Source organism: Budorcas taxicolor, chromosome 7 (genome assembly GCF_023091745.1).
Source record: "Budorcas taxicolor isolate Tak-1 chromosome 7, Takin1.1, whole genome shotgun sequence".
In the NCBI taxonomy this organism is placed as follows: Eukaryota; Metazoa; Chordata; class Mammalia; order Artiodactyla; family Bovidae; genus Budorcas; species Budorcas taxicolor.
Window position 1 is genome coordinate 26,280,087 of NC_068916.1, and position 72,089 is coordinate 26,352,175.

The 72,089-nt window shown below is 39.7% G+C and overlaps 1 long non-coding RNA gene across 1 annotated transcript; it reads right to left on the reverse strand.

The window, feature by feature from the left end:
• Window positions 1-23,419: 23,419 nt before the first annotated feature.
• On the reverse strand, window positions 23,420-33,185 carry LOC128050954 (uncharacterized). The gene is made up of 3 exons (XR_008199708.1): window positions 33,079-33,185; window positions 31,961-32,176; window positions 23,420-23,508 (listed from the first exon to the last, which is right to left on the reverse strand). It is a non-coding gene; the product is annotated as an uncharacterized LOC128050954 (long non-coding RNA).
• Window positions 33,186-72,089: the final 38,904 nt, after the last annotated feature.

Below are 72,089 nucleotides of genomic sequence, written 5' to 3' on the forward strand. Positions count from 1 at the left end.
TAAAGATGTACCATGCCACCTTGGGTTGAAAAGGACAGAGACAGCATAAAAGTACAAAGAGGCAAATGGATCCCCCAAGATATCAGAAAGTAGGCTGGGAAAAGTACTCATGGGCAAATGTGATATCTTTCATGAAATAGGAAGGATGAGTCAGGAGGCTGAATTAAGAACCTGTTATGAACTAAATTGAATCTCTCAAAATTTGTATGTTGAAACCCTAACCCTCAATGACACTATACTTGGATATAGGGCCTTCAAGGAGCCCTGGAGGCTTAAAGGAGGTCTTGAGAGTAGCGCCCTAATTGGACAGGACCAACATCTTTTTGAGGGAAGAGACCTCAGATCTCTCTTTCTCTCATTGGACCTGCACAGGGGAGAGGACATGGTAAGAAGGTGGCTATCTGCTGTCTGGAGAGGCTTCAGCAGACATCAACACTGCTGGCCCATTGACACAGGACTTCTGGCCTCCAGAACTGTGAGAAAATAAATTTCAGTTGTTTAAGCCACTCCAGCCTGTGGTATTGCTATGCAGACCAAGCCAACCAATTTAAGGCCAGAGGCATCGTTAAAAGCCATGAAGAATGATTGCTGGAACTAATCAAGGGATTTCCAACATTTTCCCAGTTAGATTTCAGAATTCCTATTCACCAGATTCTCCTTTGTGGCTCCCATGTTTTTGCTTTTTCTGACTAGGGAATGTTTATAATGGCTATCTTATAGGCCTATTGATTTCACCATTATACATTGTGTGTGAGGAGATTACCTGGATCTTTAGTTTCACAGATCTGCATGCTGAGGAAAACTGTGCACGAAAAGCTATATTTAAGAAACTATACCTGAGAAATATCATCCATGCCTGGACCTAATTTAGATGATAGAAATCTGGACTTTGAGCTGATGCTGTAAAGGAATGGGACCCCAAGGACCTAGGAAGGGAGAATGTGTATTTTGGATGTGAATCATCAGGGCCTAAAGACTGTAGTAGACAGCCTCCTTCATGTCCCCCAAAGATCCTCACCTCCTGGTATTCTAGCATTATGTCATCCTCTCCCTTCTGGACTAGACTTGCTGACATGCCTCTAACAGACAGAATATAGCAGAAGCAATGGCATGTCATCTGAAACTGGGAGATGAAAGACTGTGGCTTCTAGCTTAAATTTGTCTCTTAATCACTCTCTGGGCTTCCCAGGCGGCACTACTGGTAAAGAATCTGCCTGCCAGTGCAGGAGATGCAAGAGATTCAGGTTTGATCCTTGAGTTGGGAAGATGCCCTGAAATAGGAAATGGCAAACCCATTCCAGGATTCTTGCCTGGAGTATTCCATGAGCAGAGAAGCCTGGCAGGGTACAGTCCATGGGGTCGCAAAGAGTCAGACATGACTGAGCATGTGTGCACACACACACAGACACACACACCCACCCACCCTCTAAAGAAACCACTGCTGTGTTGTGGAGCTACCCAGTGGAGAGACACACATGGGCAAGGAACCCTGGCCAACAGTCAGTGAGGGTCTGGGACCTGCCTAGGGCAACATAAATGAGTTCGGAAACAGATACTTAGTCAAGCCTTGGAATGACTTAAGTTCTGATCATCAACTTGCTTGCAGCTGTGTGAGAACTTGATCCAAAGACATCCATCTAAGCCATGGTCAGATTCCTGACCCACAGGACTTTGGGATAATGAATATTTGTTGTTGCTATCCACTAAATTTGTCATAATCTCTTGTGCACTGAAAGATAACTAATACAGTTGTTATCCATATACCTCTTCTTAAAATATTTCTAACGTGTCTTTTACATTTCATTTAGTTATTTTTGGCTGTGCTGGATCTTTGTTGCTGTGCAGGCTGCTCTTTAGCTGCAGAGAGCAAGGGCTACTCTCTGATTGAGGCGGCAGTGGCTTCTCTTGCTCTCCTGTTGTGGAGCACAGGCTCAATAGTTACAGTGCACAGAATTAGTTGTTCCACCACATGTGGGATCTTCCCGCATCAGGGACGGAACCCATGTCTTTGGTATTGGCAGGTGGATTCTTTACCACTGAGCCACCAAGGAACCTCTCTAGTGTGCCTTTTTAATTTTTTTAAATTTTATGTTGACGAATAATTGATTTACAATGTTGTGTTAGTTTCAGTGATTCAGGTATACATATATTTTTTTCAGATTCTTTTCCCATCTAAGTTATTACAGAATATTGAGTAGAGTTCTTGTACTGTATTTGTAGTCTTTGTTGATTATCTATTTTATATACAGTAGTGTGTATATTTTAACCTCAACGTCCTAACCTATCCCTCCTCCCCACCTTTCCCCTTTGGTAACCATAAGTTTGTTTTCTAAATCTGTGGGTCTGTTCCCGCTTTGTAAATAAGTATATTTGTATCATTTTTTTTTTTTAGATTCCACATATCAGTGATATTATATATCTGTTTTTCTCTGACTTTCTTAGTGTGATGATCTCTGTCCATTTATGTTGTTGCAAATGGCATTATTTCATCCTCCTTATAGCTGAATAATATTTCATAGTATATATGTACCACATTTTCTTTATCCATTGCTCTGTCAGTGGGCATTTAGGTTGACTGCATGTCATGGCTATTGTACATAATGTTGCTGTGAACATTGGGGTACATGTATCTTTTCAAATTATGGCTTTCTTCAGATATATGTCCAGGAGAGGGATTGCTGGATCATATGGTAGTCCTATTTTTCACTTTTTAAGGAACCTCCATACTGTTCTCCACAGTGGATGCACCAATTTACATTTCCACCAACAAAATAGAAGGGTTCCCTTTTCCACACCCTCTCCAGCATTTATTGTTTGAAGACTTTTTGATGATGGTCATCCTGACCAGTGTGAGGTGATATTCACTGAGGTTCTGAGTTGCACTTTCAGCTAGTGATGTTGAGCATATTCTCGTGTGCTTTGTGGCCATTTGAGAAACATCTATTTAGATCTTCTGCTCATTTTTAAATTTTTTTCTATTCAGCTATTTGAGCTGTTTGTATATTTTGTAGATTAAGCCCTTGTAAGTCACATCATTTGCAAATATTTTCTCCTATTCTGTGGGTTGTCTTCTTTCTAATATGGTTTCTATTGCTATGCAAAAGTTAAGTTTAATTAGGTCTCATTTTCAATTCTTGTTTTTATTTTCATTACTCTCAGGATACAGATCCAGAAAGACGTGCTGTGTTTTACGTCAAGGAGTGTTGTGCCTCTAAGAGTTTTACATGACCTTAGATTTAGGTCTTTAATCCATTTTGAGTTTATTTTTGTGTATGGTGTTATGTTCTAATTTCATTCTTTTATGTATAGGTGTCCAGTTTTCCCAGCCCTTAGAGAGACTGTCTTTTCTATGTTGTATATTCTTGCCTCCTTTTTCATGTATTAACTGACCATTGGTGTGTGGCTTTATTTCTGGGCTTTCTATCCTGTTCTATTGGCCTATATTTCTGTTCTTATGCTAGTATCATACTGTTTTGATTACTGTAGCTTTATAATATAGCCTGAAGTCAGGGAGCCTGATTATTCCAGCTCTTATTTTTCTTTCTCAAGATTGCTTTGACTATTTAGGGTCTTTTGTATTTCCGTATAAATTTTAAGATTTTTGTGTTCTAATTATATGAAAAATGCCATTGGTAATTTGATAGGGATTGTATGGGCTTTCATCTATGGGGCTGCACAGAGTTGAACACGACTGAAGCCACTTAGCAGCAGCAGCAGCAGCATTGAATCTGTAGATTGCCTTTCAACAGTCATTTTGAAAATATGATTCTTCTAGTCCACGAACATGGTATATCTTTCCATCTGTTTGTGTCATCTTCAATTTCTGTCATCAACATCTTATAGTTTTCTAAGTACAAATCTTTTGCCTCCTTCAGTTCAGTTCAGCCGCTCAGTCGTGTCCAACTCTTCACGGCCCCATGAACTGCAGCACGCCAGGCCTCCCTGTCCATCACCCACTCCTGGAGTTCACCCAGACTCATGTCCATCAAGTTGGTGATGCCATCCAACCATCTCATCCTCTGTTTGCCTGCTTAGGTAGATTTATTTCTGGGTGTTTTATTCTTTTTTATGTGATGGTAAATGGCATTGTTTCCTTAATTTCTGTTTTTGATTTTTCATTGTTAGTGTGTAGAAATGCAACAGGCTTCGATGCATTAATTTTGTATCCTGGGATTTTACTGAATTTACTGATGAGTTCTAGTGGTTTTCTGGTAGCACTTTTAAGATTTTCTTTGTATAGTGTCATGTCATCTGCAAACAGTTCTACTTCTTCTTTTCCACTTTGGATTCCTTTTATTTCTTTTTTCCCCTCTGGTCACCTTCGAGGACTTCTAAAATTTCTAGGACTTCTAAAATTATGTTGAATAAAAGTGGTCAGAGTGGGCACCCAATTCTCATTGCTGGTATTATAGGAAATGCTTTCAGCTATTCACCCTTGAGAATATTACCTGCGGGCTTGTCATACAAGACCTTTATTACGTTGAGATATGTTCTCTCTGTGCCCACTTTCTGAAGAATTTGTCATAAGTGGATGTTGAATTGTGTCAAAAGCTTTTTCTACATCTATTAAGAGAGTCACTTGGTTTAAATCTTTAATTTGTTAATGTGGTCTATCATACCAATCAACTTCTGAATATCAAAGAACTCTCCCATCTATCTGTTCAATAAATCCCACTTGATTGTGTGCATGATGCTTTTCAATGTACTGTTAAATTTATTTTGCTAGTATTTTGTTGACTATTTTTGAATCTATATTTATTAGTAATATTGGTTTGCAATTTTCTTTTTTTGTGATATTTTTCTTTGGTTGTGGTATCAGGGTGATGGTGGCCTCGTAGAGTGAGTTTGGGAATGATCCTTCCTCTGTGATTTTAAAAAATAGTTTCAGAATGATAGATGTTACCTCTTTTCTAGATATTTCATAGAATCCACCTGGGGAGCCATCTAGTCTGGACTTTTGTTTGTTGGAATTATTTATTAACTTTATTATTGGAGTATAATTGCTTTACAATGTTGTGTTAGTTTCTTCTCTACAACAAAGTCAATGTATACATATATCCCTTCCCTCTTGATCCTCCCTCCCACCCACCCCATCCCTCCAGGTCACCATAGAGCACTGGGCTGAGCTCCCTGTGTTACACAGCAACTTCCCACTAGCTCTCTATTTTACACATGGTAGCGTTTACACGTCAATGCTGCTCCACTGGGAGTTTTAAAATCACAGTTTCAATGTCAGTACTTGTGATTGTCATTCATATTTGCTATTTCTTCCTGGTTCAGTCTTGGAAGGCTGTACCTTTCTATGAATTTGTCCTTTTCTTCCAGGTGATCCATTTTATTGGCATAGAGTTGATTGTAATAGTCTCTTATGATTCTTTGCGTTTCTGTGGTGTCAATTATAACTTCTTTTTCATTTCTAATTTTAGTTATTTGAGCTCTCTATTAATGAGTTTTTGTGCTTCCCTGGTGGCTCAGATGTTAAAGCATCTGACGGCAATTGGGGAGACCTGGGTTCTATCCCTGGGTCGGGAAGATTCCCTGGAGAAGGAAATGGCAACCCACTCCAGTACTCTTGCCTGGAACATCCCATGGATAGAGGAGCCTGGTAGGCTACAGCCCATGGGGTTGCAAAGAGTCAGACATGACTAAGCAACTTCACTTTCACTTTCTATTAATGAGTCTGGGTAAAGGTTTATCGATTTTCCTAATTTTTCAAAGACCAAATTTTAGTTTCTTTGGCCTTTTCTATTGTTCATTTATTTCTTCTCTTATCTTTATGATTTCTTTCCTTCTACTGACTTTGGGTTTTGCTTGTTCTTCTTTTTCTAGTTGCTTTATATGTAACATTAGTTTGTTCATTTGAGATTTTTCTTGTTTCTTGAGGTAAGATTGTATTGCCATAAACTTCTTTCTTAGAATGGCTTTTGTTGTGTCCCATAGGTTTTGGAATATCATGTTTTTTGTTTTAATTTGCCTTCAAGTACTTTTTGATTTCCTCTTTGATTTCTTCAGTGATCCACTGGTTATTTATTAGCACAAACTAATATATTTGTTATCATTGTATTTCTTAAAATATCTCTAAGTGTGCCTTTAACTTTGTCTTTCATCCAATATTTGCTTTTGTCCTCCAGGTTTTAGTCTACTAATTATTTAGATTGTTTATACTAATTATAGATATTGTGTATATAATTATATATATTGAAATTATTAATCATATAGTATATACCATACTTTATTATAGTACATGTTAACTAACATATAAATTATATATTTATATATACTTTTACATATATATATATATCAGGTAGAAAAATATCAGCTTTATTATAAGATATTTTAAATATATACAAAAGTAAAGTGAAAAGCATAATGGACCTCATGTATCCATCATCCAACTTCAACAGCCATGATCAATACTGACATAACAGAGCAATACTGATGTAACAACTTACTGTCGCCATTGTTTCATGTCTACTTCTGCCTATGAATCTCCCCCAGATTATTTTGCAACAACCCTAAGATGCATCATTTCTTCTATAATATTTTCAGCATATATTACTCTTTAGGAAAACATTTTAAGTGTACAAGTTAACCACATAAATAATATCAAGGATTGTTTTGATGATGAAGATTGGGTCTTCAGAGCAGAGGCTGGTAGTAACCATACTTATAAATATTCTTCTATAACTTGATGATATACATAAACTATTCTAGAGAAGAAGTGAACAGGAATTTTGTGATTAAGGATTAGCAAGCTGAAGAGAGAGAGAAGTAGCTGAAGGAAGAGAGAGGACCCCAACAATATGACAGTAGACTGCAGCCAAAGTCAAATTAACCAGTAGACCTTAACTCAAAAAGAATGATCGAGTTTAAGAACAAGACTAACACTGAAAGTCAGTCTGTCAAATAGACTGCATTTTATATAACTCTTCTTTAGCACTCCAAGTGCTTCAGGAAAGTCTGATAGACACATAGCCTGTATTCAAAGGACTGTGCTAGTAGAGAGATTGAGATGGTATAAAGCAGTGCAGAAAATGGCCTAACAGTGAGTGAAAGGCTGAGAAGAGATTGAGAATTCAATAGAACAAGAACTAGAAAGCAGAAGTCATCAGGGAAAATGTAAAGCGATATCGCTTACCAACAAAACCCCAACAGCAGCAACAAAACCAATGTAGTTACTGAAAAATATTCTAGGTTTGCAACAATATATGAAAAGAGGAACCAATGAACATTTTACTTAAATATTAAAGGAAAAGTGACTCCAGAATTCTAGAATATATCTGATTACTCCAAGAAGCTAGTGTCTTGGTTACATACGTGGGCACAAAATCTCATATACAGATAGACCTCCTCTTGATGGAATCAGAAATAATGCTGCTGCTGATGCCTTTTATCACATCTATGAGTGCATGATGGGTTTTGTAAAATAAAAGAGGAGAGGATTGACTTTGCCCCTGGTTATCCTGTGTCAGTGAACTTACAGATATGATAGTGTCTAAATAGCACTGACCCAGTTGAGTACATCTGCAGAATACAAACATGGCTACTGCTCCAGAAACTGCTTGTGGAAGTTGTTAAAAATACAATACTACAACAAGAATATCATACTCAGTTGACGCTGGAAAAGATAGCTTTTAAGTCCTAGTCTGTGAATTACAGAAGTTTTCAGTTAAAAACAAAGTAATATATTTTTACCAGTTGTAAAAATCCTGTGACCAGTCCAATCCAATCTACTATGTCTCAAAATTAAGACAGAAGTGTTGGCCCCTTTGTTTTATATAATCAAGATAGCAGAGGATATTGTGAATTTTATATAAGAATTCCTTATCCTGGTCTTATGAAACTATTTGTTTTGGTAATATCACCCATGATTCACAACTTTACTTCAATCCATAACACTAAATTTTCATCTCTGTCACCTAACTCACTGTACTGGAGGAATATTTTATTTTTCTTAGATTTTATTGTTGAACTCAGAGGTATAATATTACAGAGCAATTTTCTCTCTATTGCCCATAGCAATGATAAACCACAAATGTGTACAGGTAAGAGTGAAATATGGTGTCAATCAAAAAACAATCAATTTTGCCAAATAAAGAGTTCTCTTTTAATAAAAATATCTCCCTGATGTAGGTGTTGACCTGCCCCTGATTTCTGAAAGGAGGATATTTTTGTTGGATTTAGTCAGGGGCAGCCAATACCTCATTTCTTTCTCATACCCTCTGATTTTATGGGTTAGGTGTAAAAGGCAGGTGTAAAAATTACAGACTGTCCTCTCCCAGCAACCTATCATGCTTCTGAGTTTCTCAGAAACATTCTAAGACTGGTGGAAGATGAATATTATTTGGAAGTAAACCTATGTGTATTCACCTACATGCACATGCACAGTGCCACACGCATGGCTGCATGATGTATGAATGTGAAGGCGTAACAGCGAGGGAGTAGAGAGAAAGGATGAAGAAGATGGAGAGAGGGGCATGAAGAGGAGAAACCATGGCTCCGTGTTTACTCCTCTCCCTGAACTCCCACTTATCTTTTTTTAAAACAGATTTTATTTTTTAGAGCAGTTTTAGGTACACAGAAAAACTGAGCAAATGCTAAAACTTGAAACAACCAGGATGTTCTATAGTTGGTAAGTGGATAAATAAACTGTGGTACATCCAGATGGCGGCATATTATTTCAGATGCTAAATAGCTTCCATTTATCTTCACCTTGATCTTCTTGACAGGTATGGCCTTCTAGCTCCGCATCCAGCTTCTTCCTATCATTTAAGATCCTTTGTGACTCCTCCCTAGCCCACCAGTCCTCTGAATTCCCCCTCTTCCTGCCTATCTAGTGGACAATTTTATGCACCATTCGACTTAATATTTAACTGCATCCTTTTAGTGCTCTCTGAATGTTCTGTGCATCAGTTTTGTCTTCCCAACTAGATTATAGCTAATTCAAGGGCAAGAACTCTTTATTATAATTATGCATGACCATGTCTTCCATTGCTATTCTGTATCATGGATGCTAAGTAAATGAGCATTGATATAATGAAAAGACAGAATCTCCAATTAGCTTGTGATTTTGATTAAGAAATTGTAATTGGTTCTTAAATTGCAGCCTAAACTTTTTAGAATGTTTCTATGCATTTCAGATACCCATCTCCTCTATTTGAAATATAATAGGGGTTAAAGCCACACTGGCTTTGGATCCTGCTCTCCAATTTATTTATTGCGTGATCTTGAACAAGTAACATAAATGTCCTCTGCCTAGCCTCCCTCTGTAAGATAGACGTAATAACGGCATCTAACTCACGGAGTCTGGGAATAATCACATGAATTTATTCACAGTCATCATATAGAATACCTGGTACGTAGAGAGCACGCTGCATATGCTGGCTACTTTGCTATGGCTGAATAAAAATCATTGCTTATATTTCCAAATTAGCAACTTGCACAGAAAGTTGGTTATTATTCATTTGAAATGAGCCAATGCCATTTTTAGGCCCAGTTTTTTGAAGATCAACAATCTGTTTACGATTATAAGGGAAGGCAGGATCTTGAATTAAATCACATGTTTATGCCAAACACAAGGCAGGAATAATCAAGGTTAACCTGTACCGGAAGTCTAAAATGTAATGTCTTTCTCCTGTCTTAGATATATTTCAGATCTCTGACCAAAGAGTGTGTGTGTGTGTGTGCGTGTGTGTGCGTGTGTGTGTGTGTATGTGTGTGTGTGTGTGTGCGTGCGTGCGTGCATGCATGCATGCATGCACACTTAGTTATATCCAACTCTTTGTGAACCCATGGACTGCAGCTCACCGTCCTACTCTGTCCATTGGATTCTCCTGGTAACAATACTGAAACAGAGTGCCATTTCTTCCTCCAGGGGATCTTCCCAACCCAGGGATCCAACTTGCATCTCTTATGTCTCCTGAATTGGCAGGCAGATTCTTTAAAGAGACTTTAGACCAAAACAGTACATCAAAGTTGACTTCAGGATCAACCCTCATATAACTTGGTGTTTGGGGGGCAATGTGACTAATAGCCAAAGAAAATATGTTTTTAAACTGAAATAAGCAGTGTTTCTTGGGGGAAGGATAAAAAGTATATGTATGTGCATGATTGCCGGGAGAAATATCAATAACCTCAGATATGCAGATGACACCACCCTTATGGCAGAAAGTGAAGAGGAACCAAAAAGCCTCTTGATGAAAGTGAAAGAGGAGAGTCAAAAAGTTGGCTTAAAGCTCAACATTTAGAAAATGAAGATCATGGCATCCGGTCCCATCACTTCATGGGAAATAGATGGGGAAACAGTGGAAACAGTGTCAGACTTTATTTTTGGGGCTCCAAAATCACTGCAAATGGTGACTGCAGCCATGAAATTAAAAGACGCTTACTCCTTGGAAGAAAAGTTATAACCAACCTAGATAGCATATTCAAAAGCAGAGACATTACTTTGCTGACTAAGGTCCGTCTAGTCAAGGCTATGGTTTTTCCAGTAGTCATGTATGGATGTGAGAGTTGGACTGTGAAGAAAGCTGAGCACCGAAGAACAGATGCTTTTGAAGTGTGGTGTTGGAGAAGACTCTTGAGAGTCCCTTGGACTGCAAGGAGATCCAAGCAGTCCATTCTGAAGGAGATCAGCCCTGGCATTTCTTTGGAAGGAATGATGCTAAAGCTGAAGCTCCAGTACTTTGGCCACCTCATGCAAAGAGTTGACTCATTGGAAAAGACTCTGATGCTGGGAGGGATTGGGGGCAGGAGGAGAAGGGGACAACAGAGGATGAGATGGCTGGATGGCATCACTGACTCGATGGGCGTGAGTCTGAGTCAACTGCGGGAGTTGGTGATGGACAGGGAGGCCTGGCGTGCTGTGATTCATGGGATCGCAAAGAGTCGGACACAACTGAGCGACTGAACTGAACTGAACTGAACTGAGAATATAGAGCTGGAAAGGAAGGTGGAGATCACCTGACATAGTTCTTCATTTTACAAATGAAGACCCGATGTCCTAGAGCCCCTGAAGGGAATTTCTGGATGTTTCCAGAACCCAACTCCTCCACTTTCCAATCTTTTACCTTTTACACCCCCTCATTCATCCTTCCTCCTTCTCCTGATTTTGCATATAGAAATTCCATCTATTCTTTAAGACCTAAGATAAACGTCACCTCCTTCATTATGACCAACCAGCAGAGACATCCTTCTGTGCCCACACTCAGTCTGAAATCTGATGTATATTTGTGACCCTTAGCTTCTTTATTGGATTTTAAATATTTCAAAGCCAATGATGCTATCTGATTCAGTGTATGTCCAGTAGAATGCCATCCACATAGGAAACTCCTCATGTATTCTTGTCAAATAGATGATTGAACAAAGGAAAATGACATAGTAACTTGAAACCTTGGCTATTAATAAGAAAAATGGATGCATGAAAATGTAAAAAAAAAAAAAAAGGTATAAGCCATAATGCAATGCCTTTGGTCTCCTTTAACAAAAGGCTCCACATTAATTTCAAAATTTGTTATTGATTTAAAAAACAATAACGACAATAATTTCATCCTTCCTTGTTAAACCTTTCCTTTCGTTAGAACAAGCAGAAGGGAATTAGTGAGTTATAGCAGAAACCAAGCTATTAGGGATTTAAAGATTAAGTTTGAAAATCCATGTGTCTCTTTAAAATATGAAGAGTGCCAGTTCAGCTGAGTACAGAAAGGCTGCCAGCCAAAAAGATCCAGTCAAGTTAAATTGAAAAAGAGTTGGTTAGTTTTTGCTAGTGGCTGTTTAAATGTATGATAATCCATCACCCAATTCTTCTATCCTGGTATGTTTCTTAAGTAAATGTTTATCATGCTAAATTCCGTTTCAAACTGTGGTTACAGGGTATCTTTTAAAAAGCAGAAATTTCATATAATATGGGTTTAGCTTAAAAGAGACAAAATCACCAAAATATTTCTACTTTTAAGTATATTCTTTACATGGGGTTCAAAGGATGGTTAGAAAGTAAAACTTATTCCCCAAATAAGAGTCAGCCCTAAGGAAAATTCCTACATACACACACACACGACTCCTTCACAGAGGACCTACTAGTAATGTTTTTAATGGGGCAAAAAAGGAAAACACAGTAACTGGCCTTTCATGTTTTTGAACTTCAGAGTCAGAGTATAGACATCAAGAGTCAGAATATGGAAGTTTATCTCAGACAGTATTCAGTGGCCACAAGGAAAAGTAGATATTCAGGCCCTTAACCTCAATTAAATTAGCTTCTATGTGACAAATAATTATTAAGTATTCGTTATATCTGAAGTGGTGTGCTGACTAGGAAATATGCAGGAAATAAAGATGATTACAAATAATTACTATCATCCGATTAACCAGAGTTTTCAGGCACTGTGGATACTATTTTTCTATCAGCTGATCAGAGTATCAACCCTCTCCTCATTTACAGACTTTAGCACTGGTTCTTAGGGGAGAAAAGGTCTTAATTACCTGGAGAATTCTTTCTATTCACCATTCAACTGATTTAATTTGATTTCCCAGAACTTAGGGTTCATCATTTTGCCTAAATCCAAGTGTTTTCTTAAATCTATCTTAAGGACATTTCAAAAAAGAAAACATTGGGTAGTCCTAGGATCTGAGGATGTCATTTAAGACATTTATATATTTCAATAACATTTACTCATTTATCATATTTTATTGCATTCTCTGAAGCATTTTAAAATTATATTCATTTAAAAACTAATGGGAAATAATACTGTTTCTAGCAGGTAAATGGAAACAAATCAAACTTTAGGGGCATCTTGGGCAAAATTTTATCAGAATGTTAGCTTCTTCAAAAGTCAAGTAATAGATAGGAGTTTGACCTTTTCTCTGCTTCCCAACTAGCAGGTCTACTCCTCAAGAGTAGGTATATGTATATACCTCTGTAAACTTAATGAGGGCCCAGTACAGTGCCTGATAGCCATTAGGTACTCAGTAATGTACATGCATGAATGAATTGATTGATTAATGCAAAATGTGATCTCACAGCATTTGGAAACTTTCACTCCTTAAATTTAAATCCCCCGGAAAGATAAGCAGAGGTAGAGAATGACTCAGCAATGTAGAACAATCCAAGAAAGCAGATAGGGGTTTCCCAGGGCACAAGGGGGAAGTTACATTTTGAGAAAAGTCTCTAGGGGAGGATCATAGCTGACCACAGGGGCTATTCTATTCAATCCCCCAATGACATCCTCCAGGATGCACCAATTACAGATTTCTCCCCAGAGGTGTTTGCCCCATAGAAACCTCACCACCAAAAGCTGTGGCCAATAACCTGATATTTTGGAAAACGGTCCAATGTACTAAGCAGACCTATCCAATTCCAAAGAGTCAACGAGATTTATTGCCAAGAATTTCTTTGCAAAAGTTTGAGGACGTATCATTCTCATGTTTTGCCCTCCTTGGTGATATATTTAAATAAACACACAGTTTCATTCCTGGACTAGCTAGCTGGGTATTCTTTGAAACTTTGGTCACAGACCCCTCAGAGGAACAGAGTGACCTCCATGAAAGCTCAGTCTTGGAACTCTTTGAGGAGGGTAATCACAAGATTAATGTTTTCCCTATTTAAAACTAATTTAAAACTAAAAATAGCTGCAAAAGCCTCTACTTATCCTAGAGGGGGTGGCAGACTGGCAAGGGGCAGGGATTATACTGCTAGAGAACATCCACAATAAATTCTCCAATATTTCAGGATTAAATACATTACTTGGGGACTATGAAGTAGCATTTATAACATTTGCCATTTATCTTGTTTTATCAATAAAGTCTGTGCTTAATCTATTTCTTTTGGGGGACACACAAAAATTCATTATTTTCAAATATTCATATTTTTATATTTAATAGTTTGGCAAGATTTTGCACACTTAAAAGATCATTGATTTATTTGCTTCATAGTCCCATCTGTTACTTCCATTTTATGGAGAACGTGAAGGAACTCAATTGACTTTATCAAGGTCACCAGCAAAGCAATGATAAGAAACCTAAGAGTGAATCCTTTCTGTTTCCAAATATTTTGAAAGTTGGCTCATGTAAAGAAAAAAAATCTGTATGATGAAAGAGCACTTCTGGGAATGAAAAAAGAGAAACCTTGTCTCTCAATGCCTAGAGGTCTAACTAGTTCCAAAGATAAAGCTTTTAAGTACTGAGCTCAAATCAATCATTACTTTAAAACTGGATATTTTCTTCCTTATATCCTGAATGTAGAAACACGAACTAATCCCAAAGTACAATTTTACAAAATTTGCCCTTAATAGCCTAATTTTTAAAGGTAGAGTCTTGTGTTTGGGGTACATATTCAAATAATTTGGTGTCTCAGTGAGGTGCATATGTAAAATATCCCTCCTTCATTGTAGTAGCTATCGAGTCAGTGTTTGTCAAAAACTTGTTGATCAGATACTAGTCTCATTTAGTTCTTGAAAAAAGGCATGTGGGGAGAATGCTATTAATAGCGTGCCCATTTTACAGTTGAGAAATGAGGTAAAACAGTTAAGTCATTTTCCCCAGGTCACAAAATGAATGAGGATTGGAGGCTGAATGTAAACAAGCTGAATATCCATAACAAAACAAAACTAAGTATGTTAAGTCAACCTCACAGCCCTGTGAAAGGCTTACTTGTTAGCCCATAAAATCTCTTTTCCAGGTAGTTTCTTAAAAATAACAACAACAAAAGTGTCAGCAGAATGTCGATTCAATTTAGTATTTCTACAAAATTATTTCTGTTTTTAGAGTTTTTCCTCTTTTCAGAGTTTTTGCCGTTGGTTCTGTTGCTAGTGCTGTTTGGCAGATAGTGTGTGCTGAGCTGAGATGGCATCCGTAGGGTCGACGGTTTGTGACCCTATGGACTGTAGCTTGCCAGGCTCTTCTGTCTCCATGGGATTCTCCAGGTAAGAGTACTGGAGTGGATTTCCATGCCCTCCTCCAGGAGATCTTCCCAGCCCAGGGATCGAACCGCTGTCTCCTGCACTATAGGCAGATTCTTTACTCACTGTGCCACCTACATTCAAATTCTCGTGTAACCTCACACTAGCCACGTGATCTGAGACATACTAAGTTTTTCAGATCTCTTTCATGTTGGTGTTCAGTAAATGGTTCCCAAGTTCTAGCTATAAATGCTTTTTTAGGAAGTGAAAAAAGGTACTTAGGTACTTAGAGATTAACTAGTCCATATATCTCAGTTTACAAGAAAAGAAAATGAGGCCCTGAGGAATTAAGGGACTTGTACAAAACCTTTCAGCTAGTTCCTAGCAGAACCAGTGAAGATTCAAGCTGCCTGAGCGCCCAGTGTGTGCTCCTTCGCTGATCCATGCTATTATCTAATATCTGCTTCCTCAAGTGGATTAGTATATGCTTGATGATCTCTGCCACTAGGAGGAGTTTTCTCCAGCAGATAGTGTGAGATTGTTTTCATGTGTAACCAGAGTCACAATGCTGGACAGAGAGCTAGGTAGAGCTAACAATCTTTTCACTGCCTATGAGTTTGAAGCTCTAGCAAAAGTGGATAGAGGCTCTTTTTGCCATTTGTGTGACTTCCATTTGCCAATTTGGATCTATAACATTTCAGCTGAGTTTGGAAAGTTGTACAACCATCACTTTGGTGGTTTCCCTGTCTTCTGGAACTTTGCTGCAGACTTGCATGAGTCATCGTGCTTCCTAGGTTTCCTCTTGGTTAAACGTCTCCATGGAGTGTCTATCTCCATGGAGTTTCCTGTGGGAAACATTTGCTTACAATTACGTCTGCCAACTGACTCCTTAAATGCATTGAGATCTCTGTGGCATGACCCGGGTCTCTCTACTTGGCTCCGATATGTTTGAAGTTTTGCCATTAATGTGAAAAAAAAAATATGGAAGGCTTGCTAAGCCAATGTACTGATGACACAAAGATGGTGAGCCCAATGAATATGATAAGGAGGGAATCAGATTATAAAAAGCCTAAACCGACGAACTAAACTAAATGGAATACAATGAAATAAAAAAAAGAGAAATTTTAAATTCTTAGGCTGGGATGCAAAATTGTAAAACTGTACCAGAAGAAGATGGGATTTTATGTTTGACATAACATTTGGCATTACATAGTATAGGTAAATTTCTACCTTGGTATACATAAAAATACCAGAGAGTTTCAGCTGCCTGTGATGCCTTTTGAATGGCTTGCTATGAACAGTAATGTGGCTGCAAAAAAAAGATCATTTCCTCTTGGGCTGCATCTTGTAACATGTGCTTCTCAGAACAAAATTAATCAGAATTTGGTTCCACTTGTTTTAGTCAGCCATATAGGGGTTATTATTTTCCTTTCTCTGCAGCAGGGACATAGCTAAACTGAAGAGCGTCCAGAATGTTTGATAAGGACAAGAGATGATTCAAAACATATGACACTATAGGGTGGTGGAAGGAACTGGAGTATTTTTAACCTGGGGGAATAATGAGAACTGTCAAGAAATCTGAAGGAGCTGAGATTTGACCATTCTTGCAAGCTGATCTGTTAGCCTGACACAGTTTCATGGATGCTGGTAGAAAGCACAAGACTCAGAGTCAGAGACAAGTTCATTACTCACAACAATCAGAGGACCCAGAGTATCAGCATTTCCCTGTGTCAGCTCCTTATCCCAGTTCGCACAGGGCAATGCAAACCGGAGGAGATGATGCTTGTACACACGATAGGTGGCATTACAAGAGAGGAATCCCAAGCTCAGTAAATCCCACTCTTTCATTATAGGCTACCTGCAGAGGACATGAACTTGGGCAAATTTCGAGGGATGGTGAGGGACAAAGAGGCCTGGTGTGCTGCAGTCCATGGGGTCACAGAGTCGGACATGACTGGGCAACTGAACAACAAGCAAATCTGCCCAACCATCTACCAAGAGAAATACTATCTCTAAACAAAGAGCTTTCAAGGGAATTAAACTCTGTCAGTGCCTCAGCTAGAAGGACATGCAAAAAGGAGGAAGGATCCATGAAGAACTGTCTTTCAACAACAGGTACATCTCAAGGGTGGTCCTATTAAAGAATATCAGAAATCTGCCACTTCAGAAGAAAACAATGGTGTCCACTTGGCAAAAATGGCCAAAATACAAGTTTACAGTAGGTTAAAATTATTTCCTGTAAAACAGAATGAGCTCAAGACGGAATGGACTCCTTGAGAAGTTAGACATGTTCAGGCAGGACTCAGGCAGCCATTTGTTGTGACTGTTGAAGAAATATTTATCCACCAGAGCAGTACTGAATTTAATGTTGTTTTCAGCTTCTTCCAGCACTCCACTTATCAGAAAAGAGAGGATAAGAAATAAGTGAGGTAACTAGGAAAAAATGCATGACAGAAAAGGATAAAGGGTACTTTCAAACTTGAAATACTTTGTTGTATAACTTCTGAAGCTCTAGTTCTGCCCTAAGAGGATCCAGACATCTCTTTGATAAACCAGAGATAGGGCTGTATCCAAAACCTTTATGAACTTTATGTTGTAATCTCCCTTGGCGGGCCTCTTCAGCTAAGAAAAACAGCTCGAAGATCTATTTGGAATTAAACTCTGAAGCCTTATCCTAGATTGATTATCCTGTGTCTAGAGAACCAGAATCTTTGCTAAGGGATCCTTTATAATTTACCTGGAAATACCTCTTGTTGTCCAGACACCTAAACCGAAGCTTGGGAATATCCCTAAGGAAAAGATCCTGTTCATAGGGTTGTTTTTAAGAAACACAACACATCTTCCCCCCACCACCGCTCCCCCACTGCCAAAAAAAGGAGATTATTTAAGAGTAACTCTCATGACAGTTAGCAAAAGGACATTTTTCACTTTGCAGATTTATTAGCTGTTCATTCTATTTGAATTCATGTGCACACACACCACATATGTAAGATGATACAACTGTAACTAGTGGGTGGAGATGCGACTATGGGCATGCCGTTCGACCTCTTTGTCTTCCTATTTCTTTCCATGAAAAGTGAGGGGGTTGAAATAGATGATAGCAGTGTTTCTTTCCAGCTTTGCAAACTCCAGAGAATCCAGGAAGAGCTGCCTTCTTAAAAGCTGCCTAGTATTCGGAGCTCTAAGAATATAATAGGGCTTAAAAGAAAATAATGGGAAGCTTAGAAGGGAAAAGAAAATGGAAATTCCCTTTGAAAAATGGTTTAAGGAAATCTCTCATAGGCTAAAGCATAGACACATCAATCAGGATATTGGGGAAGTCTATGGGATGGAATTATATAGGAATATCTTGTGGTGCTTTGTGACAAGATGTGAGTACACTTTATGGCCGGAAACTGGAAGCAAAACTTCAACTGTATTCTAAATTCAGGAGGGAATCCTATTCTAAAAAGTTGACCTTGGTAAGAGCCCCAGACTGGCTGAAGTGTTGGGTGCTGACTCATCAGGCCAGAGCAAGCTGTAAGGGTAGGGAGGACTTGCTTCTAAAGAGGTAGACACCTCTCTGGAAATAATTCATTTATTCTTTAAAGTAACAGGAGAGACAAAGCTTAAATGGTTGTCCTTCTTTTGCATCTCAAAACAAGCAAATAACTAAACTCTTTTGGCTTGGGCCAGTTTGATCCCACCCTGAATATGCACATACAGAGAACTGAACACATTTTCTGGAGATCACAGCTCTCTACAACTTTGTGATGAATCAGTAATTGAGGCACCCCTCTTTGTATGCTTTATCTCGGAAGACATACATACAGATCTCACAAATCACATCTCAGAATTTATTCAGTGCTTTGGAGCTTAAAATATTTTTTTTGAAAATAATTATGTTTCCATATGGTTTATACATCAGTTCTGAAAGTTGACATCCTCTTGAAACTATGAGATTTCTTTCAATGATTTAGTCAGATAAAATTTGTCGTCAAGTAAAATTTGTCATCACACCGAATTTATCAACATAATATAAAAATTTCAGAGTTTCAATAAAACAATGGAACTTGAATGGGTACTTTTTCCCCTGCAAACATCCACCTTAATTTCTGCCTCCTAAAACTGTTGCTTTATTTTGTTTCAGCTTTAACCCTTAAAAATAGTAAAAGAACAATCTTACTTGGAATGTTCATTAGTTTAACAGCAGGAGTCAAATTAATCTCCTTCAAACCCCATATTAGACCTTACTTTACAGGGTTTAAGATGTTTTTAAAAAGAGGTTTTTTGGAAGAAGCCGTGTTGATCTAGAACTTGGAGTCTCTTGGGAGCAGAGAGCTCAGACTGAGAATGAGTCTGCCACATTTTTCTGAATCAAAAGTCAGCTCTATTCTAGCATGACCTTGGGAAAGTAATTTTTGTCATCCTAGGATACAGATATACATGATAGAGGGCAGCTGCACTCATTATAAATATCTTGTAAGGTAGGCAAAATGCTGCACTATAACTCCTGTAGCCAGAAAGCCAGGAGAGAGAGGGCTTTTGTGACCTTTCAAGAATAGGCTGTTCACCCCAAGGAGTCCTGAGTAATTAAAAAAGAGGGTTAGCACTTCTCACTGGAGGGATCAATTTACTCTGAACACCCCAAAGCGTTTTATCACTTGTTCTGGTCTCTGACTCTGGACAAGGGAGGGTGGAGCGTGGGAGACCCATATTCAGGGTGGGATCAAACTGGCCCAACCAGTGAGGGGGTGGTTGAAGAAGGAGCAGTAATCTGAGAAGGAAAAACAAAAATAGAGTGGGGGATAAAGTGAGGAGAGAAAGAAGAGCAGGCTCTGGGAGGCCCCGTGGCACTTACTGGCAATCCCGTGTTCCAAGGCCTCGTGGAGGGCAGATGGCTATTTACGTCTGTCCTGTTTTAGTAGCAGATGCTAGCATGGCCCCAAGGGAGGGTGCAGACACTGGTCTTGACCACCACTCCCCATGTCAGTTTCTTTCTCAAGAATCTGCAGTGACTCTCACCCTTCATTTTGCCTTTTCCGCCTTTCGGATGTTCAGCTCCACCCTTATCCTTCCCATAAGAGTTCCAACTCTCCCTCCAACTATATTGTCCAGACAGGCTGCTCTCCTTCCTCTATGCCCCACATCCTCACCCCCTTTCCTCTTCTACAACTTTCCCTCTTCTCTTCCAATGAACATATCTAAAACGCGCCTGTCATCTTAGGTCAAGACATAATTCATTTCAGAATAGCAACTTAGATTGCATAAAGTTTTATACCATGCACTTAAACACACTATGCTCACCTGACTCACTGTTTCCCGGGACGGTTCCTTGACTATCTTGGCCCTCAGCCTTCTCTCCCACATTCTGTCTCCTAGAGCATCTGTTTGCGGACCCACCTCTACAGAATTGCTCTGTAGGGAGGGAAGGCTGTAGGAATCTACATTTTCAACAAGCTCCCCCAGAGGAACTAAGGAGCTGGAATGAACTAAGGAGGCTGAATTTTAACTTTGGCTGTTTTTTTTATATCTTTCCATATTGTTTCTACATTTTTACCATGGTCATATATACCTTTTATAATAAAAATTTGTGGGGGTGCATATATATCTGTTAAGCTCTCAGAGGATTCTGATGGTGTAGGAACCATAGGTTCCCACAGTTGTTTGAACAATGACGCGGACACACGCCTTCTTTCATTTCTCAGCTCTTCAGTGGGGTTGACAGTTACTCAAGAGCAAGAACTAGTTTTATGATTTTCCTCTTTCCAGTGCTAGAAATGCCAGGCTCAAAGCACTCAATAAGTACCTGAATGGATGCCCAATAAAACAGGAGAAAAATTAAATAAGGATACACATGACATGGTACATTTGAAGAAAAAAAGAAACTTTACAATGAGTAGGTTAAAGAAAGATGCAATAGTATTGCAGAAAAAAAGATACTTAGGTGACTTAATAGACCACAGGATGACCACAGATAGCATCAGTGTTGTGTTTTGGGAACTAGAAATGTAGGATCTCCGAAGGCATCAATTAACTTGTAGCATGATGAAACCAAGAGGTGGTTATCTTTTTAATCTGGCTCATTCTTATAAGTGATCACAGTTATGAATTCTATAGCTAAAGAAAGCTGAGTAGTTGGGAAGAGTTAAGAATCAAAATTTACATACTTTGCCATTGGAAATACAAACTAATACAGCTGCTTTAGGAAACAGTCTCACAGTTCTTCAAAAAGTTAAACACAGCATTGGCATATGGGCTAGCAAATCCACTCACAGGAATTTACTCAAGGGAACTGAAAACACATATCCACGCAAAATCTTGTACCAGTGTGTTCATAGCAGCATTCCTTTTAGACTGGCCAGTGAATAGCCATGATAAATGAATAATGGCTCAGATGGTAAAGAATCTGCCTTCAACGTGGGAGGCCCGGGTTCGATCCATGGGTTGAGAAGATCCCCTGGAGAAGGGAATGGCAACGCACTCCAGTATTCTTGCCTGGAGAATTCAGTGGATAGAGGGGCCTGGTGGGCCACAGTCCATGGGGTTGCAAAGAGTCGGACATGACGGAGAGACTAATACAACACAGTCTAGCCAAACAACAGGATATTATTTGGCCATACAAAGATATAGAATACAGGTCATGCTACAACACAGGTGAATCTGTCTTAAAAACATGCTATGTGAAAGGAGCCAGACGCAAAAGGCCATGTGCTCCTAGGCTCCATTAGTATGAAATGTCCAGAACTGGCAAATCCATAGAGACAGAAGCTGGATTAGATATTACTGGATCTGAGAAGAAAGAGGGATGGGACATGACTGGTACTGGGTATAGAATTCTGGAATTAGATAGTGATGATGGTCACATAATTCTGTGAATATATTAAAGACCAGTGAATTGTTTACTTTAGAAGGCTAAATTTTGTGGTATGTAAATTACATTTTAATAGAGCTATTATTTTTTAAATGAAAAGAAATCAAGAGGGAATACGGGGGACAAGGGAAAGCTGAGCAGAAGAATCTCCAAAATGTTACAAAAGAAAGAATAAGACAAGGGAGAAGTTTTACTAAAGGCTGCCTTTTTAGGCATAGTTCCTTTTTTAAACTTTTTTTTTTTTTTTTTAAGGCTAATTGAGGAGAAAATAAGAAGACATAGACTTTAAATGCAGCCTTAAGGAGTTCAGTTTAGATGAAAGATTTTCCTATCTGTACGGAGTTGAAATAAGAGGTTTGCATATCTCTCTTTTTGGGAGACTTAAACAGTGCTTTGAATAGGTCCCATGTGTAAATCTGTGGAAGCCCTTCCTGAAACGGGAGAGGGATGAATTAGATGACCTTTTATGGTCTTTGGTCTTTTTCTCGTTTTCAGAACAATTAGTCCTCAGCAGTTGATATCACACACTGCCTCCAGGGCGCTGAAATAAGAGAGAGGAGACACTTCTGTTTCTTGAAAAGTTTTATTTGGTTTCTATATCAGTCATAAGCATACATTCTTCTTAAGACTGTAAATGTCTTCTCCTCCAAACAGTTAGCTTTTTATTGAAAAAAAAAAAAAAGCACAACTTGAAATAAGCCACCTATTATTTCGATCAATTGTGCAAAGAAAGTAAATTCAGATCATGTATCGCTACCTCTACTCCTGTTATTAATACGAATACATAGAATGCACTTGGCCTAGTAAATAGTTGGCAAACCTCCACAAGCCTTTGAATTCATTTTATTTGAAAAGTAAAATAGCATCATCCTCACTCATATTTCCCAGGGATCAATCACTTCTTCTAAGCATTCCCAATTGCCTCCCATTGCTCTTAGCTTTAGGAGACAACAAGTACCTGCTGTGGGTCCGTCCACTCAGCAGCATCCTCCTCATTCTCTGCCCAGGACCCAGATTCCCATGAAAAGAAAACAAGCTGGGGGACAAAATTAGAGCAAGGAAGTCTGTTCTGGCTCTGCCTTCAGATTCAAACCAGGTCTGTCTTCCTGGTGACCTAGTCAGGCCCCCCAGGTCCAGTAGGGCCTCATTTCAGGCACAGTCACTATTGGTACTCTTGGCTTCATCATCACACACGTTCAAGAATATTGATTCATTGAGTAAATGTCGAGACTGAAACTTTCCTATTTTGCGTTGGTAATGGAAACCTCCATTTCCAATGTCCTCAAATGTTTACTGAATAAATGGATTGTGGTTCTAGAACCAGATAGGGTGAAGACTTTGAGTTGCTGAGAACGGTGACTAAAGGAAACCTCTCACTGAGACACAAAGCACTCCTCTTCCTCAGGATGGACTCCTGCTTCTATCCTGCTAAGCAAGGGCATGGTCAAACTGCCCTTTCTCCAGGCCTTCAAGTCCGTCAGCCCAGGTCGAGGTTGGCATGCTCCGATATGGGTCCAAAAGAATCCGGAAGCACCTGACGATGAGGATGCCCAAGAAAATAAACAACAAAATCACAAAAACAAATGTGGTTTTCTGCTCCAGAGACATGCTAGAATCTGATGACACGTTCCCAAGGGGCAACAGAGGAGAAGGGACTGGCTGTCCTCCATCCATTGTCCAGGGATGCTGGAGCACAGGGTCTCCCGGCTTCTTTCTCTTCCATCATCAGCCTGCCGAGATCATGGTGGCTGCACCTTGGAGAGCCTTCAGAGAGAAAGGAAGGGAAGGAGAGGGAGTAAACATCAAAGGGCAACTTTATTTCTAGGCTCACCATCCTATTTTTCAGAGAGAAGAAGCATTCGCAAAGCTTTTTCAACAGGGATGCTTAATTACATATAACTATGGGGAAGAATATGTTACTCTTGCATGAAATTACCAGACTGTTCTCAGGGTAGCCACCTGGGGCCAGGAGGGATGGGCAGGGAGGGCAACCAGAGTACAGAAGATGAGAAATGTACAAGGTAATGTTGACCTCAAATGTGTTGCCAACTTGACATCCAAACCAAGCCTCCCTGCCAAGTCTCTTCCAGATTCCCTCCAATAATAATACTCTCACATCATTCTTATAATGAGACCATTGACTGGATACCAGCTGTGTGCCAGGACTGTAGCTAAACACAACAGAAGATAGCCATTCTATCACAGGCTCCATGAAAGCAGGGATCTCTGTAGCACGAGGAAACTGAGGCTGGAAAAGTGTCAGTCACTCTGCTGCTAAGACGCTTCAGTCGTGTCCGACTCTGTGCGACCCCATAGACGGCAGCCCACCAGGCTCCCCCGTCCCTGGGATTCTCCAGGCAAGAACACTGGAGTGGGTTGCCATTTCCTTCTCCAATGCATGAAAGTGAAAAGTGAAAGTGAAGGTGCTCAGTTGTGTCCAACTCTCAGTGACCCCATGGACTGCAGCCCACCAGGATCCTCTGTCCGTGGGATTCTCCAGGCAAGAATATTGGAGTGGGTTTCCATTCCCTTCTGCAGGGGATCTTCCGACCCAGGGATCAAACCTGGGTGTCCTGCATTGCAGGCTGATTCTTCATTGTCTGAGCCAGGCTGGAAAAGGTGCTTAACATAGAAACTCTCTCAAGGAGCACTGGGTTTGGGTCCTGAGTCTCTAGCCTCCGTGGTACTGTGTGTGGGACCTTGAAGAGGTCACTAAGTTGGAAAGATGAGAAGTAGAAATGGCTGCATGCTATCTCACGGTGCTATCATGAAGATGAATGTCAGGGAAAACCTTTGAAAAGCATACAAAGATGAAAAGCAAAGGAAACAAAGTGTTGCTTCACTGAAGACAGGACTAAGGAAGCTACCATGCTTCTCTGCTCTCTCTCACCTCGCCTAGGCCAAGGGAGAAGGGAGGGGTCTCAGACTCCCAACCATCAAACTCCTGCTGCTTTTTCTCTCTTCATCAAAACACAAAAACATGGTTCAATGCTTGATCCTGGAAAGGACCTAGAGAACCGAGCTAGGGAAAAGAAATTGATTGCATTTTTAAAAAGCCAAACAGCAGCTTCCTACTGTTTGTTTAAGACCATTTGGTGAGAGGAAGAGAAAGAAAGAAATGTTATCACTATTTCTATTTTGCTAGTAGAAAAACTAAGGTGTATGGATATTACTGTTTGTCTTTAAAGGCATATTGAAGTAGCCATTGAGGCCAGTGGAAGCTTCATATATTGAACTAAACCCATTTAAATCAAATTTGATAAAGAAAAGTACTTATATCAGACATTACTATATAGGTAAATCATAGGACATATTTATGAATCTGTCTGTAAAAAAATTACATAGTCATCTATGGAAATTACCATGAATTCAAAAGAAATTATGCTCAGTGAAAATAAGCAACCAAATAAAAATAGAATTATGGCCTAAAGGATTAACATAGTATTTCTTCAGTTAACTTATAATCATTGTCTTGAGGTATAGAATTAGTGAGCATAACAACAGTTTGTGTGTATGTTGACACTTCAAAGTTTATAAAATCACAGTTTAAAAATAGTTTATAAGGGAACTACAACTGGTATCTGGGAGGAAGGAGTGACCAGTTTAGGGGAAATATTTTGCAGCTCCTTGACTCTGAATATTTTAAAGGTTGGAATAGTTGCAGTAGATTCACTTATGATTCATTTTTATTTTAAAGTATGATTGGAAGAAAATTTGACTGTTTTTTAAAAACATCTCCTTAGGCGTATAGAGGATATTCATGGATTGGGCTTGGTTTGCTTGTTTTTAAGCACCCTGCCAGTCTTGGGTGCTAATCTTAATAGGAACTGAAGAGCGGACAGGAAAGGTAGCCAAGCCAGCTCTCCCTGGTGCTTCTAAGGACATCCATACCCAACCAAATACCCAAACTGGATTTAATCATACCAAACAAAAAATTCCCCAAAACCTGGGTCAAAAGAAAGCCTCGTGGTGATAGAGGAATAGATGTCTAAGCTGTGCTGTGCTCAGCTGTGTCTGACTCTTGCGACCCCGCAGACCGTAGCTTGCCAGGCTCCTCTGTTCATGGGATTTTTCAGGCAAGAATACTAGAGTGGGTTGCCATTTCCTCCTTCAGAGTAACTTCCCAATCCAGGGACCGAACCCTCATCTCTTATATCTCCTGCACTGGCAGGAGAGTTCTTTACCACTGAGACCCACTATGTTGCCTCTTGTCTTTCCATGTCCTTCTGATCCCTGGCCTTCCCATGGCTTACTAAAATCCATTTTACTATGTCCATTTTCCCTCTGGCCCAAGTGAAGCCAGAGCCACTTTCTTCATCTGTTCTTTAACACAGCCAAGACAGGTCTGCAGTTTTAGGAATTTTTTTAAATGAAAACATTACATAATCCGAAAGGGAAATAGAAGAAAAAAGAGGACCATTAACTGTGTAAATTTACAACACAAAGTTTGCTAGATCTGTGAAGTTCAATGACAACAGTGGAGAAGTAGATATAGAACCTTTTGAAACTGTGTTAATGACACTTTTAGCCATGAGCTGTCTGACTAATATAGCAATGCTTTTTCAGTCCCTCCCTTCCCACCCCTGGTCTTCACTTTACTATCATGATGAGCACCATCATGACACCCTGGACCAGTCTTCTCCAGCCTTGTCCTTTGTACAAGGCAAAATATCAAGTCCTTTTGTCTTAGCTAAGCATCCTATAATTCCTAGGCTTATTCCATAACTCAGGTTTTAGAACTGGTACACCATTCATTTGGGGGATGCAGTGATGGGCAACCTTTACAAGAAGCCCCAGTAAACAACCTAGTCATCTCAATTCAGATTATCAGCAACATCTCTCTATACATGAGTCTGGGGCCTCACTTCTTCACAGGGAAGCCAACTATTAGAATGTCTTAACACTCAGTTTTAATTTGCAATTTTACCATGCTATGCTGATTAAAAGGCAGATCTAAGGATATAGTTAACACTCTTTGCAACCTGATCTTTGCAACCTCTTTGCAACCCTCTTTGCAACCTGATATTTTACCGGGTTTTGAGAAGCCCGCTAAAATATAAATATATATATTCTTGTTCTCTGAGCCTTTCACCACCAACCCCTTTTAGATAAACCAAACTGAGGAGACAAGAGAGATGAAAGCATTTTGAGAACTCTACAGATCTTTACAGATTGTAAGCCTCTCCCCTCCCAGCATACTATGATGCCTAAGTTCCTATTAAAATCACTTCATTTGGTCAAATCATCACAGGTCTCTATTAAAGTGCAGTATTTTACCAGGGAAAATGAAACATTAACACATTAGCGGGGATTTGTCTTTAAATACTGTTCCTGTTTGGAGGAGGGGGGAAAGAGGTAGATAGAAAGGAAATTGAAGGAAGATCCTGCTGGGAGCAAGGGGCTGCTAGAGGGACTTGTGGGAACCAGACGTGGGGGCTATGAGTTGATGGTCCAGAGGGAGAGTCCTGGGGAAGGATGAGGGAAAGTGGGTAGAGATGAGAGGAGGAGATGGTTATGAAGGGAGATGGAGATCCAGAGATTCAGAAAGAAATGCCAATTATTTCCCAGTTTTGCCTGGAACTGCTTGAAATCCCTAGAAGAGCCTGCTTGATTTTAAAACTGCAATCAACTAATCAATAATTTACAAATTTGAAAAGCTCAACAGCATGTTTAAGCTAAAGGAAGCATCAGTGTAAGATGCAGAAATAGAAATAAATATAATCACTTGGCCACCACAGTACAAGAATATTCAAAGACATCCAAATTTTTTAAGTGCCTGAGAGTAAAGTGTCCCGTTTTGGGTCGAAATGATTCTTAGGGAATGGTCACAATTGCTTTTACCTAAACAATGAAATGTTCCTTTCAGATGAATAATGGAATGTGGGCAAGTAAATTATTTCGAAAGATTTTGATGCAACCATTATCAGCATTAATAACAACAAAAGCCAGTTATTTTAGGAAGGACCAGAGTCACTCACAGCAGTATTTTAATCCTGACTGGCTTTCCCTATCACGCAGCACACCTGTCTTCCCTTTGCTTGGTCCATTTGTATGTGGAAATAAAGTCTAATTTTAACATGGACCAAGGAAAGCTTAATTGAAAGCTGCCATTTTCAAAAGTCATGTAATACATCCCTTTTCTCAAACTAAGCTCCTTGGACTCTAAGTTCACAAAGTGCAAACACCCTGAATTAGTCACAAAGCCCCGTGTGAGAAGTCCATCTCACCCATAGCCATTCTCTCTGTCAGCCACTCACTTTAGTCCGTTTGCAGAGAAACCCTCTCTTTCTTACCCCATTCTTCCTCTATACTGCGTCATGATTCATCTTTCTAAGCTCAAATTTACCATTCCTCCCCTCAGAAAACCCTTGTGCTCCAATATCCAAGACCCCTCACCAACCCCTTAACCCTCTTGTGGACCTGATACACCTGTTTTCTGGCCCACAAATTAGATGGCAATCTGTCAGTGGAATTTTTCTGAGGTATTACTATATTTTCAAAGTAAGTTCAGAAAGGAACAAAGATCAATTTGGTTTTGAGCAAAATGACCAGTGGACAAGAACGAACTTACATGTAATTGATCTGCAGTCACCTAGGGAGAGAGTCCCAACTCTGGCCGTTCAGCAGCTCCACCTCACACCTGGTATCCTTTGAACACCTCCAGGTTTCCCACCTCTGAGCTTTGAGTCATGATGCTGTCCGCCAGCTGCTCTCCTCCTCGCTCTCTTCCCACCTGCGGCTTTCTCTCCCTCCCCCCGGTCCACGCCAAAGTCCTCCTCCCCAGCAGGTCCTCAGTCCTCCCTTCACCCAAGGCACCGACGCTTCCTGCGTTCTGTCCCTGGGAACAGTTCACCTGCACTCTGCAGCAGCACCTATTACAGGATGTATCTCCTGAGGACGTGCTCCTCACCATCTCCTTTTTAAACAACAGGCTCCTTGAGGAATTCCTTGCTGCTTTGGGATCACTGCCTCTCTAAATAGAGGTTGAAACAAACCTCTGGCCCCTTAGAGTTCAGGGAACTGAATTCAAGCTTGGAGGTGCTGGGTGGTACAGAGAAGGGGTGAAAAAAAGAACATGTCATCCATCCTAACTGGGATGTTAGACCATTGTGGTTGAAATAGATCTTGTTTCAAAGAATCACAAATAGTCTGAGTCACAGTGACATTTTAATAGTCACAGAGCTCATGATTTAAGAAGCAGTTGTTTGTTTTTTTTACATTTTCTTTGGCCTCACTGCTGATGGGTAGGGTCTGAAATATAGAAATCAGCTGGAATTAAGCACTCTCCCTTCTGTTTAAGGGGTCAATCCTTTCTTACCTAGATTGCTTTTGGATGGAGAAGGGTAGCCATTTAAAATATCCTGAATTGTATTGTCTTACATGGGAACTATCAATGTCAACACATATCCTTCTCAAGCTTGGAACCTTTGGGCTGTTCATCTCATTATAAAATTTCACAGTAAGAAAAAATATTTTGTCTGGAGAGAACTATCTTAAAGTAATGATATATTTCTGACTTTTCAAGGGACAGCCACAGAATTCATTCACTGCATTTGGCCCCTTGTCCTGGGAAAGCACACACAGGCATTTGATTTCACCATCTCACTTTTGTGGTCGTCCCTCTCGCGATGGGTTGCAATAACAGCCACAGTAGATGCAGTGTGTGTATAGTGCTGCCTGGCACATTGTGAGCTGTTCAAAAACTAGGTGATGAGGAAGGACTGTTTTCTCTTTATCTCGTTGTTGTGCAAAATGAGATTTATTGCTCATTTCCCATGCAGGAATGGAGATTGTTAAATAAACCACCCCAAATCAAAAAACTCAAGAGTAGCCCCCTTCAGAGGGGAATGAGTAGAAGGTCATCATCCTTCAACTGCTAATGCCCTGCAGGGTGCTGTGAAACAATGCAGTCTGTATTTTAAGTACTCCGAAACCATATAATTGCTGTACCTAATTTTTAAAACTCGTAGGCCACAAACCTAGTTATGTAAAGCCGATGTAAAAACAGTTCAACCATCGAGCAAGAACACTCACAGGCTTGTCCAGTTTACACTCACATGTGATGGACAGGACACCTTGTCCCACAAAGACGTCCTGTGTACCTTGCTTATATTTATCTAGCAGCCTAGTGAGACCAATCTGTAGACTATGAAATAGGGAGGGAGTTGGCTAGGTAGGCAGGACTGAATTTGCAACAACTGACAGGAACAAACTTCCTCAAAGTGCTGCATTATCCTATAATAGTGCTGAAGCTCGGCTGTTGAAATGTGAACATGTCTTGTAAAAATGGAAGAAATAATATATCCTGAAAGTGAGGCAGAATAGAATCACTCTCTACTTTTTTGAGCTTAAGGAAGCCTCAACTGCGTTGCTGTCTGTATAGCTGGAGTGTCTGGAGGTATATCGTCCATCCCAGCCACCCACCCCCGACATGTAAACATCCCAATCAACCCTGTTACACATTTCCCGCCACAACTGTGAGCCCACCACCAAAGCTACCTCATTTCTCATAGAAATTTTGTGTATGAATCCAGTGAAGAACAACTTGCATTCCAGGATATACATGCAAAGATGCAAAATGTTTCCTATAAATTCAAAGAATACATGGCCCTTTTGGTGGCCAGCCAAAATCTCGAGGTAGAGATTTCCTGACTCTAAGTGCTTCAGGCATTTTAACCACCCTCTCCCCATTTTTCTGGCTCACATAAATGCATGGCAACTTCCACGTTCCTCTTTTTCAACACCGCTCCTATTCTGATACAATAGCCCTGATGATTCCAAATTCACAGGATGGTTAGGAGTAAATATTAATTTATACACTCGAAAATTAGACGCATGGCTAGTAGAAAGTCCATAGACAACAATTTTAAAGACAAGCGAATGTGGTCAGCTACAAATTTCAACAGGCAGTTTCAGAACTGTTGCTAGACCTCACTGCTGCACAGGAGGTCGGCTTCCTCTGCTGATCTCTGCAAAGTCAGCCTGCAGACACATCTGCTGCTTGGTTTGGGGAGTGAACCCTGTTGTAGCCGGTTCACCATGCTGGTCAGCAGGGGACCTTTATCTTCAGCCTGAGCCCTGACCTCAGCTTTGCTTCCTCCCTATTTTCATCTTCCTCCTAACATCTGCTTTACCAGTTTTAAAGGGACTGCAGGGCAAGACTGCAGCTTTGCTGAGAACATCAGAAAAATAGCCTGTGAGTGCCCAGTCAGTAAACGGGGGTGTCAAAAGGCACCACGAGCAAACTGGAACTTTAAAGTCCAAACAATAACCTTGCTGTTCAACTCAGTTTTCCTTCTCTTTCCTTGTGTGTTTCCTAGTGAAAGAGAGTGCTTGCTGATACCTCAAAAGGCTAGGGCTGCACACTGCCCAGGGACAACAGGGACAGTCAGCACTATCCTTATGAGTTGTTTGGGTCATGATCCAAATTAGAATATCCTTGTTGCATTTTGGAAGGTTGGATGTTTTAGGCGAATAGAAAATAATGTAATGGGCAAAGAGCTTTCAAGAATAATTTACTGCAGCTTAGCAAAGAAAAAAGCCTGTTTTACTATTCTCTTATCCAGTATCTGTAGCATTATAAACTTAAGCATGCTTTAAAAATACAGGCATCATTACATTTCACCCCCGTGCATTAACTTTGCCTAGCAACTATTTAATTAGACTTTATCTGACAGCTCGATCTAAATTCAGAACTTGGATCCAAAAGGCATCCATGCGATCATGGCTCATGCATATATTTAAAGTTAGAGGAAAGCGTTTAATTAGCCCACCATAGACACAGATTTTGGTCAAATACCTGGAGCTGGCTGAACAAACACTTGATCCATTTCCTGGTGGAACAGTTACAGGTAGTTACAAAGCCTCCTTAGTTTCCATTCTTCCCGACCAGGCTGTGGGAAAGCAGTAGGGAGTGGTAGCTGCAAGCAGCTGATGGCACACCCCAGAGCTAAAGCTGTTGTTTCAGGCTTAGAAACTTCCCGTTAAAACCCCGAGTTAAAGGAGCATCGTCTTTCTGTGTGAGGCATCATTAGCGGCCAATACAGCTGCTTCTCTGAGGCGAGCCATGATTTCGGTTCTGCCTCAGCAACTCTTCAGAGAATTCTGCTTCAGTGAGTAGAGGCAGTATCCTAGCAGTGTGTCTGAAATCATCTTCAAGAAAGCATTAACATTCAAAAGGAGTACGGGAGGAAAACCTCACAGGGCATTCCCATACCTTTTCAGAAATCAAAGCCATGAGTCTACCAGTGTCCTGCTCTTCTCTATTGATTGTTGACACTATTCCTCTTTGGGGATGTCAATTAGCACCGTGCAGCAACCAGCCTCCATATCGATCATGGTTTATGACCTTCAGGCCAACTTAATTAATGGAAAGACTTCTAGGGAAGGACATCAACTTAGCATTTAGGAGATGAAGGAAAGACTCCTTTTCCTAAAAAAAAAAAACAACAAAGTTGACCTTTTAGAAAAGCAACGATTATGGGAGGCATTGAGGAAAGAACAAGTACAAAAGAAGAAAAGCCTAGTTTCACCACCTGTTTGTAAATTTACTAGGTGGTGGGTTGCCAGGTCCACTCTCCTCTGGGCAGCCTGCATGATTGTGACCTTGGCAGGTACCCCACCCCACACAGGCCATCTGAGCCCACTTGGTGAATAAAGATAGACCTTCACTGAGAAAAAGTTGTACTAATTCTAAAGATTCTGGTTACATGGCATAACACGTATACTATTTTCCGTGGACAAAGTACCTAAATAAATTGGAAAAATATTATAGGATAAAATTCATGTTAAAAAAAAAAAAGTGCTTCTCTTGAAAGCATTCAGCCTAATCCTTAAGATGGAACATCCTTGCTTTTTCGTAACTCACCACTTTCTTTGTTGAAATGGAAAAACAATTAGCAACAACACCCACCCACCAGATGATGGGGTGCAAGGTATCTAAAGCTGACTCTCGCTGTGCCTGTCAGCTCTGCTGTCTCTTCGGCTCCCCTGAGAAGCTGGCCGTGACCCAGTAGCCCTAGGGGACTAGAATGGAGCTCATTCTCTAAGAGGAAACCCCCCACCTGCTAGCAAGAGGCAACAATCCTGGATAAGCCTCAGATCCAAGGAAATTCAAATGCTAAGGGTTGGAGTCTAACATCAGAATCAAATGCTTCACAAGGACATGAAGGTATTTTCCCCGGATGTTTTCCAGACTTTTTAACCGAATTTCCTTTCCAATTAGTATAACTTGCTATATTTTTTCTCTCTCTCACACACATACACAAAGACACACAGACACACAAAACAATGGAACAAATAAAATCCAACAGAGTGCTGTCATTCAATACTAACTGGTATCCATGCTTTTCAGCCGACGGTGCTGGTGGACGGAGCACCCTGCTCGGTAATGCTAACAGAGTGTGGTTCAGGGAACAATCTGACCCCACCCTCACTTATATACTTATCATTCCATGGGGTGAAAAAGGACTCTAGTTAGAAACGAGCCAGGTTACCACCAGTTCCCTGCCCAGAGGCCCCTCAGATATTGTTGTCATCTGTAGACAGTAGAGGTAGCAGGGAACATGAGAGGGCTGTGGCTGTCCTCTAGCTACTGTGCAGCCTGAGCCCATCCCAGGGAGATGAGTGCCTGGCCTATTTTTAAAACTCTCCAGAGAAGTAGATTCCAAAGCCCCCTCTGACAACCTCTGTTTACACTAACTCCTCCATTGCTTACTTCGTCTCAGTGAGTCAGCGCATTTTTCTCTTCTGTCCCCTCTGTGGTCATTAACCACCGCAAGCTTCTGTTAGAATGCTCTTCCACGAAGGAAGCTGAACTAGGTAAGCCAAAGAACATTTGATGAAGATATGCTGCTACAAAGATCTTCAGGCCAAGTTTGGATATTTCTTTTATAAGATAATTATCATTGGAATGATCAGTATCAGCCCTTCTCCCCTGCAGTTACATTATGACAGTTGTCATGAGCTGAAACAGTGAAGAAGGACTTACAAGAAGTTTCTCTCTTTGAACATTTCATAGGAGGTTCCAGTCCTTTTGTTTTTGATAATCTTTATAGTTGTTTGAATTCCTCCCCAAATTTCTGCTTTCTAGTCCAGCTTTAAACAGGAACATATAAGGCTACACAGAGATGTTTCATGTTTCAGACTAACATGAAATTTGGTGAAATAGGATGATTTCATAGGTTATATATACAATGCTTCTCTGATCCCAGGGTTATTCCTGAATGCCAATTCAGTCTTTTTACCACATGATGCTCTGAGTTAGTATTGTCAGAAATCTATTTTAAGAACTTTTCCTACCTTCTAATTTCATCTCACTTTTAACATTCTTTAGGTTACAGTTCTTTCCTAAATTTCTTATACTGCACTTTTCCATAAAAAAGTAGGCAATGAATATGAGGAAAAGTTCATGAGCTGCCAAGCTTTATGTCAACACAAGGCTGTACTATTATTAATGATCATTGTTTCTTTCTGACTCTACCTAATTCTCAAAATCAAATTGAATTGATTCTTGGTATAATTTTCAAAATAGAAACATGATTTTCTTTTTATTTTCATCACTAGATTAGTGGTTAAAAAAATCTTTTCTTCCTTCTTTTAGGTAAATTTTTCTTTGACGCTATTCAAGAACCATTAAGTTCATTCATTGCGCATCAGATATGTTCTGTGTGAAGTGTGCTCAGAATAAAAACTATAGGTACTACGTCCCTGCTTGAGTTTCTTCAGGTTGTGTACTGCACAAGTCTAGGAGGCTTCCTAGTAAGAACCCTAGGAGCTTACCTTCTGGCCATGGTTGCTAAGCTTCAGATAAGCCCACCTCCACTATTCCCCACTTCCTCCCCTTCCCTTCGCTACTCACCCAGCAGGCATCTGAATCATGTTCTTACAGGACTTGATTTCACAAGGTCATTTGTAGCTTTTAATTGCCTAAACCAAAAATAAATAAATAAAAAACTCTTTAGCATTAATCTTTCTTGTTCTTTGTGACGACATTGGACATAGCTGACCACTCTTTTCAAGGAAGGAATGGGGAATAGAATACACAGAGTAAGATAGATGGGGTGGCAAGAATGGACATGACAGCTCTTAGAGCCCCTGTCCTTTGTTAACTTCTGCCTTCAGAGGTTCTCTTTAGCCTTCCAAGGCTAAAGCCAAGTGTAACTTACGTGACTAGCAGCAAATGTGAAATTGAGGATGTGAAAACAGGCTGGGATATGCACTGATGACTCTACCACTTTCGATTCATTAAAAGAGAATTGGAAGTCAGTTTAAGTGTGTCTTTTTTAAATGTCTTCTTACTTTAAAAAAATCAATGCATCATGTAATGTAAAGTTAAAAAAAAATCAAAATGAGCTCTAATAGCCCTCTGATTTTCCAGGTCTAAGTACAAGCTTATTTATCCACTTGGCTATCTTCACAGGTCAGTGAACATTCAAAGCTCAAGGGAATAGTTGGAAAGATTTAATAATATTTATACCAAGCCTATAAATAAGGATCTATACTCAAGAATTATTAAAAAGCAAGCAGGTTAAAGTCCAACTGCAATTGGCAGCCTCCTGGTTTAATCTTTTCTTGAATGCATTTCTGTACCATCACATCTGTTGTGTGGTGAATGCTCAATTAGTAGTCGATGAAGCTGGAACACAGAGAAATATAAAAATGAAAATGAGAGACAAGCAATGTGCAACTCAGTGGAATTATATCTGAAAGAAAGAAAACACTAATAGAATTTCATACTTGTCAGGATTACAGATTGCCCTAAAAATTATCGAGTTTATTTCTTCCTAAATCAAAAACAGTAAAACATATAGGAATGAAATGCATCATGCTCATAAAAAAGCTGATGTCCAATCCTAAAAAGGAACAACTTCACAAAACATATCATATTAATTCTATTTAGAGATAATATTTGCAAAATTTTAGTTATTAATTCTAATTACAGCATGAAAATATAAGAACATCACTATGGCTTATTCACTGCTCAAAGGAAATTCACACTGAGCAGTTAACATCCTGGTGGGTAAATTTATTCTTTTAAAATGACTCGTACAATAATAACCATTTGCTTAATGACTTTGAAATACTTAATGCCTTTAAAATGTCATATAAAGTACCAATTAGAGTTTTATACAAACCGTCCCTCTAAATTTTTATGCTGTCATTTTGGCAGGGTTCTTTCTTTCTGTTCAACAGCTGCACTGTAGAAGAGAAGATACATGGAAAACTTGAAGATTAAGCAGCTTAGAACATTAAGATGATTTATAAAATGAAACAGAATGTATCTGAGAATTACTGACCTTTTAGCCTGACTTTAATACCTGACAAATTTCTGGAACTAAAAATCTTGCCTGAAAAATCAATTTGAAAACACTCAGAGGAGAGAAAAATCATATGCAGCAGTTAAAAAATCCTTGTTAAAAATATAGTGAAAAACCAGTCTCGGTTCCTGATATTTAAAGTTGTAGAAATTACTGAAAGAAGACTGAGGAAAATAGTAATAAATAGCAGTTATGATGTGTGATCACTGAATATAAACTTCAGCTGATTCAACACTGCATTTTATGAGTAACATAATTAGTTGCTGATTGAAAAGATGTTTCAGTTTACAATCATGTCAATGAGATCAGTCAGTTCTAGTCATATAGCATATTATTTTAAAAGGCAGATATTAAGGGTATATATTTCTCTTTTGATTCTACACCCAAAGTTTGTAAGAGGCCTGCCATCTATAATTTTTCCTTTAAATAATATATATGAAATGTTTATGTATGCTGCTGCTAAGTCATTTCAGTCATATCCGACTCTGTGCGACCCTATAGACAGCAGCCCACCGGGCTCCTCAGTCCCTGCGATTCTCCAGGCGAGAATACTGGAGTGGGTTGCCATTTTCTTCTCCCATGTTTATGTATAGCAAGTACTTAAATGTTATAAATCACCTGTGTTTCTGTTATTAATATTAAATTACATCCATTTAATTTATAAATAAATTAGCATTAGCATTACATTTTATCACAAGCTTATTAAGCTTGCAGATTTAAGAGGTGGGCCCTGGCCCAGATTATTTAATTAAATCAGGCCAAGAATCTATATTTCAAATAAGAAACCAATATGATTAATGAGGTAGAGTGGCTGACGTCTACACGTAAAAAGTAATAGAGTTAAATTTTTTTCCTCTCGGGGAATATTTGGCCATATTAGGCATTTTAACTCTATGAGGAAAGAACCTTAAGCTTAAAATGTAGGGTATCATGTACCTCTTTGAAAAAATGGATTGAATGCCTGAACCAATCATTAGAAAAATGCATACAGCCTGCTTTGAAAAACTCTAACTGGAATGCCCATTCAGAACACATGCATCTGCTCTCTTTTTTTCTTCCCCCCTTCCTCCCCTTCTTACCTCTTGCTAAAGTGGGAGTAAACAGTGACAGGAATAGAAGCCCATGGCGATAAAGACAACGTAGTGGAACGAGAGGCAGACAGAAACTATTTCTGAGAAGGAGTGTGGATGGAGAAGCACGGCCTAGTGATGCTGAGCTTTGGAAACACACACAGGAGGCTGCAGCTTTGTAAGGGCGACTGTGTACCAGGGAAGACCAGGGTCGAGAAGAAAACAGGGGCTACAAAGAAGTGGAAGGCCTGTGGACAAATGAGCGACCCCACTGCCTTCCAAGATTGTAGAGGTAACTAACTGGTAGGCCAGAATCCTGATGTAACTATCAAGATGGGTGGTGGTGGGGACCGAGTGAGGTCATCCCTTTGACGGAAGGAACAGCACAGACGTCACTGTTGACCAAACAGGGAAGAGTGGGTCACTTTTTTAATAAGAAAATATCAAGGGAACTAAAAGGAGGAACTGCTAAAATTTCATTCTCCCTGAGGTTAGCCATGAGAGGTGAGTACTGCACAGAGTAGCTATAGTATAAGCCTTTCTTTCTAAGTAATTTGACTATCCGCAATTTCACTTTGCAAAGACGGTCAGTGTAGTATGAGCCAAATATTAAGAAGTAAATAAAAATCCTGCCTGAAACCCCTTGAGTCTCTTTACAGGATCATCCTGAGGACCATCAGTGAATGGCTGGATAATTCTTTGAGAACAGAGAATTACCACACTCCCAGAACCACCCCTCAAGGGCTGTGGTCCATTCTGCATGCAAGTAAACAGATCGTTCTCTGTCTTCCTCAAACATCTTGTGTACACTTAAAATCTGGTTTCTTGTAATCACATGCAGTGCCCTAAAATCTAAACTATTGCCCTGGTTTTCCCATATCACTCTTGCAACCACTATTTTTTATGTGTTATCTATTCACTTATGTTTCTAACTTCTGTTTAATTATTTATCCATTTATTTGTGTGTATACATTTATTTCCCATTCAACTTTAGAATGTTTGAAGAAAGCTATGAAGTACAATAGGTTATATGTTATTAGTGGTAGCAGACACATAAAAAATTTTATTATGTATCTGATGAATTTTCCCATTGCTAGGAAAGGCTTCGTGTACTTGTTCTCAAGTTTTGAAGGATAAAATCATTTTAAAATGGTTGTTTGGCTGAAACACTAGATAACATATTTAATTTAAAAATAAAAACTAGGTATTTTATAAACTTTATAAAATAAAGTTTTTTTATTTTATTGTAAATAAAATACAGCCTGCTTTGAAACTATTACATAGCAATTGTACATAAACAAAAGCAATAGCATATACTTAAGTTTATTCAGTGTATATTACTACCACAAAAGTGAAAATACTGCTTAGTAATTTAATAGGGACTGAATGGGAAATAGATGGGGAAATAGTGGAAACAGTGTCAGATTTTATTTTGGGGGCTCCAAAATCACTGCAGATGGTGACTGCAGCCATGAAATTAAAAGACGCTTGCTCCTTGGAAGAAAAGTTAAAACCAACCTAGATAGCATATTCAAAAGCAGAGACATTATTTTGTCGACTAAGGTCCGTCTAGTCAAGGCTATGGTTTTTCCAGTGGTCATGTATGGATGTGAGAGTTGGACTGTGAAGAAAGTTGAATGCCAAATAATTGATGCTTTTGAACTGTGGTGTTGGAGAAGACTCTTGAGAGTCCCTTGGACTGCAAGGAGATCCAACCAGTCCATTCTGAAGGAGATCAACCCTGGGAGTTCTTTGGAAGGAATGATGCTAAGAGCTGAAACTCCAGTACTTTGGCCACCTCATGTGAAGAGTTGACCCATTGGAAAAGACTCTGATGCTGGGAGGGATTGGGGGCAGGAGGAGAAGGGGACGACAGAGGATGAGATGGTTGGATGGCATCACAGACTCGATGGACGTGAGTCTGAGTGAACTCCGGGAGATGGTGATGGACAGGGAGGCCTGGTGTGTTGCAATTCATGGGGTCGCAAAGTGTCGGAAATGACTGAGAGACTGAGCTGAACTGAACTGAATATAATTCAGTAACAGTTTTCAGAGAGCTTGTGAAAAAGTCGGCTCTTCATTTGAAATGCTCAAGAACAACACTTTAAAGTGACCGAGACAGAGCAGATATCAGCCCGGCCTCACTTCCATTCGTTTTTGTCCTCATGAGAATGCCCTTCAGCATTAGTTTCAGTAAGGGGCCTGGTTTTGTTCTCAACATTTTTCTTAATTCAAAAGTAGATGTGGGGTCAATTGAGAAAAATGAACATTTCGTGTTCCCAATAGCCCCATAATCAGTGTTGCATATCACGAATATGGTTAGGGGTTTGGGTCAAATGCCAATACAATATTCAGTGGACTATGAATTACTAATGTGTAAGCCAAGAAAAGCTGTGTTTGCAAATGCAAAAAGGATGAAGAAAAATCTCTTCATAGTTCCCTGCACATGCCCACATTTGTAGGCCAAGTCAGGGGGGCAGAATGGGACATTCGCCCTTAACAGAGACCCCTTCCCTGGTCCAGCCTTTAAGGATTAGCCTCTGTGAGCCAAGACGAGCCCTCGCTGGCTCCTGAGTCTCCTCTGTCTTCATTCGCCTCTAGGGATGGAGTCCATGTTTTGTGTGGCTACCTGATTAGAGTCACTTGCATCTTTTTGTTTTTCAGTCCTTTCTCTTTCTGTAGTCTTATCATTACAAAACCACCACATTTCCTATTCCTAAGTCATCTATTTATTGAAAATAATAAACTACCTTTCTTCCCTCAAGTATTGTCCATTCAAAGGCTACCTGGCTCAGGATACTAAATAGGACAAATCAGAATAATGGCATTTATATTTTCAACTCCTGTCAACAACTACTCTTTTTATCATCTTAATATCTAACACCGCAAAAGCAACAGTAAAATAATGATGGTGATAATTAGAATAACAACACATTTCAGCAAGCTTGTACCTTTGCTCTCCTTTGACTTTTGACTTTTACAGTGGCGAGACTTGAACCCTTTTACATGTTTTTATCTATCAAAATGTATGTGTATGTGTGAGTATGCATTTGTTAAGGTATTCTGATTAGACTGTAAGGTACTTGAGAATAAAGAAAGCTGAGTCTCTTATTAATGTATTTTTCACTTGACTGGCTATAATATTAGCAGAGGTAATAATTTATCCACAGACTTCACTCTTTGTTATAGATCTTCCTAAATAAACATTGTAGTGGTATTTTTCCTCATTATTTTCCCTTGCAACATCATTGTAGTACTTTGCCTGTCATTAAAATAAGTCCAATGAGGCATAACCATTAATTACTGCCTTCTAACCAGTAATCTTCATTCGTATCAGTCAAAAGCAGCTAGATAATTCTGTGATTTTGAAAAAAAGAACTTCAGTGGAAAAAAATAAGAAAAACGTTTTTCTTGCTACACATTCGTTAAGGGTCATGTGGGGACTCCGCTCCAATGTCATTACCCTCATCCCAAGATTCAGACAGCGGGGCGGGCCTCTACCAGATATGAAGGTAGAGAGGAGAGAGAGCACGGCATGTATGTGCTAGTTCTTAAGACCTCTGCCAAGTGGCTTCAGTTTCATTGGGCAAAGCAAATATCACGGCCACATCTGAATTTAATAGGCTGAGTGGTATAATCCTTCCCTAGATAGGAACACAGAACACCAAGTGACATAGTCTACCACTACAGTTAACCAGAGTTTTACCCTTTACAGAGCGACTTCCCATAGATACCCATCTACCTGAGTCACTCAGCTGTGTCTGACTGTGATCCGCATGGACTGTTGCCCACCAGGCTCCTCTGTCCATGGAATTCTCCAGGCAAGAATACTGGAGTGGGTTGGTATTTCCTTCTCCAGGGGATCTTCCCACCCCAGGGATTGAATGCATGGTCTTCTGCATTGCAGGCAGGTTCTTTATCTCCTAAGCAACCAAGGAAGCACACCCTCCCTCCCCCGTCCATAGATTATGTTCCCACAATAACCTTTCTTTGGCATCTCAGGATCCTTGAGCTTTAATCTTCTTCAAACTATCTCCCACCCAGCCCCACCTCATACAGATCAGATCTCCTGCTTACCCCCCTTTGCTTCCCCTTTTCTTGTAAGTCTCCACTTGGATTCTGATGTCTAGGTTCATTTGCTTTCTTTAGCCTCTGATCTATTGGGTCCTCTTCTGTGTTACATCTTATTTCCTTTCTAACTGGGTGCCACAAGGCAGTCTTTTGAGCATGTTGTCTTTCTGATTCAATCCCAGAACATTTTGGCTCTTTCACAATGGGTTTCCACAGCCTGACATTTCTCGGTCCACTCCCATAGCCTGGCTCCAGCCTAATGGATCATGCATCATACCTGGTTCCTCACAGGGACCATACTATCCCAGGATACAAAATATTTGTATTATTTTATATCTATGTAGACATTGGAAAAGCCCCCGATGCTGGGAAAGATTGAAGGCAGGAGGAGAAGGGGACAACAGAGAATGAGATGGTTGGATGGCATCACCAACTCAATGGACATGAGTCTGAGCAAGCTCTGGGTGTTGGTAATGGACAGGGAAGCCTGGCATCCTGCAGTCCGTGGGGTTGCAAAGAGTCAGACGCGACTGAGTGACTGAACTGAACTGAACCGATGTAGGCATGGTTTGAGGAAGTGAAGTGGTTTTCTCAGGAACACAACAATCACATTTAAAATATTTTTGCCTATCTCTAACTTTTCTGCAGGGCCTAAGATAAATAGACATGGTAGTGTCTTAAAAGATACATGGTAGTATCTGAGTTTGATAGAGGCCTTTGGGAAAACAGTGATATTCATTTCTTAGTGGGCAGGGAAGGTGGATGTAAACACTACATGAGATTGCATCCAATCTGAATTTTAAGCATTGCCCCTCTGGTCTGCAGGAATGTCTTGTTCCAGCAAATTGAGAAACAGCATGGCCTGGGTGAATCTGAGGGGCGTACGGGTGGGAGGGAGCTGGATCTCCACAATAAGGCAGCCAACCATTTCTTGGGTTTGATATCCTTAGGGGAATGTAGGTGCCTCTTTTCATCATTCTGACCTACTTGCAATGTTTCAAAAATAATTTTTTTGCTAATTAGAGATTATTCATATTTGTCTTACTTATTCTCCTGTGCCATCTTTTGTTGTTCTACTGGTTTTTTCCAACTATACAGAATCTCTAAAATCTTTCTTATAACCACCCTGACCTTGGCCAACCCCTCTCCCAGATCCATGTAGAATCAGAATTTTAAAAGCATGGCATCGTTTCAAATAAGGTAGAAGTGATCATTTAGACTAGAACTCCTCAAGGCATAAACATTGTCTAATGGATTTTGCTTCTTTGCAGTCCTCTGAGAACATAAGCCTGAGGCCTTTGTGAGTGCAGAGGCAAAGAGCTCCTCAGAGCAAAAAGAAAAGAAAAGGGGGAAAAACCCACCCTCTTACCTGAAGTTCATGTTCTTAATGGGGATGGACCCATTTAGCTTCCTGCATGGATTTTGAGTTTTGAGGTTAACACAGATCTTGAAGTAGCCACTGTGAATATAGCAAGACTGCTAACCAAACTAGGGGGCAGCTGAGATCTCTTGGTCTTTTGCTGCCTGCCTCACCTCTTATATTTAGACAGTTAAATTTGCCCTTGAGTTAAATTCTACATTACAGGCGGCTCCAAACTGGTCATAGCACTGGATCTGGGGGGATAGATGGTCTAACTTATAGTTGCACATAATCACACATAAATTATTATAACTTGATTTAAAGCAGAAATATTCATCAATACTTTATGTTCATGTGTTATATTATAAAATCATTTCTCAACACTGTCCTCTAATTAGTGGCTTGAAACCAAAAGTGAGCTCCACACTCCATCTCTAGGATGTTTTACCGTAGGAAGTATCAATAAATATGGCAATCAGTGTTCTGCTACTCTAAGAATATTGAGTTCCTTTATCTTAGGGAAAATGGTTTTGAGTCTCAGGCTATATATTATAATTAGAATGCAAACAAACTATAGTTTGAGGGAATTTTATATCATTTTGGACATGATAACACATTCAGAACAGTGTAATCTACTGAGAACAGAGCATGAAGAGTTACCTAACACTCCTGGGTCCTTTGGATTGTGACATGGGGGAGGCAAAGTAGTATAGACAGATTTGTACTCTTACAACGGCTGTGGGACCAAGTCATCTTCAACTCTGGCATCCCACACTCCCCAGCTATTAAGAAGGTTATAACTAGACCTAAAATTCTAGATTCTCCATCTATCACATGCCCAGAAGAAAAAAGTCACCACTGTTTTCCCATGCTTGGAAGAGCTTCAGTTCAGTCACTCAGTTGTGTCCAGCTCTTTGCAACCCCATGGACCATAGCACACCAGGCTTCCCTGGCCATCATCAACTCCTGGACCTTGCTCAGACTCATGTCCATCGAGTCGGTGATGCCATCCAACCATCTCATCCTCTGTCATCTCCTTCTCCTGCCTTCAATCTTTCCCAGCATCAGAGTCTTTTCCAATGAATCAGTTCTTCGCATCAGGTGGCCAAAGTATCAGAGTTTCAGCTTCAGCATCAGTCCTTCCAATGAATATTCAGGACTGATTTCCTTCAGGATTGATTGGTTTGATCTCCAACACCACAGTTCAAAAGCATCAATTGGAAGAGCTTACCAGAATACTTATCACCTCCATCAGGATAACTGGAGGTAGTACAAGCCCTTCTACCTCTTCAGGGTAGAATGGGCCACCAGTGCTTCAGGAGAAAATTTTCATCTGGAGGATGAGAGAGATTTCTTGCATTTTCTCACATGACTTTCAGAAAAGTAGCTTGCAGTATTGCCTTATAGACTGCTTCATTCGTAGACAGAAGGAATGGAGGAACTCTACACTACTATTTGCTTAGAGTCTTCACCTGCAGAGTCAGAAGTCAGCTATTGGAAGCTAAGGACTTAAGGCTCTGAAGTGCGGTGAGATGTGGGAAGCTCCTCTTCCTTTTTCAGGAACTTCTATCCAGCTCTAACATATATGCTGGCCATTCTCTGGGGCAGAAGAGAGAAGCAGGTCTACTGCAGATAAAGCATGGTAGCAACTTCAATACACAATCCTACCTTTAAAATTGAAAATATCAGATATCTAGAAGCATTTTCCACAATCTGTTAGAGTATCAAATAGTTCAATGTTGCCTGTAAACCCCCCATCACAGGGAATTATGCTGTTGCTCTGAAATGCTTGCTCTTTCTTCTCACAGATGAATGATGGAAAAGAAAAATTCAGTTCCATAAGCACATTTTCATAAACACAAAGAAAACTAATTCAAATCCATCGTGATTTGAGTAATTGGTTCAATTCAACCGAGTGGCTGATAATAGCATGGGCTCTGTTCCTTTCAAAGGTTACTGTTTATAATAAGGAAATAAATTCAATGGATTTCAAGCAGAAGCATATTCTAAAAAGACCTAACTAAAGAGTCATTTCAGAGAATAGTTAGAAATCATGAACCTTTTATTGGTACTTCCAACAGAAAGCTTCTTGGAACGATTTGCTAGATGAGATTTTGCCATTAGGATTTCTTCATAAAACAATTGACTAAGTACCTATATTCAAGCATCCTTACCATTTTGGAATCTGGTCATATTAAACCAGAATGTTATTTCAAAATTATTTCTATTGTTAGCAGTTGTCATTTGTGTTGGGTTCTCCAGTTTTCTGACCCATCTGTAAATGATCCTCACAAACTTCCCATCCACTGTAGTTCAGTTCCTCGGTCAGCTTGGCCTTGTACTCAAATGACTCTCCTCCGTGGGATCAGCAAAATCTTATATAAATAATTCATAAATTAAACGTCACTTTAAAAATTAAACGAACAGATTATAGACATAGAAAAGAATGACAGCTAATGTAAGGTTAAGAGTTCATAGTTACCATCCACATAAGACAAAAAAGCAATTTAAATGGTGGCCTTGTTTTTCTTTTTTCTCAGTTTCTCTCTGCCTATATTCCATGTATATAATGTGGGGCTAATCATAGTACTTACCAATCTCCTAGCATTGTTGTAAGGATTAAGCAAATTAAATTTATATAAGAGAGCTTAGAATGGTTTCTGGGACATAAAAGTATATGCTTTTATATAAGTACAAGCTAGTATATAATCATAAATTTTACTTTTTTCTCTTCTGATTGTACCAATGATAAGGACACATCTTCCCATGATAAAAGTATATTATAATTTTTCATTGCAGCATAAATCCAACAAATTCAAATAGTTTTATGATTTTAAAATCTACTACCTATCCTTCAATTGGAATTGAAACCCTAAAGATATATTGAATTCTATTCTGGAACATTAACATGTATGTTACAGTTATTTTTATTAAATTTCACTATGTATCAAACACCTTAAATGTGCTTTACATGTGATGGTTTATTTAATGCTCAGAAATTAGATATTGTTATCCTAATTTTGCAACTGAAACACAAACTGTTTTCTTGACTTGCCCAATATCACACAGGTAGAAAAGTGATGAATGAGCAATTTAAGTGGAGGCACTTGGCCTCAAGAGACCACTGGATTAACCTATACACTCTTTCTTTATATGGATGGAAAATTCCTCATTTACTTCCTGAGCTAACAGCTACTATTATGCAATAATGGATAAGTCAGTATATAACTATAACTATTGCCATCTATAAATCAGAGGAGCTGCCCAAGTTCAGATTCTTTACAAGGGACACAATTTTATTTAATGAGCAAACTGTCACATCATAGATGTCCCATCTCCCTCATTATACTTTAACCTCCATGAGTAGCTTCTTATCCTCCAGAAAGTCCTGTCTGGATGAAGTCAGCCCTTCATAAATACCAGGACTGCTGTGATCCCTTCCCACCTGATGGTAAACATTACAGAATTCCATTTGAGTGAGGCGATGTTTCCACTCCTGATTTAAGACTGGTTTTCCCTGCCAACACTTCTTCCCTATACCACACATCTGGTCAAGTCAGCCCTGAGTTATCTGGAGGGCCCCACCTGGCAAGGCTTTGTCTTCATTCTTCTGTGAGCAATCTGCATCTATTTTGCTTTTACAGGAAAGCTATCATTCAGGCCTTGATGTAAATATGGGGCTCTCGAGACAATATTAGCTTAAGAGCCGATGTTGTCAGGTATAGGGCTTCAGGGACTTCTAAGGAGCCCTGGGTTGGGTGATACAGATCATATGATGGGCCTCAGGATTTTCTTTCAGATATATAACGTGCTGCTGCTGCTGCTGCTGCTAAGTCACATCAGTCGTGTCCAACTCTGTGTGACCCCATAGATGGCAACCCGCCAGGCTCCTCTATCCCTGGGATTCTCCAGGCAAGAACACTGGAGTGGGTATGAAAGTGAAAAGTGAAAGTGAAGTTGCTCAGTCGTGTCCGACTCTTAGCGACCCCATGGACTGTAGCCTACCAGGCTCCTCCATCCATGGGATTTCCCAGGCAAGTATAATGTGCTAAGTTAATATATTTAAACCATGTCCAACAAAGACAACTGTATCTAGCCCTGTAGCTTTCACTATATCCCATAACAGGGGCATAGCTGTGATAAAGCAGAAGGAATGCGACGTTTCCACTCAATGGTACATATTCCAGTTCTCCCACTTCTCAAACTCTATCAACTCGGGTAATTCACTAACTTTTTCAAGACTCAGTTTCCTTGGATGTCAGATTGGGAGACATGTGCTAGCCCTCTCCATTTGCTGTCCATGAGTGTGTTTTTGCTCTTTAATTAATTCCAGGGAGCAATTTAACAGCTGAATGTGTCTTTTAAAAGACTTACTGTGTAAGGAGATAATAATGAATCAAGATCATCATTCTTTTTTGGTTGGTCTGTTTTTTTGTTTTTATTGAAGAATGGTTGATTTATAACATTATATTAGTTTCAGTGCACATCATAGTGATTCTATATATTTTTTTTGATTTTATTTTATTTTATTTTATTTTTAATTTTAAAATCTTTAATTCTTACATGTGTTCCCAAACATGAACCCCCCTCCCACCTCCCTCCCCATAACATCTCTGTGGGTCATCCCCATGCACCAGCCCCAAGCATGCTGTATGCTGCGTCAGACATAGACTGGCGATTCAATTCTTACATGATAGTATACATGATAGAATGCCATTCTCCCAAATCATCCCACCCTCTCCCTCTCCCTCTGAGTCCAAAAGTCCGTTATACACAGCTGTGTCTTTTTTCCTGTCTTGCATACAGGGTCGTCATTGCCATCTTTCTAAATTCCATATATATGTGTTAGTATACTGTATTGGTGTTTTTCTTTCTGGCTTACTTCACTCTGTATAATCGGCTCCAGTTTCATCCATCTCATCAGAACTGATTAAGAGACACATGTACCCCAATGTTCATTGCAGCACTGTTTATAATAGCCAGGACATGGAAACCACCTAGATGTCCATCAGCAGATGAATGGATAAGAAAGCTGTGGTACATATACACAATGGAGTATTACTCAGCCGTTAAAAAGAATTCATTTGAATCAGCTCTGGTGATTCTATATTTTATAGATCACGCTCTGTTAAAAGTTATTACAAAATAATGGTTATAATTTCTTGTGCTGTACAAGATATCCGTGTTGCTTATCTATTTTATGCATGGTCATTTCTGTCTCATCCTTCACTCCTTTTTTGCCCCTCCCCACTTCCCTCTCACTACCAGTAACTGCTAGCTTGTTTTCTACATCTGTGGGTCTGTTTTTCTTTTGCTATATACATTCATTTTCTTTTCTAGATTTCACATATAAATGATATCAAACAGTATTTGTCTTTCTCTCTCTGACTTATTTCACTAAGCATAATATTCTCTAGGCCTAACATCCATGCTGCTGCAAATGGCGGAATTTCATTTGTTTTATGGCTAAATAACATTCCACTGTAGGGCTTCCCTGATAGCTCAGTTGGTAAAGAATTCACCTGCAATGCAAGAGATCCTGGTTCGATTCCTGGGTCGGGAAGATCCACAGGAGAAGGGATAGGCTACCCACTCCAGTATTCTTGAGCTTCCCTTGTGGCTCAGATGGTACAGAATCCTCCTGCAATGCAGGAGACCTGGGTTCAATCCCTGGGTTGGGAAGATGCCCTGGAGAAGGGAAAGGCTACCCACTCCAGTGTTCTGGCCTGGAGAATTCTATGGACTGTATAGTCCATGGGGTCTCAAAGAGTCGGACACAACTGAACAGCTTTCACTTCACAACATTCCATTGTATATGTGGAATGTCACATCTCTTTATCCATGCATCTGTTGAAGGACATTTGGGTAGCTTTCTTATCTTGGCTGTTGTAAATAGTGCTGCCTTGAACATTGGGGTTCATGTATCTTTTAGAATTAATATTTCTGTTTTTTCCAAATATACACCCAGGAGGGGAATTTCTAGATCACGTGGTAGTTCTCTTTTTAGTTTGTTTTTAAGAACTTCCATACTGTTTTCCATAGTAGCTGCACCAATTTACATTCCCACCAGCAGTGTACAAGAGTTACCTTTTCCCCACAGGCTCTCCAACATTTGTTACTTGTAGACTTTTTGATGTTAGCCATTCTGACAGGTGTGAATTTATATCTCATTGTGGTTTTGATTTGCATTTCTCTAATATTTAATGATGTTCATGTGCCTGTTGGCCATCTGTATGTCTTCTTTGGAAAATGCCTATTTAGATCTTCTGCCAAGTTTTTTTCATTAGATTGTTTGTTCTTCTGATATTAGATTGTCTGAGCTATTTATATAATGTGAATAATAACCACTTATCAGTCATATCACTTGCTAATATTTTCTCCTATCCCGTAGCTTACTATTTGTTTTGTTAATGGGTTCCTTTGCTCTGCAAAAGCTTTTAAATTTAATTATGTCCCAGTTTGTTTATTTTTGCCTTTATTTCTTTTGCCTTAGGAGACAGATCCAAAAGAGCACATTGCTACAATTTATGTCAAAGAGTGCTCTGCCTATGTTCTCTTCTAGGAGTTTTATGGTTTCAGGTCCTACATTTAGATCTTTAATTCATTTTGATGTTTGTTGGTTTGTTTTTTTGTGTGATATTAAAGAATGTTCTAATTTCATTCTTTTACTTGTAGCTGTACAGTCTTCCTAACACCACTTATTGAAGAGACTTGTCTTATCTCCATTGGATATTCTTGCCTCCTTTGTTCCAGATTAATTGACCACACAGGTGGATGGGTTTATGTCTAGGCTCACTATTCTATTCCCATTGAGCTATGTGTCTTTTTTTGTGCCAGTATCATGCTGCTTTGATTACTATAGATTTGTAAGGATCATTCTTGAAAACTAGTTCTTTCTTCCCTCTTCCTCCCATTTTCCCTCTCTTTAAGACATTAATTAATAGACATGATACTTAGAAACTTTTCAGAGGAATGCGATATTGAAAATGTCCTTCAAAAACATGTACCCAGTTAAATAATGATCAGAACCCGACAAATGAAAACATGAAATAGGATTGAGAGTTGTAAGTCTCCTAAACTTCAAAGGTAAGGCATTAACCCATTTTGAACCCAAAATGGCTAACTAGGCAGGGGGGAAGAGATTGAGAATTTCGAAATCAGCTATGTGGGAGAATCTTGAGGAAGCATCTCTTCTATGCCCATCATTCTTTCATACATTAAACTCTAGGCCTGGATTCTTTTTCAGCCATAGACCAGCCAAGGCCATACCAGACAGAATGGAAAATTATTCTCCAATTCTCTTCACAATGCACATTTATTTATTAATATTTATGAGAATATTTTAGGTGTAAGCACTATTTTCCTTTCCTATGGATTCAGTTTTCTCATTAAGCCTCATCACAGTGGGAAGAGTTATTTCCTAGTGACTCGCTATCATGTGGAGTCACCTTAGCTTGTATCAGGCTAAATAATATTGATGGGAAAAACTCCACAAGTATGAGATGTCTTCAAAATACTAAACGGGAAAAATTGATTGTGGAAAATGCAACTGTCCCTGGCAGTTACTCATTTCTCCCTCAGGGCAGCACTTCTTCATGTTTGCATTTTAGAGTTTCCTACTTCGTATTCTAATTCTGGAGTCAGCAAACTTTCTGTAAAAGGCTAGATTGAAAATATTTTCAGTTGTGCAGGCCAGGAAGTATTGATACATACTACTCAACTCTGTTGTAGCATGAAAGCAGCCATATATAATACATAAACAAATGAGTATGCCTGTGTTCCAATAAAACTTTACTTATAGACACTAAATTTGAATTTCATGTAATTTTCATGTGTCCCCAAATAATTTTTATTTGATTTTCCCTCTAACTACTTAAAAATACGAAAGCGTACCTAGCTCTTTGTTTTGCTGTTGTTCAGTCACTAAGTCGTGTCCAACTCTTTGCGACCCCATGGACTATAGCATGCCAGGCTCCTCTCTCCTCTACTATCTCTCTGAGTTTGCTCAAATTCATGTCCACTAAGCCAGTAATGCCACCCACCCAACCATCTCATCTTCTGTCATCCCTTCTCCTCCTGCTGTCAATCTTTCCCAACATCAGGGTCTTTTCCAGTGAGTCAGCTCCTCTCATCAGGTGGCCAAAGTATTGGAGCTTCAGCTTCAGCATTAGTCCTTCCAATGAATATTCAAGGTTGATTTCCTTTAGGATTGACTGATTTGATCTCCTTGTTGTCCAAGTAACTCTGAAGAGTCTTCTCCAACACCACAATTCAAAAGCATCAATTCTTCAGTGCTTAGCCTACTTTATGGTCCAAATGTCACATCCGTACATGACTATTGGAAAAACAATAGCTTTGCTTATATGGACCTTTGTCAGCAAAGTGATGTCTCTGATTTTCAATATGCTGTCTTGGTTGGTCATAGCTTTCCTTCCAAGGTGCAAGTGTGTTCTTATTTCATGGTTGCAGTTACTGTCTGCAGTGATTTTGGAGCCCCCCAAAATAAAATCTATCATTGCTTCCAATTTTCCCCCATCTATTAACCATGAAGTGATGGGACTGGATGCCATGATCTTAGTTTTTTGAATGTTGAGTTTCAAGCCAGCTTTTTCACTCTCTTCTTTCACCCTCATCAAGAGGCTCTTTAGTTCCTCTTCACTTTTTGTCATTAAAGTGGTATTATTTGTATATCTGCAGTTGTTGATATTTCTCCTGGCAATCTTGATTCCAGCTCATGATTTCTTTAGCTTGGAATTTCACATTATGTACTCTGCATATAGGTTAAATAGTCAGGGTGACGATATACAGCCTTGACGTACTCCTTTCCCAATTTTGAACCAGTCTATTGTTCCATGTCTAGTTCTAACTGTTGCTTCTTGACCTGCATACAAATTTCTCAGAAGACAAGTAAGATGTTGGCAGTTTGATGTCTGGTTCCTCTGCCTCTTTGAAACCCAGCTTGTCATTTGAAGTTCTCAGTTCATGTACTACTGAAGCCTAGCTTGAAAGATTTTGAGCATAACCTTGCTAACATGTGAAATGAGTTCAGTCTTAGGATAGTTTAAACATTCTTTGGTAATGGAATTAAAACTGACCTTTTCCAGTCCTGTGCCCACTATTGAGTTTTCCAAATTTGCTATCAGATTGAGTGCAGCACTTTAACAGCAGCACCTTTTAGGATTTTAAATAGCTTAGCTGGAATTCTGTCACCTCCACTAGCTTTGTTCATAGTAATGCTTCCTAAGGCCCACTTGACTTCATACTCCAAAATATCTCGCTCTAGGTGAATGACCACACCATCATGGTTATCGGGGTCATTAGGACCTTTAAAAAAAATTTTTTTTAAAGACTATTTTTTATATGGTTCTTCTGTGTATTCTTGCCACCTCTTCTTCATCTTTTCTGCTTCTGTAGATTCTTACCATTTCTGTCTTTTATTGTGCCCATCCTTGCATGGAATGTTTTCTTGATGTCTCGATTTTTCTTGAAGAGATCTCTGGTCTTTCTCATTCTATTATTTTCCTCTGTGTCTTTGCACTGTTCATTTAACATGACCTTCTTATCTCTCCTTGCAATTCTCTGGAACCCTACATTCAGTTGCATATATCTTTCCTTCATAGCTACTCAGTTCAGTCTCTCAGTCGTGTCCAACTCTTTGGAACCCCATGGACTACAGCATGCCAGGACTCCCTGTCCATCACCAGCTCCCAGAGTTTACTCAAACTCATGTCCATCACATCGGTGATGCCATTCAACCATCTCATCCTCTGTTGTCTGCTTCTCTTCCCGCCTTCAGTCTTTCCCAGCATCAAGGTCTTTTCCAGTGAGTCAGTTCTTCACATCAGGTGGCCAAAGTATTAGAGTTTCAGCTTCAGCATCTGTCCTTCCAATGAATATTCAGGACTGATTTCCTTTATGACAGTTAGCTGCTGCTAAGTTGCTTCAGTAGTGTCCGACTCTGTGCGACCCCATAGATGGGGGCCCTCTGTCTCTGGGATTCTCCAGGCAAGAACAGTGGAGTGGGTTGTCATTTCCTTCTCCAACTCATGAAAGTGAAAAGTGGAAGTGAAGTCGCTCAGTCGTCCCCGACTCTTAGCGACCCCATGGACTGCAGCCTACCAGGCTCCTCCGTCCATGGGATTTTCCAGGCAAGAGTACTGGAGTGGAGTGCCATTGCCTTCTCCGTGACAGTTAGCTATTGTATAGCTATTAGGCCCGGAGAAGGCAATGGCACTCCACTCCTGTACTCTTGCCTGGAAAATCTTATGGACGGAAGAGTCTGGTAGACTGCAGTCCATGGGGTCGCTAAGAGTCGGGGACGACTGAGCGACTTCACTTTCGCTTTTCACTTTCATGCATTGGAGAAGGAAATGGCAACCCACTCCAGTGTTCTTGCCTGGAGAAATCCCAGGGACGGGGGAGCCTGGTGGGCTGCTGTCTATGGGGTCGCACAGAGTTGGACATGACTGAAGCGACTTAGCAGCAGCAGCTATTAGGCCATACAAAAACTGTTGATGGGCCAAGTATGACTCACAGGCTATTGGTCCCATATTCTTTTTTTAATTCATCTATATGAGACCTTTGAGAGTAACACCCATATTATTCTCATCCAAATGAATTACAGTGATAATCAGACAATCAGCAATGAATATAAATGCTAAGGATCACAGGAATTTTCAAACCAGTATAAGGAAAGAAAGGAAGGAAGAACAAGGAAATAAATAACTGAAATGTCACATCTCAAGAGTTGCTGAAATTGGACTGTGCTATTTGGGAAAACATTTCTTGATAAGCTATTTGAAAACATTGCCTGTATGTTTTACTTTGAGAATTTGGTTCACAGTTGACCCTGCTCAGCACTGCTTCAAGAGGCTGCTGGACCTTCACCATGATTAACATCAGAATTGAAATGATGGGATATGAGCCATGATTGTTAATGGAAGTCATGGCTTCACCCCATTATCATTCTTCATCACAGACAAGAGAAAAAACAAATACAAATAGAAAGAAATCTCCAGCTTGTCAATGTGTTCCAGTGATAGCCTTAGGGTTGAAGAGTACTTTCAGTGTAATTCAAATAAGGCTACATCCTTCTGAACCTAAGAGAAAACCTTGAGATGAAGAGATTGCTTCAGAGGTGCATGGGGCTTCTGGGTTTCATTTGGACATCTTTAACCACACTGAACTCTGCTGATGACTTGTGCTGTGAGTTTATCTAGTGCCCAGAAATGGGAAGAAATGGGCTCAGTGCCAGTTCAGAAAGTTTCCAGCTAGTTTCTGTCCTGATCACCATGAACATATTATTTCCAAACAGCAAGATCTCTGAGAGAGCTAATGCAAGGCATAAGACCAAATCATTTTACTTTCAAATCTACATTTTAAAAATCACACTACTGCATCTAGAAGTTATTAATACAAGTGAGAGCCTATCTGCAAGTCTCAGAGCCTCTAAAATTTGGGTAACATGAAAGCACTGTAGAATACTTTCATTCCAGTTGGAAAAATCTTAGAATTAACAAATTGGAATAAACTTTGGACGTCATGTAGCTTTCCTCAACATTTATCAGAACAATGCTTAGGGCATTTCAGGTGGATGAAAACCCCAAGCACCCTCCATACATGTTAGATCTCCTGTCCTAGGATTTATGGTCCTCTAACATCAGATATTGAAAAGCAGAGACGTTACTTTGACAGTAAAGGTCCGTCTAGTCAAGGCTATGGTTTTTCCTGTGGTCATGTATGGATGTGAGAGTTGGACTGTGAAGAAAGCTGAGCACTGAAGAATTGATGCTTTTGAACTGTGGTGGTGGTGAAGACTCTTGAGAGTCCCTTGGACTGCAAGGAGATCCAACCAGTCCATTCTGAAGGAGATCAGCCCTGGGATTTCTTTGAGGGGAATGATGCTGAAGCTGAAACTCCAGTACTCTGGCCACCTCATGCAAAGAGTTGACTCATTGAAAAAGACTCTGATGCTGGGAGGGATTGGGGGCAGGAGGAGAAGGGGACAACCAAGGATGAGATGGCTGGATGGCATCACGGACTCGATGGACGTGAGTCTGAGTGAACTCCGGGAGATGGTGATGGACAGGGAGGCCTGGCGTGCTGCGATTCATGGGGTCACAAAGAGTCGGACACAACTGAGCGACTGAGCTGAACTGAACATCAGATATTATCCTTGTGCCTAATTTACATCCTACGAGACAGCTTAAGCTATACATGGACTTACGTGCATGATAAGTCAATTCATGAATTTCAACCCACTTAAACTTTTTTGTTTATAATTGAAGTATAGTTGATTTACCACTTATACCTCTAACACCTTAGTTTAAAAAAATTTCTTTTTCAAGTGACTCAACCTTAGTTAGGTCATTAATTGCAATGAGCAAGGAAAATGTATTTTTATTTCAAGTAGCTCATATTTTGGGCTTCCCTAGTGGTTCAGTGGATAAAGAATTCACCTACAGTGCAGGAGACGCAGATTCAATCTCTGGCTCCTGAAGATCCCCTGGAGAAAGAAATGGCAACCTACTCCAGTATTCTTGCCTGGGAAATTCCACGGACAGAGGAGCCTGGCGGACCCTGTCCATGGGGTTGCAAACAGTTGGATGCAACTTAGCAAGTAAACCACCAACCAGCTCATGTTTCAGCCAGACTTGATTGACATGTTTCTGCCTGTGGTCTCTAGTATATGCATAAGCAAATATTGCTTAAGTTGTGCTGCAGCTAAAGACTTAACAGTAGATAATTACCATAGAGAAGCAAATAGAAAAATCATAAGTCAAAGTTCAATATATATGTTTCTGTAAATAAAAGGGCAAACAATTATCAGGCTAAACAAAACCATTTGCCTTTATTACAAATATAAATATTAAAATATTAATTGAACTTGAGTCACTGCTATTAAATTACTATAAGCCCCCCAAATTTTAATGAAGACAAAATACTTTTGTGTTAAATAAACATATGGTTAACAATGAGGAAAGACCTATAAACAAATACTAAGTTTTGTGTTTAGATTTTCCCCAGATGTGAGTAATAAGAATTTCTTTTTTGGAAGAGGTCATAACATAAACATATATTCATATAGATCTCAGTTTTTAGGAAGAATTTAGAAATATTTCTAAAAAAAAGTATCATTGCTATAACTACATTTCATAAGTATCTATCAGATATTTACAGGGGGTGGCTCCTCATATTTTTAATTATATTCACTAACTTCTGTGATTAGAGAATATTTTTGTTGGAATTCACCATTTATTGCTTACAATATCTCACTTATTCTCACAGATTCATTTAAAAGGCACTTATTTTAGTAATCAGTTTATAGCTGAAGAAACTAAAATTGAAAGCACATAGAGGTCTTCCCCTCACTCCTTTCTCTCTCTCCATGTAAGGACGCAAAATGCCTGGCAGAGCAGAAAAGAAAATTTGAGCCTTCTGCATGGCAATGCAATATTGCAGTCTGCTAGGAAATGCTGTCTTTGTTCCTGATTCTAAAGACACTTTTATCCATTCAGGCATGTTTGCTGTTCATAGAGGCATGGGACATCAACAGAGAGGCTCATGGAAATCTAAAAGAAAAAAAAGCGCACACTTTAACAGTGTTGCTGTCATTTCTGGATCCTTTACCAGAATGTGGGGGGCTATAGGCCTGGTACTAGGGCCAGAGACCGGAGCTAACAATTGACTGTGGCTCCAATTCACCTGCCAGTGTAGGAGATGCAAGAGACGCAGCCTTGATCCCTGGGTCGAGAAGGTCTCCTGGAGAAGGAAATGGCAACCCAGTCCAGTATTCTCACTTGGGAAATCTTATGGACAGAGGAGCCTGGTGGGCTACAGTCCATGGGGCCGCCAAGATTTGGACACGACTGAGCAACTGAGCACACTAGACCCCTTTAAGTTCCCTGAGACATGGCTAACAACAGGATAGGAGCACCCTTCATCCAGGCTTATCTCCCATTTCCCTGGGGTCAAGGGACCCAGACTCGTTCACAGATAGTATATCAAGTAATGCTTACAGAAGCCCTGCCAGTTCACGGGTGCTACCACTCTAAGTGCACTAACCAGGTGGGAGTGACTCAGTTCAGTTCAGTCGCTCAGTTGTGTCCAACTCTTTGCGACCCCATGGACCGCAGCACCCCAGGCCTCCCTGTCTTTCACCAACTCCTGCAGCCTTTCCAAACTCATGTACATTGCGTCGGTGATGCCATCCAACCATCTCATCCTCTGTCATCCCCTTCTCTTCCTGCCTTCAATCTTTCCCAGCATCAGGGTCTTTTCCAATGAGTCTGTTCTTTGCATCAGGTGGCCAAAGTCTAATCTACATGCTATTAATAATTAACAAATAAACCTTTAGATTTCTGATTATGGGGAATAGAATAGGTCCCTTTTGCATACAACACTAATGATTTATATTTTTAGGCCAGGAAGGCAAAATTGACATTTTGAGAAAGATTATTATATCTCAAGGACCTCAATTCCAACAGGATGACAAAGGGAAATTTTCTGTCACCCTCAAGGCCCTGAAGTCCCACCTCTCTCCATGATTTTGATCCTTAAAAGGTCCATCAAGGCACGATAGTATTAATAATGTTCCCTTTTGCTCCCTTGGGTACAATCTGGTGAGCATCCCCCAAGGCCTGAGATGCTGGGGTGTGGGACAGAGTATGTCACCTCTTGCAACCAACATTCTCAGTTTAGTTTAGAAGATGAGGCTACAGCTCCTCAGGGAATCTTCCACTGTGGCTGACTGGCTGCGCACTTGCTGTGTGGTTGTGTTATTCAGAGTCTCATTCTCTTTTCTGTATGTCCACTTGCACACACATGAAAGTAGGGGAAACCACAGCGCACTCTTGTTCGAGCCAGACCATAGGTCCTCAGAGCCCTCAGAGGGCCTGAGGAGAGGTGATGCCGAAAGGGGCAGCAAAGGCCAGGGAGGGAATGTCACATTCATCACAGCTCCTATCAGAAAGACTTCTACGTGAGTGCGTGCAGCTGTTCAGGTGTGATGAGAAGTGGGAATCGTGTAACACTTCATTTATGGACTTCACAGCACTGCAATGGGGAAGTGAAAAGATGCCTCACAGGAGTCTCACAGAAGTTTCCTTCAGACTAGTTGCATTCCAAGAATGTATTTGACCTAAATATCTTGAATAATAGTGAAAATGTTAGAATGGAGAACATTAATTACTGCATGTGAGTGTATGATATATACAACATAATCTTAAAATTTTCAAGCATATAATCAGTTCAGTTCAGTTGCTCAGTTGTGTCCGACTCTTTGCGACCCCATGAATCGCAGCACGCCAGGCCTCCTTGTCCATCACCAACTCCTGGAGTTCACTCAGACTCACATCCATCGAGTCAGTGATGCCATCCAGCCATCTCATCCTCTGTCGTCTCTTCTCCTCCTGCCCCCAGTCCCTCCCAGCATCAGAGTCCTTTCCAATGAGTCAACTCTTCGCATGAGGTGGCCAAAGTACTGGAGTTTTTTCAGCTTTAACATCATTCCTTCCAAAGAACTCCCAGGGCTGATCTCTTTCAGAATGGACTGGTTGGATCCCCTTGCAGTCCAAGGGACTCTCAAGAGTCTTCTCCAACACCACAGTTCAAAAGCATCAATTATTTGGCATTCAACTTTCTTCACAGTCCAACTCTCACATCCATACATGACCATTGGAAAAACCATAGCCTTGACTAGACAGACCTTTGTTGGCAAAGTAACGTCTCTGTTTTTCAACACGCTATCTAGGTTGGTCATAACTTTTCTTCCAAGGAGTAAGCGTCTTTTAATGTCATGGCTGCAATCACCATCTGTAGTGATTTTGGATATAATCAAGCATATAATACAGGGATACAAATTTAAAGGCCATCAGTTCAAATGATAGAAATACAGTGTGAATACAATATATAATCACAAATAGGTAAATCTATGTATAGATACACATCAATATATATCTTGATCAGTTAAATCATCTTATCTTAAAATTGGTGGGGTCATTCAGCCTCCTCCTCCATGATGAACCTGGAACTTCCCAATTAAGGGGCAACAAGAAAATTGAAATCTCCTCAGCCACATTCCATGCTCTGGGATTTTTAAATTAGATTTATAGTTTGTATTCCAAAATATAGCATTTCATAAAACTACCCTTTACAACTCAATCCAAAGTGGTGCTAACAACAAAGTCATACACTCAGCAGGGATACCTTGCTCCCTGAGTGTACACACAAGGAGACACACACACAAGGACATGCACTCAAATTAGTGAGAAGCTCAAGTGTCTTTCCCACTGGGAGGAAAAACACTTGTTCCTCTCAGTCCCACCACTGAACACTGTTTGCCCCTGGAGAGAAGGTAGAAACCCTGGGTCTGACTGAATATTTACCCAAGAGACTGAGAACAAATCTCTGAGTAACACAGATTACTTAGAAGTAACTAGATAAAGTTTTTATATTAGGCAGAATGAAAAACAGAAGCCATTCTTTTCTGAGTTCAGAATTAAAAAATAAGTTGCATTTATTTTGCATATCTCAGGGCTATGATTAGAAGTTATATAACTAACTGTGTGATTTTTTAAATTTAATTTACAACATAAGATTCAAAGGTACTATTGAGAAACTCTGGAAATACCAAATGATACTCAAAATACTGAGTTGTGCATAAGGTAGGTGTTTTGCTGGGTGAATGCAAAGCAGACTGTATTTAAAAAAACTCTTGTGTCTTTAAAACCAAAGTTTAATATCTATTTTAATGCATATGCTTGTGAAAGTTACTGTCTGATAGCATCATAGTGGTCTTTTCTTCATTATTTATTTTCAAGCAAATAAAAAGGATTAGAGAACATGTTTTCAAGACAAATCAAAGAGACTATGCAGAATCACTCAAGACAAATAATATTTCCTTGAGGATAAGCCACAGAAGGTATCAGCTAAGAAATACATTTTTTAAAATCTGATGTTAGGATTTGAGACATTAAACACAAACACAAGAATTACTTTGTCATGGGGGAAAATGCAAGTTCTCTAAGCAATTAATTCAGGTAAAATGGAACTGAAATATTTCTGATCTTTCCCAATCATGTGAAAATTTACTTAAAAGGATTTTTCCTCTAATAAAACAAAAATGTACCTTGAACTTCATCAGTAACTTCTATAAACAAAAGTAAACATTTTCATTTCAGTAATTCCCATTAGTTATCATTATTTCATCTGTCAAATCCCAATACAAATATAAGGAGGGAAGACTTTAATAAATTGAATAGATTAACTTTGACAGCAATGTTCAAGTTGTCTGAAAGAGAACATGGATCAAAGTCAACTGAGAAAAGAATATACCCACAAGGGTAGATATAGAGGCAGGCTCTACTTACAGGGAGCTGTTGTTTCTAATGGGACCATCGCATGTCTTCCTGATGTGCTGAGGCAGAGAGAAAAAGCAGTATCTCATCTATGAAATTTTGTGAAGGATGTTTTTCAATTCTCCTATCATTCTAAATACATACTATAAATAACCAGCTATAGTTAAATTGAGTTGCATTAATTTACAACAAGATATACCAAAACAATTCAATAACTGCATGTTTTAAATAAAATCACTGAAATTCTAGATCGTAGGATTAATAAATGTAGGGGCATATTTTTGGAATAAACCATGTGAGGAATTACTCAATCACACAATCTCCAGGATTGAACTGAAAAGCACAAATTTATATAGAAAGCCTCAGTGGCCACCGTGTAAAAACAAAGGCTCTATGCACTTCAGTTTAGTTCTCCATATAAACCGCAGGGGATTCCTTAAAGGAAAACTGAGTTACACGCCTTGTCCTGTAAGGACCATGTTCTTACCCACTGTTGCACAGGGGTAGAGTTTCCCACGGAGAAGGCAATGGCAACCCACTCCAGTACTCTTGCCTGGCAAATCCCACGTGTGGAGGAGCATGGTAGGCTGCAGTCCATGGGGTCGCTAGGAGTCGGACACAACTGAGCGACTTCACTTTCACTGTTCACTTTCATGCATTGGAGAAGGAAATGGCAACCCACTCGTGTTCTTGCCTGGAGAATCCCAGGGACGGGGGAGCCTGATGGGCTGCCGTCTATGGGGTTGCACAGAGTCAGACACGACTGAAGCGAGTTAGCTGCAGAGTTTCCCAGCCCTCAGATTCCCTGCTGAGTGTGCTTCTGATGCACTCCCTACTTCTATGATGCAAAATTAGTGTGACTTCTTAAAAAGGGACAAACAACATATTACCAGAAGGATACTCAATCTTTATTGATAGAAAAATAGAATAGAGTCTAAATAATGGGATATAAAGCAGATTCAGTCATGTTCAGGGAATTTTCATGTTTTCTTCTTTATTCATTTATGGGAACTGCAGGCTCTTACCAAGGTTTTGATTAAAAGAGAGACAGCAATTTTTAGTGGAAGTCATAATTTTTAATTATCACATCATGGATCTCATCAATAAATACAGTGGTTTCATTGACTTTCATTATATCTGCCTCTTCCTCTCAGGGTTGAAAGCTGGCAGTAGAGACTCTGACCTAGCATTCTTGGAATCCCTCCTCACTATTTTTCCAGAGACTCCTTTGCCTCTCTTCAGTGTTGAATTCCATGTTTCCTGTATCCCATGTTTTCCTCCTTCTTGATTTGCTTCCTCAGTTCAGTGGACCACATCTTCCAATGTGGGGAATGGGTCATATGTTTGACAATATCTGCATTTTCTCCTCTCATTTGATTGATATTTTGGCTGTGTATTAAATTCTACATAGGAAATAGTACTGTTTGTGAATTTTAAAGAATTTCTTGATTTTTCTAGCTTACAGAGTTAATGTGATTTTTAACACTTTGTGTATGACTTGCTTTTCCATCTGGAAACTTTGAGAATCTACTCTGTGCCCAGTTCTGAAATTTCACATTTATGTACTTTACATAAGCTTATTTTCATTCATTGTTTAAGCCTCCCATGAACTCTTTTAATCTGAAAATTCATGACCTTCGGTCCTGGGGAAATGTCTTCAGTTATTTTCTCAGTGATTTCCTACCTTCAATTTCCTCTGTCCCTGCTCTTTTTGAATATCTATTGTTGTGTATTATATTTTGTAGACTGTTTTCTAAATTTCTTATCTCCCCTCACTTTTATCTTTTTTTTTCTACTTTCTGATCTATTTCTCTAGCTGTATTTTCAACTCTTCCACTGAGTTTATAATTTTTGCCATCATCTTTTTTCAATTTCCAAAGATTTTTCTTGGTTTACTGAATGCTTTTTACCTAATATCTTGTTTTCAATTCATGAATGCACTAATGTCTCTTAATTCCCTGGAATATGTAGAATAGACTTTGGAATATATCTTATTCCTCACTGCTTTCTTTTCCTGCCTTGTCATGTTTTCCCTATTTGTTTTGGTTTTTATCTTCCATCTTGGAGGTCTTCTCTAGTTGGAAGCTCTGCATGTGTATGTTAGACTTGTTGCCTTGGAACTTCATTATCATGTTATCTGGGTGGGCCATTTATCAAAAAACTATGGTGTCAATGACTTTAGGTCTTCTAGGCTGTTCAGACTTCCCAAAGGAGAACTTCCTGGATCTTATCTGAGTGATGGAAGCCCAGTGGTGCACTTAAGCACTCAGCATTCAGTATGTGTCAATTCCCCTAAGTTGTTTTCAGGATGAGGACTCACGGTCTAAACTCTGATCACTGCTCCCTCTTTGGCCTCCCCATTTTTGTTGTGGAATTCATTTGAAATTTGCTGTCTTAAAGTAATAAACATGAGGAGTGTATTTACATCTCATGAACCAGATCTAGTCACTGACTGACTTATTGCTCAGATATGACAGAAGAACAGATAATATGATTTCTGTATACATATGGGAAAACTTTGTCTCAGTGATAGCCCAGGGTCTTCTAAGCAGTATTCTCCCCTATTTACCTGGTGACCCAGTTAATCAACTTATTTCTCAATACATAGCCTTTTCCCCCCAATTTCCAATGCTGGAGATAAAGAGCCAGCAAACCTAAGTTCAGCCAATGTTTATAAACAGTAAGCTTATAAGGTTTATGGTAAATGTTTAAAGGCATCTGCAAGCTAAACTTTCACTTCATTTTAGTGCTGTTAATCAGTTATAGAGTTCTTCTTAAAGAAATTGGCTAAGGGAAATGATGAAATGTAAGTTCTAGTGACAGGCATAAGACATTCTCATATAGTGTTTGCCCTTGAGTCAATTCTGTACTAATGTTTCACACCAAGCAAATACTTTCCTTATGGCTTCCCGTGTTTTCCATATTTTCATTATTTATGACTTTTTTCTTCTAGTTGGCATTTTCTATAGAGTTTTAAATTTCCCTTTTTTCTGCTACTTCAACTCTTTTTGAGAGAAACATCTGTTTCTCTTCCCCATTTACAGAGTAATCTCACGATCAGTGTCATCTACTAGCCAAGGGAACATCACAATTACCAATAAATCAACCAATAAATGATTTCTGAGTAGATTAAGTGTGTGTGTTGTGTGTGTGATGGAAGAATAGATAAACCCAGGAAATGAAGCATGAGAGGTTTAAGAATAGTTCATGAATATTCTATAACTGTAAGATTTCTCTATGCAAACTAGTTATGGTAAGTGTAGGTAGACTGTAACATAAAATGTGGAAGATATCCCTGATTAAATTTCCTCCAACTGGTGCTTTCCCCAAGTTGACATTGTTAGAAATGATTAGCATTCCACAACATCCAAGCTCACAGTGTCAGTGGGTTGTCTGTGAACTAGTCTAGATAAACAGGAAGTCATTCAGATCTGGTTAACATTGTTAACAAAAAAATAAGATGCTGGCAAGATTTGGATTTGCGCTTCTATCCTTTATCTGCCAAATTTCCATTTTAAATGTATTCAGAACAGATATACTTTTAATATGGACAGCAGCTCCATAATAGCCAACATTTCTTGTGTATTCACTACAAGCCATGCAGGGTACAGAGAACATGTACTATTATATTTCATCCCTTCAGATCTCTGTGAGATACTTGTGATTACTCTGCATATTTTACAGGTGGAAAAGCTGGGTCTTAGATTAATAACGTGCCAAAGACCATGTAGCTGAAAAAAAGGAGAATCTAGTTTTCTTGGCTCCAGATGGGCCACTGCTATAATGCTTTAATGTCTTTAGGTCTGAATAGAATATACTTTAAATAATTAATCCATTAGAAACTCAGGGTAACAGTTTCTGTATTTCTCCATATTGATTTATTAAGAAAACATGATGGAAGATAAATAGAAAAGTCATCCAATACTGTGAATCCTGAGGCATTTTTAATAGCTCAAAACTGAGTTAGAATTAGAATCACTGCCTGCATTAAGAATGCATTGCTTATTCATTATTGCTGAATAGGAAACAGTCTGACTGCAAACATTTGGGTTATCCACATGAAGCAATTCTGACACTAACTGCTTAGGTTAATGCAGTCCCTGTAGGTAGGGCTCAGTGTCTCAGGATTACTTCATACACCAGTCACAAGTAGTGGGTATCCCAGGATATTCACAATTCCTGTCTGACTCAGCTACAAATCAAGGTTCCTGTGACCCCATCCTCGGGCTCAATAACTTAACAGAGTGGCTCACAGAACCCAGGAAAATGGCTTATTTAGTATTGCCAATTTATTACAAAGGACATTTCAAAGTATACAAATGAACAGTCAGATGAAGAGGTATATAGGATAATGTCGGGAAAGGTCCTGAGCACAGAAGCTCCTATCCTCTGTGGAGTCAAGTGTACCATAATCCTGGTACATGGATGTGATCACCAACCTGGAAGCTCTCCAAACCCCATATTTTAGGGATTTTTGTGGAGACTTCATCACATAGGCATGATTGATTGGTAACTAAGTTTTTAGCCTCTGTCTCCTCTCTGAAGAATGGGAACTGGGGCTGAAAGTTCTGAGCTTCTAATCGTGGCTTGGTCTTTCTGGTGACTAGTCCCCACCCAGGAGCCCACCAAGAGTCATCTCATTAGATCAAAAGATCTGTCACTGAGGAAATTACAAATATTTTAGGAACTCTGTGTCAGGAACTAGATCAAACAGCAAATATTAGCACAAACTAGGGCTGAGACCAATATGTATTTCTTATTATTTTACAGTCGCAAAAGGCAAATTATAAAACTTAGTCACTTAAAATAGTAAGAAACATTTTCTCTGGCAGTTCTCATGAGTCAAGAATTCAGTGGTAGTTTGGGTGGTTCTGAGTTTGGATCTCTGAGTTTTAGTCAAATGTCAGTCAAGACATTTGTCATCAGTTTCAAGAAAGTTCACTAGCATGACTGGCAGCGTGGATGATGCTGGTGTTGGCAGGACCTCAGTTTCTCTCTACATGGGCTACTTCACAGAGCTGCTTGAGTGTCCTAGAGGCATGGCTTCCTCCAGAGTGAATTATCCAGAGACCAAGGGGAAATCTACAATGACTTTAAGCCTGTCTTCAGATGTCATACACGGTCGCTTCTCCCAGATTCTCTTGGTCATATGGGCCATGATGATTTAGCCACGATTCATTGTAGGTGGAGATTACACAAGAAGAGTGAACTCCAGGAGGCGAGAATCACTGGGGGCCATCCTGAGGGACGTTATCACAAAGGAAAAAACTTGCTTAAAGAATACTTGAAAAGTGACTGGGTATAGGACATGAGATCCTAAGGGTTTTGGGGTGATAATGACTGTCAGTAGGAGAGCAGTTTCCAGGATCCTTCTGTCCATAGACAGCGAAAGTCGTTCATTTGTGTCTGTTTGTGACCCCGTGGACTATACAGTCCATGGAATTCTCCAGGTCAGAATACTGGAGTGGGTAGCCTTTCCCTTCTCCAGGGGATCTTCCCAACCCAGGGATCAAACCCAATTTTCCCACATCGCAGGCGGATTCTTTACCAGCTGAGCCACAAGGGAAGCCCCCTCTGTCCATAGGGCTGCCTTTTGCTGACTGGGATATACTAGCTGAGGATGAGAGCAGTGTTCCTCCAAAAAGTGGAACATTTGAGAGGCGGAAGGGAAAGAAAGCAGAAATTTGAGGCAGCTGGAGAGAAACTATGGTGAAGTGCTAAAATACCTAACGTGAAATTTTATTGTCTGGATTTTTCTTTTTGTTTGTTCTTTGGGAGAGGGGAGTGGAAGGGGTGGGGGACAATGTCAATTTGCTTTCTTACATTCCTACTAAATCCTGTTAACACCTGAAATACTTATCATGTACTGAAGAATTGGATTTGTTCTTTGGGATGTTAAAAAAAAAATGCTGCATTATGTTTCAGAGTGCAAATGTTCAGAGCCTTGGGATCCCACTACGACTGGGGGTCTATCCCTACCACCTTCCCTTATCTGAAGCTGGAGGGAAGCACCTCTCTCTGGAGAAACTATCTTATAATATAGGTTAAAAGAATGATGTATTCATTGTTTTCACAATGTAATCAAAGAGCTCTTAATGAAGTCCTAAGAAAAAATATCTGGTAAATGAGATACTTGAGTGGCTGATTTTGAAAATCATTTAATCTCTCTCGGTGGAACTTTTTAGCAATTACTTTTAAAACTTTTATCAATAAGTATTTGTGCTTCCATCTCCCACTCCCATCCTCACCTCTCCATTAAGCCGTGATTAAAACTGCCTTTTCCCTGCTACCTTGGGAGGAGCTGGAGCAGGTCACCTTGCAATCTCTATCAACTTTACATTCCTACACATCCCTCGGGGATAACTAATAGAGAGATATCTAAAACATTGTGCAGGAACATGTCATGAATACAATAAAACTTGTCTTCTGGGGGTGACATATGCATTTTAAAAATTCCCCTGTGTAGACATTGACCAAAACTGGAGTTTTTTCTTCAATTACTGGCTTGTTTCACGTTCTCCATGCTCTGTTTTCCATCATGTTTAGAAACTATTTTCAAGTTTTTGATGAAGTTTTATCCTTTGAAAATAAGAAGGTCATCTTTCCAGAGACTGTACATTCACCCACATTCAGTTATTTTCCTTTTGTTTGAAAACCATGGATGAATTTTAATACCTTCATCGTGGCAGTCTTGACAGTGAATTTGTCTAAGATTCCCATGTGTATTTCCTGCAACTGGCCACAGATTCTTGGGAAGTTTTCCAGATTGATTTTGTATCATTTAATTAACCAACCATCCATCAGAGACTGTGGTCACCAACATGACTCTGCAATATGTGGAAATTCGGAAAATTTGTCTCTTGAAATGTATTTAACAACAACAAAAAAAACCTTAAAGTTGGAGCTTAATATACATAAAATTTCAAGTTTAATGCATGGTGTAGGTGGTATAAGGGTTCCCAGGTGGCGCTAGTGGTAAAGAACCCACCTGCCAATGCAGGAGACATAAGAGATGGGGGTTTGATCCCTAGGTCAGGCAGATCCCTTGGAGGAGGGCATGGCAACCCACTCTAGTATTCTTGCCTGGAGAATCCCAAGGACAGAGGAACCTGGCAGGCTACACTCCATAGGGTAACAAAGAGTTGGACGCAACTGAAGCGACTTAGCACACACGCACGCATAGGTGGCATAGGTCTCCTTCCTACCTTCCAATATTCTCATCTAAGACTCTTTACCAGTAAAACAGAACAATTTTAATTTAATAAAGTCATTTAAAAGATTTTGCCACCAGTCAGAAATTTTTGGAATTAGGGATGAAATTTACAGTTTCTACACCATGCACAGAGAGCTGATGACTCAATTATTGAAACAAAATTCTCCTTTTGATAAGCACCTAATGGCCACTCTCCCCATCTGCTTTTCTCTTATATAGGGCTTATAGGAGAGAAAATAAGAGCAAATATCTAGCAAGGGAAAATCTGCCATTTTGAGAAGAAGGATGAAATTGTGAATGGGGGCTTCGGAATAAGGCTGCCAGATTAAAAGCAGGATATTCAGTTCAACACAGATTTCGAGTAAATAATTTAATGATGTTTTTTAGCACAAGGATATCCCTAATGTTTTACTGAATATCCTGTACTTTATCTACTGCATCTGGCAACCCTGCTTAGGGGATTTTGAGAATCCTTTTCCTCCCCTGGTTCTAATGTTTATGAGACGATCTAAAGAAGATTTACCTGAGCACATTGCTTAGGAAGATAACATGCGGTTTGCAAAAAAGATAAAATGTCTGCTTTCTAGTCATTTATATGAAAAAACTAGCTGAATAAATAATGAGTGGGATGCATTCATTAGCATGTGTGTAGTTTCACCAAAGGCATGATTTCAATTTTGAAGGATCAGGAGCTCTGACTCAGTATAAAACTCTGGCCCTACTGCCTCCTGGCTCAATAACCTCTGACATGAAATAATCCAAGTTGCACTTTTGTTGTCTGTAAAAATGGAGATTTTCATTAAAGCACTTGGCAAGTGGCTGGTACACAGTAAATCTAGGCTTGGCTTTTTTCTTACACTTAGCTGGGAAAAGTTGAAATTCCAAGCTGAGGGAAAGGATGTTACTCGCTCCCAGACTCCTTAAATTACCTGGTCTGCCTTCAGTTGCAGAGATTGGAAGAAGCATCTTGTCTAAAACAAAAAATTTTATCCTGAGTAATCAAAGTGTATCTAAATTTAAAAAATTTTCTCTGAACTTCCAGAAAGTTTATAGACAATGCTGTTTAAATTAGCAGTTGATTGTATTCTACCATTTTCTAATGGTCTTTTTTTTGGGGGGGGGTGTTTTCTCCTCAATATGTTTGTTAATCGTTGAAGAAATATTCTGGTATTCCCATCTCTTTCAGAATTTTCCACACTTTATTGTGATCTACAAGTCAAAGGCTTTGGCATAGTCAATAAAGCAGAAATAGATGTTTTTCTGGAACTCGCTTGCATTTCAATAATCCAGTGGATGTTGGCAATTTGATCTCTGGTTCCTCTGCCTCTTCTAAAAGCAGCTTGAACATCTGGAAGTTCACAGTTCATGTATTGCTGAAGCCTGGCTTGGAGAATTTGAAGTATCACTTTACTATTGTGTGAGATGAGTGCAATTGTGCGGTAGTTTGGGCATTCTTGGGCATTGCCTTTCTTTGAGATTGGAATGAAAACTGACATTTTCCAGTCCTTTATTTCTTCTTTGCTTTCTGCAAAAGGGTGGTGTCATCTGCATATCTGAGGTTACTGATATTTCTCCTGGCAAGCTTGATTCCAGCTTGTGCTTCTTCCAGCCCAGTGTTTCTCATGATGTACTCTGCATACAAGTTAAATAAGCAGGGTGACAATATACAGCCTTGACGTACTCCTTTTCCTATTTGGAACCAGTTGTGGTTCCATGTCCAGTTCTAACTGTTGCCTCCTGACCTGCATATAGGTTTCTCAAGAGGCAGGTCGGGTGGTCTGGTATTCCCATCTCTAAGCAAAGAAGAACTAAAGAGTCTCTTGATGAAAGTGAAAGAGGAGAATGAAAAGTTGACTTAAAGCTCAACATTCAGGAAACTAAGATCATGGCATCTGGTCCCATCACTTCATGGCAAATAGATGGAGAAACAGTGGAAACAGTGGCTGACTGTATTTTTCTGGGCTCCAAAATCACTGCAGATGGTGATTACAGCCATGAAATTAAAAGATGCTTACTCCTTGGAAGGGAAGTTACGACCAACCAAGACAGCATATTAAAAAGCAGAGACATTACTTTGTCAACAAAGGTCCTCTAGTCAAGGCTATAGTTTTTCCAGTGGTCATGTATGGATATGAGAGTTGGACTATAAAGAAAGCTGAGCACGAAAGAACTGATGCTTTTGAGCTGTGGTGTTGGAGAAGACTCTTGAGAGTCCCTTGGACTGCAAGGAGACCCAACCAGTCCATCCTAAAGGTGATCAGTCCTGGGTGTTCATTGGAAGGACTGATGTTGAAGCTGAAACTCCAATATTTTGGCCACCTGATGCAAAGAGCTGACTCATTGGAAAAGACCCGGAAGCTGGGAAAGATTGAGGGCAGGAGGAGAAGGGGGTGACAGAGGATAAGATGGTTGGATGGCCTCACCGACTCAATGGACATGGGTTTGGGTGGACTCTGGCAGTTGGTGATGGACAGGGAGGCCTGGCGTCCTGAGGTTCATGGTGCTGCAAAGAGTTGGACATGACTGAGCAACTGAACTGAACTGAAGAAATATTCTACAGGTTCTTTGTGTTCTCTACTGTTCACAGTAGTTTATGCTACCATATCTTTTGCATAAAAAACCAGGACACACAGCCTGACAAATAAATGGGTTTTCAGAATTTGTTAGTTTACATAGGAAGCCAGCTAACATTATAGAAATTTAATTTCAGATTGATTTCCTCTTTTGAAAAGAAAAAAAAAATCAGTGACAATTAGACTGTCCTATGGGATTGCACAGGTGGTTATGGTACTCCCAGCCCCTGGTACAGTCATACCTCTTGCTTTTACCTAGAAATCACATCATTTTGGAATTAAGAGGTGTTTCCAGACTTGATAGGTACAAAATAGATTTGTAGGCCAGTGGAAATCAGAAACCATTTCACTGAATGCATGAAATCTCCACTCAGAGAGCAATCTAATTGCAATTTGGCAGCCAGTTTTCTTTTTCTTTCCTCAACACTTTTATCTAAAGATAGTACAAAGAACGTAGAATGAAGTACTTAGAACTGGAAACCCTGACCTATACAATCAATACATAACAGTAAGAGCCTAAAAGGAAGAATATTGCCAAGACACAAAAGCCTAGCAGTCTTCGTGGCTTCCTAATGATGGATCCTGAGTATCTAAAAATAAGTAAATAAACGGGCAATGGGCTATGTGGAAGCAAAAGTGCCGAGTGAGGGAAGACTCTTGGGCAGCATTGTGGCTGTATTGATTGAGAACAGTCTTATGAAGAGGCTTTTTGCTTCTCAGAAACAGAAGGACTTTATCACTGAGATGTTTTCTTTTGAGGAGACTAGCAGTCCAAGTTCTGTCCAAGTTGTTTTTTTTTTCTTTTAAGTCTAGTCACCTTCTTCTTTAGTTTCCTATTACCTCCCAATTATGAATTTCCCATCCAATATTGGGAAAGAGGTGGTAAAGAATCTGCCCACAAAGCAGGAGACCCCGGCTCGATCCTTGGGTCTGAAATATCCCCTGGAGAAGGAAATAGCAACTGACTCCAATACTCCTGCCTGAGAAATACTGTTCACAGAGGAGCCACGGAGTTACAGAAGAGTCAGGCACAGCTTAGCGACTAAACCAACAACAGTGGGAAAGTGGCATTCAAGATGGACGTGACATCCACCAAGACATTAGAGTAGTCACGAAAATTTACACAGTTACATTGTTTAATATGAACCAAAAGCTGTTAGATATTCAAAGAGAAAACCAAAAATCAGACAGAGAGATTTAACATAACTTTCTTATTTATATTTAAGATCATAAGGGTATAAAGGTTTTGAGGTTTATCATCAGTTCAGTTAAAATACTCAGTTGTGTCTGACTCTTTGTGACCCCATGGACTACAGAAGGCCAGGCTTCCCTGTCCTTCACCAACTCCCAGACCTTGCTCAAACTCATGTCCATTGAGTCAGTGATGCCATCCAGCCATCTCATCCTCTGTTGTCCTCTTCTCCTCCTGCCCCCAATTCCTCCCAGCATCAGAGTCTTTTCCAATGAGTCAACTCTTTGCATGAGGTGGCCAAAGTACTGGAGTTTCAGCTTTAGCATCATTCCTTCCAAAGAACACCCAGGACTGATCTCCTTTAGGATGGACTGGTTGGATCCCCTTGCAGTCCAAGGGACTCTCAAGAGTCTTCTCCAACACCATAGTTCAGAAGCATCAATTCTTTGGTGCTCAGCCTTCTTCACAGTCCAACTCTCATATCCATACGTGACCACTGGAAAAACCATAGCTTTGACTAGATGGACCTTTGTTCGCAAAGTCATGTCTCTAATTTCTAGTATGCTGTTGTCACAGTTTTCCTTCCAAGGAGCAAGCATCTTTTAATTTCATGGTTGCAGTCACCATCTGCAGTGATTTTGGAGCCCAAGAAAATAAAGTTTCTCACTGTTTCCACTGTTTCCCCATCCATTTGCCATGAAGTGATGGGACCGGATGCCATGATCTTTGTCATTTGAATGTTGAATTTTAAGTCAACTTTTTCACTTTCCTCTCTCACTTTCATCAGGAGGCTCTTTAGATCCTCTTTGCTTCCTGCCGTAAGGGTGGTGTCATCTGCATATCTAAGGTTATTGATATTTCTCCTAGCAATCTTGATTCCAGCTTGTGCTTCATCCAGCCCAGCTATTCGCATGATGTATTCTGCATATCAGTTAAATAAGCAGGATGACAATATATAGCTTAGATGTATTCCATTCCCAATTTGGAACCAGTCCATTGTTCCATGTCTGGTTCTAATTGTTGCTTCTTGATCTGCATACAGAGTTCTCAATAGGCAGGTCAGGTGGTCTGGTATTCCCATCTCTCTCAGAATTTTCCACAGTTCATTGTGATCCACACAGTCAAAGGCTTTGGCATAGTCAATAAAGCAGAAGTAGATGTTTTTATGGAACTCTCTTGGTTTTTCTATGA